Genomic DNA, 72,089 nt, shown 5'->3' on the forward strand with positions numbered 1-72,089 from the left:
GAAAAAAAAATAGAGAAATGGGGCAGTGAGGTTTAGTAGAAAAATATAGAGGGCCTAGATTCAAGTTATATCTCCAGCACTCATAGCTCCATGATAACTCAAACTCTCTAAATGGGACCCTCCACGCTGGGAAGAATTCCACCTACCTATCTGTTTTCTAGCTCTGGAAATTTCTTCATGCATGGTAACTGCTATATACAATGTAAAGGATTATTTAGACTATCTTGCACCCAATAAATGTGTATTATCAGTTGGCTAAATTGAATTGTCTTTTTCCTAAAAGACAGTACTTTCATGGACCAGGCAGATCAATCCCATGCTGCCTGAGGCAAATCATTTTTATCATAGTAACTGTTACTTTTACATCCCAAAATTTTACTTTGTTCATCTATAAAAAGGGATCATTAATAACACTTGTTTCATGGGAGAGCTGTAAGGATTCATTGAGATGATACACGGAACTGGTTGGCAAATAGGTAGCCATCTCTGCCTACCTTTCTAGTCTTATTTTTAATAATCGTTTCTCATGTACCTTAAGAACTCTTCATATTGCCCTGTGTTCATGTTCTGAAATGCCATCTTCTCTCACCTCTGCTAGGAACATTGTTCTTCCATCCTCCTTTCTGCCCACATTCTTCCCATAAAAAAAATGTACCTCTGTAAAGACAATTCACTTCTCCTTCTGGTGCTTGTCCCTTCTGACCACCAGGCACGTTTTGAATCAATCTCTAGAATAATAACCTCCATTCCAAAACAACACCTCACTGTGTGAACAGTATTTTCACTATGGCTTTAAAAATGATAGGCAAGGTAGATCATCAAGCAACATCTGCCACTGCTTCCTCCCCCAGCCCCTACCATTCTAGGACATTTTTTTATAATGCTAATCTTTGCAAAATACATACAAGAGTGCTGTTAGAAAAGAGTGATATTTTAAAATCATGGCAAGACGTACCCGACTACAAAAATCCTAGGAAAGCAAAACTCCAGAAAAATGGAAGTCTGTTACCATGCGAAACATTCAACTTTAAATTACTTTTTTATTTTTACCATATTAATCATTTTTGAAGTGTACAGTTCAATAGTGTTGAGTACATTGCTGTGCAACCAACCTTCAAAACTCTTTTCACCTTGCAAAACGAAATCTCTGTACCCATTAAACAACAATTTCCCATTTCACTCTCCCCCCATCCCCTGGCCAACCACCATTCTAGTTTCTGTCCTTATAAATTTGACTATTCCAGGTACCTTGGATAAGTGGAATTATCAATATTTCTCTTTTTGTGACTGACATTCCATTTAGCATAGTGTCCTCAAGTTTCATTCATGTTGTAGCATGTATCTGAACTTCCTTCCTTTCTAAGGCTGAATAACATTCCATTTTGTTTATCTACTTATCTGTTATTCAACTTAGGTTTTTTACATCTTTTGTCCATTGCGAATAATGTTGCTAAAAACATGGGTATACAAATGTCTCTTTGAGACCCTACTTTCAATTCCTTTGGGCGTATAACGAGAAGTGGAATCGCTATATCACATAGTAACTTTTTTTTTTTTTTTGCGGTATGCGGGCCTCTCACTGTTGTGGCCTCTCCCGTTGTGGAGCACAGGCTCCGGATGCGCAGGCTCAGCAGCCGTGGCTCACAGGCCCAGCCGCTACGCGGCATGTGGGATCTTCCCAGACCGGGGCACGAACCCGTGTCCCCTGCATCGGCAGGCAGACTCCTAACCACTGCACCACCAGGGAAGCTGAGTAACTTATTTTTAATCTTTTGAAGAAACACCATATTGTTTTCACAGCATCTACACCATGTTACATTTCCACCAACGTTGAATGAGGGTTCCAATTTCTCCACATCCTCACCAGCACTTGATGTTTGTTTTTATAGCATCTAGCCTAATGGGAGTGCTTCACTACCCTTTTTGGGGTCTGCCATTGATCCTTTTTGTAGAATCTTTCTTCTAACACTGGCTCCCTAGCCACAAAGAGCAGATCCAAAAACACAAAGAGCCACAAAGAGCAGATCCTTGTGCTGGTGCAAGTTTCTAGGCCTCAAAAAAGCAGAGATTAGCAGATGTCTTTGACTTTTTGGCTATCAAACTCAAATTTCCAGATACATACGTTGCCTCCTCAGGATTTTTGTTCAGTCTTAATTTGGGTTTACACTAAGTTAATCCCTTAGACTCAAGACTGTTCAATTTTCCTGCCATTTGTAAAACACTGATTACCTCTTCAGGCAGAATTAATGTTCCCTTTAACTTTTTTCCCAAGACTTTCTATATATTGCTTAAGTTGATACATTACAGTAAAATTATTTGCTTATGTATTTCTCTGGAGCAGACCCAACAGACCCAATTACCATCCCCACTTTGTTTTGACTAAAAGAACTTTTTCTTTTGAATAGCCTACAACCAGCTAAAAACCTATATTCCACAGACTCTTTTACAGCCAAGGCTACCCACATGACACAGTTCTGATTAAGAGAATAACTGGAACATTGTTGGTTATTGCTGAATAAGTTTTGTTTTCCTAATGTAGGTATAACTTCCTTCTTTATAACTGGAATACAGATGAGAGGATAGACAAGGAGCAGCCATTTTGGAGGTCCGTGGCAACCATGAAAATAAAAGCCATATGTGAAGGATGATGAAACAAAAACATAAAAAGAAGCTATAATGATGTAATGGAACTTCCGGTACCATGCTTAGCTGTGTACTATGGATTTTTTAAAAATATGATAAAGTATCAACCTGTTTGGTAAAGCCACTGTTTCCCAGTATTTTTTTCACATCACAAAATATATAGAAAATGATAATATTTGATACTTACAAGGAAAAGGCAACTCATAGACAAAGTTGAATATTCAGAATGCTCTTTTTGCTCTCAAGTAGAAGTACCTTATCTTGTCACACCTATAACACATCGGCAAAACAATAATGTACTGTGTAGCACGCCTGTTGGGAATCTCTGACTAAACCACAACAGTCATATTGTTTTTTCAAGGAGCTGAACATAATTTCTTACTAATAGAGTTTCTCTAGCTAGACAATGAGATTGTTGAGAGCAAAACTATGCATTATTTATCTTGTTTCTCTCTTACCCAGTATGCTGCTAGAAATATAGTAATTACTCAACAAATATTTATTGAATAAATGAAAAGAAAAAATAATTCATTATTTCAGACTGACTGGTTCTCTCATAGTTCTCGATTGTGCTCCTTTCTGACTAAAAGGCGTTATTCATTTTCTCCCTGCCTGGAAAAACTTCCTAATTCCTCACCATGTACCCAAATCCTATTCATTCTTCAAAGTTCTTCTTAACTCTCATCTCTTCCATAAAACTCTTCTTAACATTTTGGCTCAGATCATACCATTTTATTCCTTTCTCTGTACTTCTATAATTCATGCTGAAAGAAAGGTTCACTGTGGTCTTAAAAATACAGGTGTACTCCAACTAATGACCCAGCTTTTCCAGGTCATATGCTAGCCATAGTTCCTAATGACAGAAGGCTGTACTTTGGATATTCCTTTTCTAAAAACATATTTCATTCCATGAAAATACAAACAATTGATGACAAAATAAAAAATTAATCAAGCAAACAATAAAAAAATATAAGAATTACATTTTAAATGTTCTCCTTGGGGAAATACTTTGTCTGAGATAAATCAGCTGCAATTTCCTAAAGTATGAATCCAGTAAAGTTGGGATAAGCACACGAAATTAGTCAGAATCTCCCTAGGTTAAACACTGAGATTTTTCAGCTCTTAGAACTGCATTTAGAGATATTATCATCTGTCCCAAAATTTCTACTGAAAATTTGATACAAGGTAGGCTTATAAAGGTCTTTGGATGGTAAACTACAGCTGGGCCTTTTATTTCCTGCAACAATTCTCTCCTGTCTAATTCATCACATTCAATACTGTGGAGAAAACTCACCTTTCTGGACATAATTAGATGCTTTTGGATCAATGCTTAGAGCTTCCCCTTGAGCACTAGGAATTCACTAGTATTCCTCTTGCTACAATCAAATTATTCTTTCCTCACTCTAAAATATCTTTTATTTTTCACTTTTCCTGTTTTTCAGTATTTTGGAGAGATAATATTTTACCAGAATTTTTGCTCAGGTGTGTTTGATTGTACATTCATATCATCAAAAGTTATTGCATTTATATCCATGTATTTAGTGAACTGGACACTGATTAAACAGTCTGGTGTATCACCCTCCTACTGCTTTCTTTTAGCTGGCTTTGAAGAATTACTCAGGCCTCAGTTTGAGTCTACCATGAGGAACACTGCCATCTAACATAGTACCTTTTTAGTATATCCAAAAAGGTACTATAATATTTTTGAATTTGATATATTTAATGTTTCTAGAATTTGCAGCCTATTAAGACCTTTATTCTTTGTTGGAGTATCATATGTAGGTAACCCCTTTAAAATCTCTACTGATAAATATAGCAGGATTGGTTGAGATGTTGAAGAAGGGGCAAAGACTGAGAAATGTACACTAGCCTTAGACCAAAATTTTCTACTTTAGCTCTTAAAATTTTTGTGACTTTGGACAATAACTAAGTCACTATAAGTCTTTGCTTTCTCATCTGGAAAATGAAGCTGGTTCTAAACTTACCTACCACACAGAGTTATTATAAAAAATCATTAACATATACAACATGCTTTGTAAATTGAAAACTTTATTGTGAAAATCCAACTACATATGTTAGTATCCAGTATTCACACATTGACCCACATTCTCCCTATGAAAGGGAATAGTGTTTTTCATATTGTAGGGCTATTTCACTATTTTGAATTGTATTAATGTTCTTAATCATTTGGTTAATGTATCCCTTGGATATTTCTGGGTTGGTTTACTCCCAGTTTGCTACCAAACTGAAATATTACTGTACTGTACTCTGTTCTCATTGAGGGAAGAAATGCTTACCTTCTTGCTTAAAGTGATTTAAATCTGAAATAATGGCCTTTGTACCTTCAAATTTTTTATATTCCTTGATAACTGGATGGGTAATAAATGTTCTAAATTTGTTGAGCATTAAACACTCACGGCTTATAAACAGACTTTATTTGGGGTTGTACTCTTTGCTTATCTTTTGGGTTTTCATATCAGATACCTTTCAGTCTTGAAGAAGCAGTTACAATAAAATATCTTAGAGGGAATTCCCTGGCAGTCCACTGGTTAGGGGTCCATGCTTCCACTGCAGGGGGCATGGGTTTGATCCCTGGTCAGGGACTAAGATCCCACACACCACGTGGTGCAGCCAGAAATAAAATAAAATAAAATATCTTAGAACTGAGCAGTCACTTATCACTGGTTAGAGATAATCCATGGCCCTGTACAATGTGCCCATGGCCGGTTCTGGTAGTTTATTTTGAAAGGTTAGTTCACAGTACCAAAGAAGCCCTTTAACAGGAAGCTCATAGGGCCTGTTTACCAGGTAATTCTGCCACATGCATTCAACTTGCAACTGTTTTTAAATTCAGAGCCATAAGGCCTTCTGCAGGTATGGCTTTCAGTAGGTTGTAAAGGGTTTAAACAGATGGGACATTGTTATTAGTGTGGATAATATATTTTCATCATATTAGTGTTGAAAGTGATTTTCCAGATAATGGCTTAGACAAATGTTTGTAGAATCTGTCTAGTTAATTCACCAAAAATGCAGCCTGGCTTTCAGGAGCAATTCTACTTTTAGTGAATGTTTTTGATTAAACATTTAACTCCAGTGAATTTCTTACCACATTGTTAAAGAAACTCTATTGCTTTGTTTTCTTCTTGGAGTCATTGTTATTGTATTATTTAACCCAATAGTGACTTCTGACTAATCCAGAAACCCATTTTAAGCTAAATAGCTACACATTTTACTATATATTAAGTGATTTATTTAAAAAATAATCTCAACAAAGGTCTTTTTACATTTCCATAGGTATCATGGAGTACAGGGCAAAGTGTTGTTTGAACTTACTAGATGAGATGCTGTGGCGGGGGTCCAAACCTGATGAATTGTGCACTCTTCAACCTAAGAGTTAGCCACAGAATAGCTATGTCATCTATTTAGTCCATCAGCAAATTAAGTGTATCATATGTAGCAGTCACTGGGCTAGGTGCTGGGGACGCAAAAGATAAAAAAGAGTATCTTTTTTGTGTGAAGACAAGGACATGACTGACATTTAAAAATTACATTTGCAACTTGTTGTAATTAGGGCTCCGTGGGGACTTAATACTTATGAGCTGAGTGGCTGAGTTACATAAATTGTTCTGTCTCAGCCCCAATTTCCCCATTAGGATGGAGGATATTAACCATATAGGCTTCCAGAGTTGCTGGAAGAGTTAAATGGGATATGGCTGGCCTGGTATAAGTGGAAGCTGTATAGAGTGGGAAAAAAAAATAACGAAGATTTGAATAACTTAGAGTTCACAATATTTACACACCATTTATGTCCTTCCCTAAATTTCTCAGCTGATAAATATTCTAGCAACTATTTCAGTATTGCTTTGATTAGTTTTGAGGTTCTTTGAGTCTCTAAATTGCCAAGTTCCTGGTTATTGTTATAACCTATATGAGACATAGAGAAGCCCTGATAGCAGCTCTTGGTTTGGCTGACTGACATTTTCTTTGTTTTTGGTTTCCTGACTCAGTTATAAAACCTATATCACCAATACTAACACCCCTCCACCAACAAATAAAAAATTACTCATGGGCTTCCCTGGTGGCGCAGTGGTTGAGAGTCTGCCTGCCGATGCAGGGGACGCGGGTTCGTGCCCCGGTCCGGGAGGATCCCACATGCCGCGGAGCGGATAGGCCCGTGAGCCATGGCAGCTGAGCCTGCACGTCCGGAGCCTGTGCTCCGCAACGGGAGAGGCCACGACAGTGAGAGGCCCGCGTACTGCAAAAAATAAAAAAAAAATTTTTAAATCATAAAAATAGCTGTGTTGGTTTCCTATTGCTGCTGTGATAAACTACCACAAATTTAGTGGCTTAAAGTACACCAATTGATTCACTTAGAGTTCTGGAGAACGGAAGTCTAAAATGGATCAGCAGAGATGCATTCCTTCTGGAGGCTCTGGGGCAAATCCATTTCCTTGCCTTTTCTAGCTTCTAGAGGCTGCCCACATTCCTTGGCTCATGGCTCCACATCACTCCAACCTCTGCTTCTGTTGTCATCTTGCTTCTCTGATTCTGACTCTACTGCCTCCCTATTACAAGGCCCCTGTAGTTACAATAACCTCACTGACATAACCCAAGATATTCTCACATCTCAAGTTTCTTAATCACATCCACAAAGCTCCTTTTGCCACGTAAAGTAACATATTCACAGCTTCCAGGGATTCAGCCAGGGGCATCTTTGGGAAGCTATTATTTTTACCTACCACAAAGTATAAGAGATGAAAAGAAATCTAAAACATATTTTATTTTTCGGGAATTAGCTGAGATGGCAGAAAATAGACAAAGAACAGGTGATGAAGAAATGTGACACTCTCTTTCAATGGACATAATCAATTCTGTTAGGGCTAATTGAGAGAAAAGCCAGAAAGTGGTGTGAATTATATAGTTTTGTTCATCAAAGCAGTATATTGGCATTGACTAACAAAGAATAACTAGGACTAAGCTAATTGAAAATGACCTAGTAGACATTGTTAAGAAATTTGTTTGTTAAGAAATTTGTTTGGGGGAACAGATAGGAAGAGTTAGAAATTAGCATATGGATTCATCATGAAATAATCATAGTTTGTTATTTTTTATGGTAGTATAGAGATCAAAAAAGTTTCTTGGATATTATTTTCCTTTTAATACTGTGAGCACCCTTATAAGGTGTATGTGTTTTGAACCCTATATTTCTGATGAAGCATTGAGGCTCAGATATATTAAATAGCTAGCTCAGGGTTCCAGACTGGAATGCTAGGTGAGGGACTAACTGGCAAAGATCGAATCTGTGAACTCTGATGACTCAGTGTACCTGAAACCCATTAGATCCCAAAAGTAGCTGAAAATCTCCCTTTCAAGTCTTGTTTACACTATGAATTCCCCTTGATGTGCTAAATGATCACAGTTTAAGACTACAGAAAGTTCTCTCAGTTAACAAATAACACCCTTTTTTTCTTATTTTCTTATTTCTAATATCACTGTTAATGCAATTCATCACATCCCTGAGGTGAGCTACTACTGCATTCAATAGTACACCCTTTATCTTACCTTCTTTCACAACCACCAGCAAAACTAAATGCTGTCTTCTATTTTCTGAACCATTTCTAATAAAGGACCAAGCATTTTTACCAACTCTCAAAGATGACCTACCTACAATTGCTTTCACAAATTATTAATCCCTGTTTAGTAATGAACCACTTGCAGCTGGTAAACATTGGAGCACGCTTACTAGAACCTGCTCATGTGAGAAGCAACAAGCAAATTAAACCTGCATCTGCCTTTATGACTCTCAACGTGAGACTCACAGCAGATATGCCATGCCTTCCAGTTGGGCTCCTACTGCAGCTCCTCTGGAGGACAGATACCTATGTTTTACTGCTTCTTGTTCCATGAAATTCATTTCGTGTTGACTAGAGAGCCAACATTTTAAGTCAGACAAACACAGGCATATTCTTATAATTTGGTGCAAAATCTGTCCTCAGTTTTAACTAATCTGGAGGATAACAACTTACCCCTTTGAACTACCCCCAAAGGATCCCAAAGTGACATCCCACCATTCTAAATTTATTCTCTAAACGCAGGCGATTACCATCCAGATGTTTTCCTGGGGTGAAAGAAAATCTTTATTTTTATGTAAAGGCAAGAGATACTATTTATTTAAAGATATATAAACAACAACAAAAATGTGCCAAATAACTCTCTGGGCTCTCCAGCTTTATAGATCCCATGATTCAAATTTGTGCCTCAGCAAAATACATCACAGTATATTATAGGTCATCAGTTTCATTCTCACTTGGTCCACCTGTGCATTTTCCAAGCATCTTCTGAGTTGATTTACTTAGCTAACTTCACATGTATTCATCATCAGGACCACAAATGGCTTACAGTGAGTTGAATAATGTCAAGAAACCTTTAGTCTAGCCTCTGTGTGAATTACCAGAGGATCTTCCTACTGCAATTAATGAAGTGTCAATCAGGGAGACTCCTTATATACTCAATTTCTGTACACACCTCACCCTTCACTACTTCCACAGTCATTATGCTTTCATCTTCTCACATCTAGCCTAGACAGCTGTTACATCCACTTTAAAATATTTTTTTCCTTAACAAACTCCTTGTTTTATGTTATTGTCCAGTGAGGCTTACAGACTAGAAGAAAAAAGCCAACAAAACAAAACAGCAGGTACTCTATCATTTTGAAAGGTTCCAATTGCATAAGCCTTTATGACACAGACCTCTGCTATATTTTGTATCAGCAGCTTGTCACATGGGTCCGGGTTCATAGTATGGGTCATTATTTTCCAAATTGAATTTGCTTATCTGCTCTTCCCTTTATGGGTAACACTACCTAGGACACCAAGCTCACGCTACTTTTAAGAGTGCTCTTTTGAAATCTTTTTCTCTCCATTTTTGAACACTGCACTGGAATTAATAATATAACATATGTATCTGGTAAAATGGCTCATTTTAATCAGGCTCTTCTGTTCCTGTGGTGTCTCAGACTTAAGGAAAAAACTTTGACTTTTGATTATTTTCTTCTATTTCGTTTTTCAAACTCTCATTTTACCTACTTCTGCCATAAAGCAATTTTTTGAAAAAGCACTGCTTTCTGGTTTCTCGATCAGTTAAAAAACCTGTGGTCTGAGATCCTCCTTCCTCCTCAGCCCCACACTAAAGCAAGTGACCTTGTTGCAAGCCGAATATTGTTCTTTGCTTTGATGCTCACGTCCCCACCATTTTGTATGCTATTACTATTGTCGGCTCTTATTAGTGTGGACAGAGCCATCCCCAGGATAAAGCCCACCAGAGAAATGGCTTTATGCTCCAAACACTAGGTAGCTCACACTTTTGTCACTAGGCTGCAAGTCAGAGAGCTATGGTGGGGGGCAGGCAAGGTAGGGAGATGGTGGGAGGAAAGTCCTTGATAGAGAATACTACAAAGAACTAGAGCTCACATTTTTCAATAATTTATCAACCTCCCTTTCTGCTTCATATCCCTACCCTCCTCCTTTTCTCTCACACTGCACCATCAAGTCCCCCATCCCCAAAAGAAACAGGCAATACTATTCCATCCATGTATTTACACATTCTCTGTATCAGTTTTGGTTTTAAACGATCATCACCAACTCTGCCTTCTTTACCTAAAGTGAAATTTACTGAACTGTTATGGGGCCTCACAATATTAATGGGAGGTAAGTGGACAGAACTGATAAGACCCAAGAATAACTGAGGAATGGGAAGTAGAAATCACATCAAAAGTAAGGCTGCAGGGCTTCCCTGGTGGCGCAGTGGTTGAGAGTCCGCCTGCCGATGCAGGGGACACGGGTTCGTGCCCCGGTCCAGGAAGATCCCACGTGCCATGGAGTGGCTGGGCCTGTGAGCCATGGTCGCTGAGCCTGCGCGTCCGGAGCCTGTGCTCCGCAATGGGAGAGGCCACAACAGTGAGGCCCGCGTACCGCAAAAAGAAAAAAAAAAAAAAAAAAAAGAAACCCGCAGAATTGGTCTGATCCACAAGCTGCTACAGCTGAGGTGCATATGAGGGTGTCTTTAGAATGCAAAACCCTGGGAGGAAGATCTGAATGACCACAGCTACTGTTAGTCCAAACTGAATTTTTGTATGAATTATTGTAGTATATGGCATCCCATTTGGGGAGACACAGCCCCATAGGTGCCAGGCATGGCAAGCAGACCCCAGCTGATTTTCAGTCCCCATTGACCATCTTGATAGGGTGTTCTTATGACTGGGGCTCAACCTGCATAATCTTTCCCAGGACTCTGAGGTTGGGTTGTGCCTGACTGAAACAGGAAGGGACGGAGAGAAGGATCTGATTCACTTAATATTCTTAGTGGGAGGTGGGCACTGTATACGGTGGAGAATCCACCAAAAGGGAAAATGGAGGAGGATAATTAAAAAGAAGTTTAAATATTGGAAAAATATTGAGAAAGACCCATTGCATGCCCAGGGATCTAAAGACATCATTTGTTACATCATTTCATTTTCATTTTCCCTTGAATGAAAGTACTTACAGGCTCCGAGGAGTGCCAAGGATGAAAGGACTTCCCCTCTTTATGATTTGTATGGGCTTCGAACCCCTAAATTCAGCCTCCTTAGACTTTACAAGATCACATGTGATATTATAAGGAAAGGATACACAGTCAATGTTAGACAGCTAGGAAATCATTCTTCCTTTATTTAGTATAGCATTTTTAGGGAGAGAGAATTATACAAATTATACAGTTTAAGAAATGTGGTCTTTAATAACATGAATGCTTAGACCAAATTTTGGTTTTGCTTAAATTAAATGCATGTTTCGGTTAGTGATCATATGCCCTTGGTATATCTGGAATAAAGTAGTACGCTATCCCTTAAATTTTTATTTTGTATGTTTGTAATGATTCCAGTAGCTTTCTGATTATACAAAGATTAAACACATGGTTTTCATTTCAGTTCTCTCCCCAAACCTCATTAAAGTGAAAGTAAAGGAATTAAAAATGGTAAAAACAAAAAGAAAAAGAATGCAAGAAGAGACAATAATAGATTGAAATGGCAACTACTTGTAGTAAAAGGAAAGTGAATGGAGGAGTTAGTATTGCTGAGAAAGCTGGATAAAAGTACTGGCTGGAGAGAGAGACAGTGAGAACTGTGCTTAGTTCTTTCTCTAGATCCCTGCACAGGCTCTGGGAAAGGGCATTACACAAAGCAGGGAAGGTATGCTGCAATCAGGAAGGTGGTGGGAAGTCTCTTTAGAGATAGGTAAAATCTTCTTCCCTGGTGTGTGCAGTCAACAGATTCACCCATCTTGAGTCAGGCAGGAGACTGCAGGTTTATCCTGAATCAGAATAAGAGGCCCTCATCTGTGACATGAATGGACCTTGAGGGCATTATGCTAAGTAAAATAGCCAGACAGAGAAAAACAAATACTGTAAGATATCACTTACATGTGGAATCTAAAAAAAAAAAAAAATCATAGAAAGAAGAGTAGAATGGACTGGAGGGTGGGAAAAATGAGATGTTGGTCAAAGGGTACAAACTTCCAGTTATAAGAAGAATAAGTTCTGGGAATCTAATGTACAGCATAGTGACTACAGTTAACAATACTATATCATATACTTGAAAGTCCTTTAAAAGAGTAGATCTTAAATGTTCTCACCATACCAACACACGAAAAGGTAATTATATGAGGTGACAGATGTATTAACTAACTTTATTGTGGTAATAATTTCACAATACACACAAGTATCAAATCATCACGTCATATACCTTAAACTTACACAATGTTATTTGTCAATTATATGTCAACAAAGCTGGAAAATTTTAAATAAAAATCAATTGTATTTCTATATACTAGTAGTGGACACATGGAAAACAAGGCAAATGAATTACCTAGGTATAATTCTAGCAAAACATCTACAAGACTTTTGAGGTAAAAACTACAACATATTGATGAAAGAAATCAAAGAAAATTTAAGTAAATGGAGAGGTACCCTATTAAAAAAAAAAAGAATAAGATGCACTGAGCTCAGGGACAGGAGGTAGAGCAGAAGATAGAAGAGAGGAGCCAAACTGAAAACAGATAATTAAATAAATGTTTAGACACTGAACTATGCAACTAATGCCCCCCATAATGCTTATCATACACTGCTACCAGGAGATGGGAGGGTTATGTTTTGGGGAAAATGGGATGGGCTGTGGGGTGGGATTCCCAATATGAAATGAAAAAATTCCAAATCAATCACTCTCAAGGAGAAGTCTCTCAGCTGGAAGATTTCATGTTCTCACACAGACCTTCAATTCAAGCTTCTGATGCCCCAATCTTAAAAATGAACAGCTAACAAAAATCCCAGGCTATAGAGGAAAGCCCCACCTAAAAATAAAGACATCAAAGAGAAAAAAAGAACTCACAGAAAACAGGAATGCAGAGAACAGATGAAGACTATAATTAAAACTATAATTTATGTTCTCAGATAAATAAGTCATTGCATCCAATAGGATACTATAAAAGTGGAACTGTTAGCTAGAGCTCCTAGAGACTAGAAATATGAATATAGACATTAAAAACTCATCCAAAGAGCTAGATAATAAAACCAAGGTATCCTAGAAAGCAGAACAAAATTAAATGGAAAATATGATAGACATAAAAAGATAAGATTAGTAGTAGATCAGTCCAGGAAGTCCAAAGGCTGACCAAAAAGAGTTCCCCAAACAAGATAACAGAAGGGAGGAAATTAGTAAATGAAGAATACAATAAAAAGTTCCAAAACTAAAACAATGAAGTTTCCAAATAAACAGAGCCTAGAAAATGTCTAGCAGAACTATTAAGAAAATGATCACACTAAGGCCCATCACTGTGAGACTTCAAAATACTGGCAATACTGAGAAGACGCAAAAATATTCAAGCAGCAAAATTAAAAAGTTCACATTTGAAAGGAAACAAATTTAGGATCAAATTGGACTCCTCAAGAGAAATATTCAAGGCAAGAAATCAAGGAAAAAATGGGGACAAAATTCTGGATTCTCCAAAACCAGAAGTCATTACAAGAAATAAAAACGAGAGACCAATATTGTTCATGAGTATAGATGCAACATCCTCAATCAAATATTAGCAAATCAAATCCAACAATATATTAAAAAATTATACAACATAACCATGTGGGATTTTTTTTCTGGATATACAAGGCTAGTTTGACACTTGAAAATCAAGTAATGCACTATATCACATCGACAGGATAAAGAAGAAAATCATATGATCTTATCAATAGTTGCAGAAAAAGCATTTGACAATATCTAACACTCAGTCATGAGTAAAAACAAAAACAAACAAAAAACCCAAAACAAAACACTCAGTAATCTAAGAATAGAAGAGAAATTTCTCAACTTGATATAGAACATTTACAAAATACCTACAGCTAACATTATACTTAATGGTGAGAAATGAGATTTTTTTTTTCCCCCCTAAGATCAAGAACAAGGCAAGGATGTCCCTCTTACCATTCCTACTCAACATCATAGTAGAAGTCCTAGCTTTTACAATAAGAAAAGGAAACAAAAGGTATACAAATAGGGAAGGAAAACAAAACAAAACTGTCTTTGTTCACAAATGATTGCCTACAAAAATTCCCAAAGAGTTAACAACAAAGAAAACAACAAAATTAAACTACCAAATGCTGGTAAGGACGTAGAAAAATAGGAACTCTTAATTATTCATTGTTGGTGGGAATGCAGCATGCTACAGCCACATTGGAAGACAGTATGGTAGTTCCTTACAAAGCTAAATTTGGTTTTACTATATGATCCAGCAATTGTGCTTCCAGGTATTTACCCAAATGAGTTGAAAACGTTTGTCCTTACAAAAACCTGCATATGAATGCTTAAAGAGACTTTATTCATAATTGCCAAAATATTGGAAGCAACTGAAATGTTCTTCAAAAGATGAATGGATAAAGTGATACATTCATACAACAGAATATTATTCAACAATAAAGAGAAATGAGCTGCCAAGCCATTGAAAGACATGGAGGAAGCTTAAGTACATATTGTTAGTGGAAAAAGTCAGTCTGAAAAGGCTGCACTCTGTATGATTCCAACTATATAACATTCTGGAAAAGGCAAAACTTATAGAGACAGTAAAAGATCAGTGGTTGCCAGAAGTTTGGGGAGAGGGAGGATGGATGAATTAAAAAAAAAGTTCTGGACTCTAATGACTGACAATTATCCCACATGGAGAATGAACTTGCCCCTTCCCAAGACCTCCAAAAGTCTTATCCCACTATGGGGTCAATTTCAGGCTCAAGTTCAGAATATTTCATCATTTAAATTAGTTTGAAGTAGAGTGGGGTAAGAGGAGGCTCCTCAGGGGAAGTTCCTCAGTCACAGCTTTTAAAGAATAATTTATATTGATTTGAAGGCTAGTGAACTGAGAGACCAGTTGTTTGACACCTTCCCTTCCCTTCCCTTCCTCCTTTGTATACATACATCCTGTGATTAGATAATTGTAAAAAAAAAAAAAGAAAAAAGGTAAAGGGAGGCCCAGAGTAGTCACCAGTCAACAACAATTATGAAATCCAATGGGCAGCTGCTTCCAGTCCTTGATTAGGGCTCAGTTCTCCTCTCTGCAAGAGGCTCTTCCTATCTCTTAGTGAGTCATCTTCCTTTTCTTTAGAAATGGCCTGTGTTTGTAGCTGAGTAGCTTTCTCAGTCTGCTTCCTGTTCATTAAAGTTTGGGGGCCCAGAAGCCTCTTTTCAGTGTAAATGATTTCTGTTCAATTCATTCAAAGCTGTAGGTGCTTCCATAGTTATAGTTTCTTATAAATCTTATTGTAGTCGACTCCATTAGACAAAGCCACTCCCACAAGTCTCTTTGAGATGGACTTCATTTTACTTTGGGCCAAGTGTAAGGGTCTTTTGGACAAGGCCTTTAAGATTCTTAAAGCCTTTATCTAGCTGAGAGGGTCTCTGAGATATAACCTTAAATCTCTCTGAGGTTACAACTAGAACTCTTGTAGCCTACTCTAATATGACCACCTAAGCAAAAGTGTTCTTCCCCTTTCCCCTACTGTGTAGTCAACCATAGAACTTAATATTTCTTGATATTTTCTAGTTTATTTAAAAAATTTTTCATTTGATTGTTATCTGCCGCTGATGATTAAAATGTAGGATCCATGGGATAAACGATTTCATTTTGTTTTCCATAGTGTACCCAGGGCCAAATCCAGTGTCTGTTACATAGTGGGTCATAAATATTTATGACTGAAACAATAAGTGAGCATTACTGATAATAGTGGTATTGGTACTACTGGTTATTGATTTAATAATAACAGTTAGTTGAAATGCATTTAGAGAGAAAGCCACATGTTTCCATTAAAAATGAGTCTTGGCTTAATTATAGGGCCCTTGTGGCTATACCAAAAGTGGGGATACACCCCCAAGGATGCCATCACACTCCCCCTTGGCCTATATCTGTATTAGATTTCCATATCAATGGAATTAACTATTCTTATTCCCAGTTTCCTACTTATCTCAGAGGACTGTTAGAAGCATTAAAAATAAATTCCTACATAGCACTTGATAGAAGAAGCACTAGATGTAGTATAGCTTTTACTATTGTTAAGAGAGGGAAAGAACTTCCATCCTGGAGTGAATCTTTACATTTCATTCATCATCCTTACTTCAGTAACAAATTATTTGATCATGAAATGTGTTTTAATAACTAATTTTTCATTATTAGACACTCTGACCTGCTTCTATATATTTATTTTTTTGAGGGTTATCTGCATCTTTCCTTTTTTTAAAAAAATTATTTTATTGAAGTATAGTTGATTTACAATGTTGTGTTAATTTCTACTGTACAGCTAAGTGATTCAGTTATACATATATATACATTCCTTTTCATATTCTTTTCCATTATGGTTTATCACAGGATATTGAATATAGTTGCTTCTATATATTAAATAGAGATTCCCATCCCATCATGAAATAGTCAATAATAGAGTAACAATAAAAATAATAACTAATAAAGTATTGTCTATGGCAAAATTTTACCTCTTATTAAAATGGATGCTGAATTGTTACTGGCAATTTATAATCCAGGTGCTATTAGGTTAGACCAGAACGACAAAATGGGGACATTTCCATTTTTCTACAAATATCTTCTGACACCAGCATTCATTCTTGTAAATTGAGGGAAGTGATAGTATGTTGAGATTATTTCCCAGTTTGTCTTTTTTCTGTCCTTGAGAGGTCTTCACACACAGCCCCATATTCATTTTCAGAAGCAGCATAAGCCCAGAGCTTCCTCACTCTAATTCCCTGCACTAAACACTTTATATAACATTCAATCCTAATGGTAACACCGCAAGGTAGATATTACAGCAGGGTTAGATAAATGTTTTCAGTAAAGGGCCACAGATTAATTACCTTAGGCTCTGTGGGCCATGCAGTCCCTATTGTAACTTTCTGTCTGGTCACAAGAAAGCAGCATAGAAAGCAGACCATACGTAAACAAATGAGCGTGGCTATCTTCCAATAAAGCTTTATTTATGGATCATGAAATTTAAATTTCATACTATGTTTGTATGTCACGAAACATTCTTCTTTCTTTGATTTTAATACTTAAAGATTTAAAAAATTAGCTTGCAAGTTGAGCCAAAACAGATGGCAAGCCACATTTGTCCCAGAGGTCCTAGTTTGCTGATCCCTGTAATGTACAGACTAGGAAACTGGGTTCAGAGAGGTCACAAAACCTCCCCAAAGTGACACTACCAGTGGGCGGGGGGGCCCAGACTCAAAAGTGGGTATCTCTGATTCTCTCTTTTTTTTTTTTTTAAATATGGAACGCTTCATGAATTTGTGTGTCATCCTTGGGCAGAGGCCAGGCTAATCTTCTCTGTATCGTTCCAATTTTAGTATATGTGCTGCCAAAGCGAGCACTCTGATTCTTAACTCGTGTGGTATATTGCCTCTTGGACAGTGATCTTAACTCTTATCTTAAATTTTAAAACTCTAGTTTAAATAAACTAGAAATTCAGATCACTTTTGTTTAGGCTGGAAACCTGACCACTGCTTACAACACTTTATATATATATAGGAAAAGATATTTCCATTTCTAAGTCACATCATTACTTTGGGATTATTCTCTGCTCTGGGGACTACCTATAGGAGGTTCATATGCACTTACATATGAAAACATTTGTTCCTTTCTTCTACAAGCATTTAAATAATAGCGTTATAATTTAATATATGATGATTAATTTGTACCAATGTGTAAACAGATGCATATTCAGCTAAAATTCAGTTTCCCTTGTGATCTATCCACAGTGCCAACAATTGCAAGACCCCTGCCCTCCACTCCCCCACCTCCCAGTTGGGGATAAGAAAGAGGTTGGCTCACTAGCCAAACTGGAGACCGGATTTCTCCTGGGTAAGTCAGGATGATCATAATATTTGCACAAAGCTCTGCTCTGCCTCATGTTAGTATAACTATAACTATATAGTTGACTGAGCATCTGGGACAGTGCAGGATACAAAAAGATTTTCCCAGCCCTGAAAGAAAACAAGTCATGTACAAATGCTTATGTTTTTATCTCCTCTCCCCGATGTTTTCACACCTCAAATCTTTGCTCTCTGGGGGAGATTTGGGTCCAGTCTGTTTGTTGAGGGTCTACTTATTATCTTGAGCTCTAAAACTCTAACCTTTTATATTTTAATTCAAAAGGGAGCATTGTTCCAAATCATCCATTATTTTCCACGAGGGCAAAATAATACAAGCTGTCAAGAGCCCCCCAGCACAGGTAATTTATTACTCAGAAATTCTGGGTTGAATGTATTCTTCAGGAAAGCATTCTTCAAAACCAAATATCAGGCATCACCGTGTAGGAATCAGACTGTAAATGATTAAAAACACGATGGATCACTGGTCAGTCGTTTGGTCTGTCTAGAATCATTATGCTTGGAAGAGAAGTTAAGAAGCTAGGAAAGGAAACCCTTTGAGGTCTGCTCCCTATAAAGAAAGAGGATTAAAAAGAAAGCCCAGTCCTCCTCCTCCCCCAACATCACAGACAGTGTACGTGTACACACACAGACACAGACAAACACACACACAGCCATAGACTGCTCAAATCGCCCAGGGCTAAAGGTTAAGAATTATAAGGTTAACATTTAAAAATGCAAGTTTGGGCAATGATTTAAAACAGACAAGGAAGAAGTCAAAGTAAAGAGCATTATTTAATCCTATAAATGCGCTAGCCTATGGTATACTTAAAGATGTAGGTAAAGACATTTGTTTGCTCACTGTTGTGGCTAGAAGCCTAGGAAAATAAATTTACTCAGGCACGCCAGTCTGTCTGCAAAGACTTCCATTTTGCCTTTTATGGGAATTTTGAACAAAGAAGACGATCTTTGCTTCTGTCACGAAAGCGGTTTCAATCAGACTGATGAATAAAAAGCACAGCTGCCAAAAATGATCCATGGCAGGGTAAAGTTTAGATGCCCAACTGCCCATTATACTATTAAGATGTGTCATTAATGTTGGCCTGGCTAATAGAGCAGGGCAATGCAACATGCTAAATTGCTTCCCAATTTTAAAATATCAATTCTAGGAAAAATTACATAGGATAAAATATGGAACCTCAGTGTCACAAAACGGAGGCAGTTCAGTGAGACAAAGGTTTGGTTTTGCAGCCACCACAGATAGGTTTATGCTATTTACATATTTGGTAGCTCTGTGGTTACGCCTGTTTCCTGAGAATTGTGTTTGATAAATGAATATTCTGGGACAATCACATTTTTTATCTGAATTTAGTGAGCTTAACATCTCATTTGAAAGATGCAACATGGCACTTTTATTTTCTAAAATAGTTCTGACGAGACGTTCAAGATGGCGGAAGGGACATCACCTTCCTCCCCACAAATACATCAGAAATACATCTACATGTGGAACAACTCCTACAGAACACCTACTGAACGCTGGCAGAAGACCTCAGACTTCCCAAAAGGCAAGAAACCCCCCACGTACCCGGGTAGGGCAAAAGAAACAAGAAAAAACAGAGACAAAAGAATAGGGAAGGGACCTGCACCAGTGGGAGGGAGCTGTGAAGGAGGAAAGGTTTCCACACACTAGAAGCCCCCTCTTAGGCGGAGACTGCGGGTGGCGGAGGAGGGGCAGCTTCGGTGCCACAGAGGAGAGCGCAGCCACAGGGGTGCGGAGGGCAAAGCGAAGAGATTCCCGCACAGAGGATCGGGGCCGACCAGCACTCACCAGACCTAGAAGCTTGTCTGCTCACTCGCTGGGGCGGGCGAGGGCTGGGAGCTGAGGCTCGGGCTTCGGTCAGAGCGCAGGGAGAGGACTGGGGTTGGCGGCGTGAACACAGCCTGAAGGGGCTAGTGCGCCACGGCTAGCCAGGAGGGAGTCCGGGGAAAAGTCTGGACCTGCCGAAGAGGCAAGAGACCATTGTTTCAGGGTGCTCAAGGAGAGGGGATTCAGAGCACTGCCTAAACGAGCTCCAGAGACAGGCGCGAGCCACGGCTATCAGTGCGGACTCCAGGGATGAGCATGAGACGCTAAGGCTGCTGCTGCCGCCACCAAGAAGCCTGTGTGCGAGCACAGGTCACTATCCACACCTCTCCTCCCAGGAGCCTGTGCAGCCCGCCGCTGCCAGGGTCCCGGGATCCAGGGACAACTTCCCCAGGAGAACACATGCATGCCTCAGGCTGCTGCAACGTCAGGCCGGCCTCTGCCACCACAGGCTCTGCCCGCATTCAGCACCCCTCTCTCTGCCAGGCCTGAGCGAGCCAAAGTCCCCCTAATCACCTGCTACTTTAACCCCAGCCTGTTTGGGCAGGAGAACAGATGCCCTCAGGCAACCTACATGCAGAGGCAGGGCCAAATCCAAAGCTGAACCCCAGGAGTTGTGAGAACAAAGAAGAGAAAGGGAAATCTCTCCCAGCAGCCTCAGGAGCAGTGGATTAAATCTCCATAATCAACTTGATGTACCCTGCATCTGTGGAATACCTGAATAGACAACGAATCATCCCAAAATCAAGCGGTGGACTTTGGAAGCAACTGTAGACTTGGGGTTTGCTGTATGCGACTGACTGGTTTCTGGTTTTACATTTACCTTAGTTTCATATTTAGAGTTGATTTGGTTGCTCTCTCCCTTTTTTTTATATATGTAGATATATATATTTTTTTCCTTTTTCTCTTTTTGTGAGTATGTGTATAGCTTTGCTTTTACCATTGGTCCTAGGATTCTGTCTGTCCATTTATTTATTATTTATTTTTGTATAGTTTTTAGTGCTTGCTATCACTGGTGGATTTGTTTTTTGGTTTGGATGCTCTCTTCTTTCCTAGGGTTTGCTGTATGCGACTGACTGGTTTCTGGTTTTACATTTACCTTAGTTTCGTATTTAGAGTTGATTTGGTTGCTCTCTCCCTTTTTTTATATATGTAGATATATATATATTTTTCCTTTTTCTCTTTTTGTGAGTATGTTTATAGCTTTGCTTTTACCATTGGTCCTAGGATTCTGTCTGTCCATTTATTTATTATTTATTTTTGTATAGTTTTTAGTGCTTGCTATCACTGGTGGATTTGTTTTTTGGTTTGGATGCTCTCTTCTTTCCTTTTTGGATTTTTTTTTTTACTTTTAATAATTAAAAAAATTTTTTACTTTAATAACTTTCATTTCTTTCCTCCCTCTCTCCCCCCCTCTCTCTCTCTCTCTTTCTTTCTCCCTTTTCTTCCAAGTCATGTGGCTGACATGGTCTTCGTGCTCCAGCCGGGCGTGAGGCCTGTGCCTCTGAGGTGGGAGGGCCGAGTTCACGACATTGGTCCACCAGAGACCTCCCGGCTCCATGTAATATCAAATGGCAAAAGCTCTCCCAGAGAGCTCCGTCTCAATGCTAAGAGCCAGCTCCACTCAACGACCAACAACCTACAGTACTAGACACCCTATGCCAAACTAGCAAGAGAGGAACACAATCCCACCCATTAGCAGAGAGGCTGCCTAAAATCATAATAAGGTCACAGACACCCCAAAACAACCACCAGACGTGGTCACTTGCTATCACTGGTGGATTTGTTTTTTGGTTTGGATGCTCTCTTCTTTCCTTTTTGGATTTTTTTTTTTACTTTTAATAATTAAAAAAATTTTTTACTTTAATAACTTTCATTTCTTTCCTCCCTCCCTCCCCCCCATCCATGTAATATCAAATGGCAAAAGCTCTCCCAGAGAGCTCCGTCTCAATGCTAAGAGCCAGCTCCACTCAACGACCAACAACCTACAGTACTAGACACCCTATGCCAAACTAGCAAGAGAGGAACACAATCCCACCCATTAGCAGAGAGGCTGCCTAAAATCATAATAAGGTCACAGACACCCCAAAACAACCACCAGACGTGGTCCTGCCCACCAGAAAGAAAAGATCCAGCCTCATCCACCAGAACACAGGCACCAGTCCACTCCACCAGGAACCCTACACAACCCACTGAACCAACCTTAGCCACTGGGGGCAGACCCCAAAAACAACGGGAACAAGCTTCAAATGACACATTATACAAGATGGACTTAACTGATATTTATAGGACATTCCACCCAAAACAACAGAATACAATTTCTTCTCAAGTGCTCATGGAACATTCTCCAGGAGACATCATATCTTGGGTATGATCTATCTATGAAATTTACCAAATCAATCCCTGGTAAATTTAAGAAAATTGAAATCGTATCAAGCATCTTTTCCGACCATAATGCTATGAGACTAAATAGCCATTACAGGAAAAAGTCTGTAAAAAATAGAAACACATGGAGGCTAAACAGTACACTACTAAGTAACTAAGAGATCTCTGAAGAAATCAAAGAGGAAATCAAAAAATACTTAGAAACAAATGACAATGGAAACACGAAAACCCAAAGCCTATGGGATGCAGCAAAAGAGGTTCTAAGAGGGAAGTCTATAGCAATACAATCCTACCTCAAAAAACAAGAAACATCTCAAATAAACAACCAAAACTTACACCTAAAGCAATTACAGACAGAACAAAAAATCCCCAAAGTTAGCAGAAGGAAAGAAATCATAAAGATCAGATCAGAAATAAATGAAAAAGAAATGAAGGAAACAATAGCAAAGATCAATAAAACTAAAAGCTGGTTCTTTGAGAAGATAAACAAAATTGATAAACAATTAGCCAGACTCATCAAGAAAAAAAGGGAGAAAACTCAAATCAATACACTTAGAAATGAAAAAGGAGAAGTAACAACTGACACTGCAGAAATACAAAGGATCATGAGAGATTACTATAACCAGCTATATGCCAATAAAATGGACAACCTGGAAGAAATGGACAAATTCTTAGAAAAGCACAACCTTCTGACACTGAACCAGGAAGAAATAGAAAATATAAACAGACCAATCACTAGCACTGAAATTCAGCCTGTGATTAAAAATCTTCCAACAAACAAAACCCCAGGACCAGATGGCTTCACAGGAGAATTCTATCAAACATTTACAGAAGAGCTAATACTTACCCTTCTCAAACTTCCTTCTCAAGCTCTTCCAAAATATAGCAGAGGGAGGAACACTCCCAAACTCATTCTATGAGAGCACCATCACCCTGATACTAAAACCAGTCAAAGATGTCACAAGAAAAGAAAACTAAAGGCCAATATCACTGATGAACATAGATACAAATATCCACAAGAAAATACTAGCAAACAGAATCCAACAGCAATTATCAAAAACTAAATACAAAGAAAAACTATTGAAAGCAGCAAGGAGAAAACAACAAATAACATACAAGGGAATGCCCATAAGATTAACAGCTGATCTTTCAGCAGAAACTCTGCAAGCCAGAAGGGAGTGTCAGGACATATTTAAAGTGATGAAAGGGAAAAACCTACAACCAAGATTACTCTACCAGCGAGGATCTCATTCAGATTCGAAGGAAAAATTAAAATCTTTACAGACAAGCAAAAGCTAAGAGAATTCAAAGCAGAAAAAGCTTTCAACAAAACTTAACACCCATATATGATAGAAATCCTCCAGAAAGTAGGCATAGAGGGAACTTACCTCAACATAATAAAGGTCATATATGACAAACCCCAGCCAGCATCATTCTCAATGGTGAAAAACTGAAACTGTTTCCACTAAGATCAGGAACAAGACACGGTTGTCCACTCCCACCACTATTATTCAACATAGTTTTGGAAGTTTTAGCCACAGCAATCAGAAAGAAAAAGAAATAAAAGGAATTGAAATTGGAAAAGAAGTAAAGTTGTCACTGTTTGCAGATGACATGATACTATACATAGAGAATCCTAAAAATGCCACCAGAAAGCTACTGGAGCTAATCAAAGAATTTGGTAAAGTAGCAGGATACAAAATTAATGAACAGATATCTCTTGCACTCCTATATACTAATGATGACAAATCTGAAAGAGAAATTAAGGAAACACTCCCATTTACCATTGCAACAAAAAGAATAAAATACCTAGGAATAAACCTGCCTACAGAGATAAAAGACTTGTAAGACACTGATGAAAGAAATTAAAGATGATACAAACAGATGGAGAGATGTACCAAGTGCTTGGATTGGAAGAATCAACATTGTAAAAATTACTCTACTACCCAAAGCAATTTACAGATTCAATGCAATCCCTATCAAACTACCGATGCATTTTTCACAGAACTAGAACAAAAAATTTCACAATTTGTATGGAAACAAAAAAGACCCTAAATAGCCAAAGCAATCTTGAGAAAGAAAAACGGAGCTGGAGGAATCAGTCTCCCAGACTTCAGACTACACTACAAAGCTACAGTAATCAAGACAGTATGGTACTGACACAAAAACAGAAATATAGATCAATGGAACAGGATAGAAAGCCCAGAAATAAACCAACACACATATGGTCACCTTATTTTTGATAAAGGAGGCAAGAGTATACAATGGAGAAAATACAGCCTCTTCAATAAGTGGTGCTGGGAAAACTGGACAGCTATGAGTAGAAGAATGAAATTAGAACACTCCCTAACACCATACAAAAATAAACTCAAAATGGATTAAAGACCTAAATGTAAGGCCAGACACTATAAAACTTTTAGAGGGAAACATAGGCAGAACACTGTATGAAATAAACCACAGCAGGATCCTCTTTGACCCACCTCCTAGAGGAATGGAAATAAAAACAAAAATAAACAAATGTGACCTAATGAAACTTAAAAGCTTATGCACAGCAAAGGAAAACATAAACCAGATGAAAAGAGAACCCTCAGAATGGGAGAAAGTATTTGCAAGTGAAACAACTGACAAAGATTAATCTCACAGCCAGGACATGGAAGCAACCTACGTGTCCATCAACAGACGAACGTATAGAGAAGATGTGGCACATATATACAACGGAATATTACTCAGCCATAAAAAGAAACGAAGCTGAGTTATTTGTAGTGGGGTGGATGGACCTAGAGTCTGTCATACAGAGTGAAGTAAGTCAGAAAGAGAAAAACAAATACCATATGCTAACATATATGGAATCTAAAAAAAAAAAAAGGTTCTGAAGAATATAGGGGTAGAACAGGAATAAAGATGCAGACAGAGAGAATGGACTTGAGGACACAGGGAGGGGAAGGGTAAGCTGGGATGAAGTGAGAGAGTGGCATGGACATATATACACTTCCAAATGTAAAATAGATAGCTAGTTGGAAGCAGCTTCATAGAACAGGGAGATCAGCTTGGTGCTTTGTGACCATCTAGAGGGGTGGGATAGCGAGTGTGGGAGGGAGAGGCAAGAGGTAGGAGATATGGGGATATATGTATATGTATAGCTGATTCACTTTGTTAGAAACTAACAACAACAAGAGAGAATGGACTTGAGGACACAGGGAGGGGAAGGGTAAGCTGGGATGAAGTGAGAGAGTGGCATGGACATATATACACTTCCAAATGTAAAATAGATAGCTAGTTGGAAGCAGCTTCATAGAACAGGGAGATCAGCTTGGTGCTTTGTGACCATCTAGAGAGGTGGGATAGCGAGTGTGGGAGGGAAAGGCAAGAGGTAGGAGATATGGGGATATATGTATATGTATAGCTGATTCACTTTGTTAGAAACTAACAACAACAATAAAAAGAAAAGTGGAAACCAAAGTGAGAAAAAAGAAAAAGCAGGGAGAGCAGAGGAAATGCAAATGCCATTGAACAAATGTTAATGAAAAGCATGAATCTACTGATTCGGGAAACAATCCATCTCATAAGAAATTCACCAGTGTTAATAATCTCCTACTTTTTTTAGTTGGGTGGTAAATTCATGGGTGTTCATTGCATTATTATGCTTTTAATATATATGTATGTTAAATATAAAACAATAAATAAAAGATTCTACCTTGTTAAAAAAAAAAAAATAGTTCCAAGACCTTAGGAAGCTCCAGGAAGCTGAAACAGCATCTGCATTACCCTTTCATTTTACAAGTGAAAACACTTAGAAGAATTTCAAATTCTCTCAAACCATATGTCTGGAAGTGGCAAAGCAGAAGCCAGAATCTTTAATTTCAAATCTATACTCTTTCCGCTCACATTCTCAGTGGAGAAACTTCAAGTTTGTGGCTCCTGAAAAATTTTCCCAGAAAGGTACCTGATATTTTGATGACTACAAAGAACAAAGAGACAAAATAGCAGCAACCAAAAGATCACCAGCAGAGAGAAGTCCACCCTTATCGCTAATCTTTCCTGCTAAAGGCATGTCCTGTCAAAGTTGTTCTTGGTGTATTTAAATGGCATTGATTCTAACCTCCTTCTATTGCCACATGACAATTACCCCATAGCTTAGTGACTTAAGACAATAGCATTTATTTTTTCAAAGTTTCTTTGGGCCAAGATTCCAGCATGGCTTAGCTGTCTCAGGGTCTCTCTTGAGATTGCAGACAAGGCATGTAAAGGGGCTGCATCATGTAAAGGCCAATGTCCTTTCTGCATGGTCTCCTCACTCCCACTCCCACCCCTGTCTCTTTTTACCTACTTTCTTACCTTTTGGTATCACAAAATATTCCAGTCTTATCCTGAAATTTCCCTGCCTCAGCCCTAGAATTATTTCTTTTCCTCCAAGGAACTCTGGTTCATTCTATTGGAGAATGATATTTAGAAACCAGGACCTGAGCATTAGTTGTGCTCATTGGTTCTGGGGTGTCACTGCTTCTAGGCTCTCTCTGCAGACAGAGCCAGGAAATGTAAGTATATACGTTGAACCAGGTTAGCTTTTATTTTTGAGTGTCTTCCATGTGTCACGCACCATACGAGGCATTTTATATCCCTCATTTCATTTTGTCCTAACTGCAACTCTGTGAAGTAGGTTTTATTAACCTTGTTTTTACAAGAAAAGTAATAGATTCCAAGTAAATGAGAACAAGGAGGAAAAAGAGCCCAAACTAGAAGTCAGGTTGGTGGACTCCAAATCATATCTCCTTTTCTTTAAATCAGCCTAAATAGCTACCTATGTACTCTCCCTTTATATGTCCCTCTTTCAATCTTTCTCTCCTTATTTTTCCTTCCTATTTTGTTTTCCTCCCCTTATTTCCATCATAGCAATAGAGAAATAAGATGTATATTTAATGAGTTGAGTCTTGATAGTGGAACTACTGTGGCCTTTAAAATAGTTTTTAGCTTAAATTTTTGCTTTCACAAGGATTTGGATGGGATACACCAAGAGATTTCCTTCACCAAGTGTATAGCACTGCAATTTTTCATTCACCATTTCAACAAATATTATTATTATGATGTACCAGGATCAATTCTAGATGCTGGGATATAATGGTGAACAAAATAGATAAAAATGTCTATTTTCATGGAGCTCCTTAGCCAGTGTGGAAGAAAAACAAATGAAAAATACAATAAAATAAGTAAATTCTATAGTTTATTTGAAAGTGATATGGAGAAATAAAGCAAGAAAGGGGATGAGAAGAGGTTGAACTTTTAAACAGGGTGATGGGCATGGGCTTCTCTGATGAGGTGACAATTGATCAAAGACTTACGGGAGCTGTGAGGTCTACATGCATTTATGGGTAAAGAACATTCCAGGCTTCCAAAAGTCAATTCAAAGGCCCTGAACCAGAACTGTGCATGTTGTGTTTGAAGAACATATAGAACGTCACTTTGACTTGAGCCAAATGAGCATAGGAAAGCAGTGGAATAGGAGAGGGTGTTGTGGCATGAAAGCATAGGTCATATAGAACTTATTAGGCCATTATAGGAGCTTTGGCCTTTCCTCTGAATGGGATGGGAGACTTTAGAATGTTTTGAGCTGAGGAGTGACATTATATGACTTACTTACATTTCAAAACGACCACTCTGTCTACTGTAGGGAAAAGAGTAGCAACAAAGGTAGAAGCTGGGAGTACAGTTAGAGGGTGGCCCAGTGAGACTCAGCCATGGTTTGGATCTGCATGGAGATGGTGAAAGACTGTCAGATATTAGTGATATTTACAAGTTGAGCCAAGAGAATTTTCTTAGTCATAGCATAAGTAGTATGAATGAAAGAGAGGAGTCAGTCAGGACTCCCAATATTTTAGTATGAGTGGCTGGAAAGAGGAAGTTGCCATTTCAGTGTGGGAAGAAGTGTATGGTGTGTGAGATAATAGAAAATATATGCATTGGTCTCTGCCGCTGGTTACTGGCACAGAGGTCCTAAAACACTTGTAATTTCCTAAGTGATAAGAACATGAGGAGCACCTTTTGTTCTAACGAGGTGACTCTGAATGGGCTTCTGGATGGCTCCTGGATGGGGGCTGGTCACCAGGAAGACCAAACCATGATTAGAAGCTTGGAATTTTCAGTATCACCCCCGTCCTCCAGAGAGGGGAGAGACACTAGAGGGGTTAAAAATAGATCATGCCTACATGAGGAAGCCTCCATAAGATCCCAATAGTATAAGGTTTGGGGAGCTTCCAGGCATGCACACTAGGAGGGTGACACACCCCCAACTCCATGGCACAGAAGCTCCTGTGCTCAGGATCCTGCCAGACTTTGCCCTAAGTGTCTCTTCATCTGTATCCTTTGTCACATCCTTTAATAAACTGGTAAACAAAAGTAAGTGTTCCCCTGGGTTTTGTGAGCCACCCTGGCAAATTAATCCTACCTGAGGAGGGGGTCATGGGAACATCTGATGTGCGGCCATTGGGTCAGAAGCACAGGTAATAACCTGGACTGGCGACTGGTGTCTTAGGTGTATGCAGTGGTATGGGGTCTCAGCCGTGTGGGACTGAACACTTAACTTGCGGGACCTGAGGCCATTTGCAGGTTGACAGTGTCAGAATTGAGTTAACTTGTAGGACACTCAGGTGGCATCACAGAGAATTGCTTGTTGTGGGGGAAAAAAACTTCCACATTTGGCGACCAGAGTGTCGGAAGGGAAGGGTTCTGAGTGAATGGTAAAAGAGACTCACAGGGAAGAAAGTCATAGTAGGGAAGAACTGGGCTTTTCCCTACTCAGGAATGTGGAAAACTGAGTTTTTCTGTTTTAGGGTGGAAGATCAGAAGTTCAACTTTGGACATGTTAGATTGTCTATATGTTTGGAATGTTTATAGATGATTTGCATGATGTAAGATGAAATGAGGCTGGAGAAAATCTGAGCCTCCAGTAAACTAAGACATCTTCTAAGACTGAGCATAGCACAGAGGATTAGAGCCCTGATCTAGTCTCAGGGAAGCAAAGATATGGCATAGGAAGGCTGGGTTTCTTGGAAAAATAGCAATGTCAAGATTAGGGAATGTTTCCAAAATATTTACCAGCACTTGAAAATCCACACTGGATTCTTCAACTCTAAATTTATTTGTATCCTAAAAATGTAATTTTTATCTTCCCCCATTTCTGCTGTTTAAAAGAACACTTCTTTTATTTTTCTTAACAACAGAATTTGATGATAATTTCACATTCATTCTAAACCTACTTTGTTTTGTTTGTCTTTTCAGACTGTAAAGGTATACATTTTATCAACTTTTTTCCTATGATCAGCCTCACTGAAAGAATTTCCAAAAGAAATTTCTTTCTTCAGAAGGTCAGATAAATAGCTATTTAAAGGAGCAAGTACAAAGCAAGATAGAACCTCAGGTATGCACCCTGACAATGATTAAAAAAAGGAGAAAGTCTTAAAGGGGAGAAGGAATGAGTTTGTCAGAGACTGCTTCTTGAAGGTGTTAGCTTTCAAAGAAGTAACGGCTGACAAAGAAAGGTCCAGGAACAGAATAGGGTCTGTTTATAAGATTGTTTTGCCTGAATGCATGAGAAAAGTTCATATGTGTATTTTTTGAAGGCAAGGCTTTCTCTTTCATTTTCTTTTGCTTTCTATTTTCAAAGCACAATATTTCGAAGAGGCTCTTCCTACTTAACTCTCCTGTGGTTTAAAAATCTAACCTAGACATATGTTGTTAATACTTTTATATGTTAGGAGCCTGGAGGGCAGAAACAATTTTAAACTTAACTTTTTAATTTTGTTTTCCTAACACCTTTTTTTCTCAGCCTGAAGAATTTTGCAATGCCAAAAGTTATCCTTCCAGATTTAACTAATAACTTGGGTGACATGAAGCAAATGATTGATCACAAACAAAATGATAGAAAACAGAAAAGTGTCCCTATTTATTGACACAAATTTGTATATTCATCATCATATTGAAAAGGCTGATTACATATGAGATAAAAATTAAAATAAATAAAAATAAATAATTTAAAAACAGTACCAAAGGAAAAAAAGTTCAGTAAGTCAATTATAGCAAGGATGTCCTTCCTCCCCCAGAAGAACCTAAACATTTGAAAAGAGGCAACATGTTATCTCCAACAGGAAGGTAGATGCATGAGGATAGTAGCTCAATAAATGCATTTAAATTGAATCATTATTACTCAAATTGTTCAAGTTTAAAAAATTAATTTTAAAAAATTTAATTCTGTAGTCTGAAAAAAGATCAACTATATTTCTCTCATTTGGGAGTATTTTCAGATGAGTGTTAAAAGAGTTTTTTTTTTCTTTCTTTCTTTTTCTTTTTTATTCAACTGCTGGAGAGTAACTAGAAACAAATCTGTTGCTTGGAATAAATGTTCAGTCCATATGTTATCTTTCATGGTAAGTGATGGAAGTGTGAAGTCCCCCTCAGTAAATTCTGCTTGAGGTCTTGCTGTCCCTTCCCCACCACCATATGTAACACATTTTGAGAGTGTGGAGAATTATTCCTTCATCACTGACTTTGTTGCTTGCATTTTTCCTCGAGAAACATAAAATTTTCAAAGAGAATCAGTGTTACTAATACGAAGCGTGGACAAACCAACCAAGCTACTCTGAAAGGCATTTGAGAGAAATGATGGGCAATGGAAAAAAAAGACAAAAAAGACAGATGAACTGTAAGCATATTCTCCAATTCTCTGCACAGTGGGAGACAAAAGAATTATCAAGGACTTTGGAGACAAAGAAATCTGGGTTTGTTCCCAGCACCACCAACTACCTAGCAGATCTGGGCAAGTTTCTTAATCTGACTTTAAATTTTCCCATCTGGAGAACAGTGGTATGTGATACCTACTTCACAGTGTTGACGGAAAAATTCAAAGAGATAATCCAAGAAAAGTGACTGGAACATCATAGGTATTTAATAAATATTAGTTTCCTTGTTAACAATAATGAAACATTTTTGTTTATGTTTCAGTGACTTATGGGCATTCAGCCAAGACCATAAGTGTGATCAAGTACATGTTTTATAGCAAAAGATTTACCAGAATTTTTTCTTTCATACTAGAAAGTCAGTCTAAATTGACTTCTCTTGTCAAAACTTTTAGTGTAGCCAGAAGACTCGGGAGTTTGAATACAGACCGATACTTTAGGAGAATTTAACCCCAGGCCAAATGCTTTATGCTGAAAAAACAGTCTTTGATGTTTGAATGGGTCTGAGTGTTGCTCAGAGCCAAATGCGTTGGGTAGGACCCCTTGTGAATTGAAACATCAAAAAAGATTTGCATTAATTCCCTCCAAACAAAACATACAGAGTTTCATGCAGCTCTAATTGAAATGTAGTAACTATTTACAGATTTGAGTGCACTATCACTACAGAGTAATTGCTTTTCCACACCAAGCAAGTGGAAGATGAAGTAAATGTGTCTAAAAGGGTTTGGAAGTTCAATAAAATGTTTCCAAAAAACACTGTTTTTAGTGGTGTCTTTCCTGTCTCAAAGTTCAGTCAGAGCCTGACCTCTAGAGAGTCAAGTTACTGCTGGCCTTGGGTGTCAGAAGAGACCTTTATTACTCTGGCTTGGGTTCATTAAAACATGAAACTTCATTACTGCAAAAAGCTGCATTACAAAAGTTACTTATTGTTGGTTTTTCATATGTTCTGCACAGTGCTGGGCTCAACAAACCAGAGGCATCTTGGTTTTTTATGCAAACTAAGTATGTTGGCATGTCTGCAGAGGGCAGAAAGAAAGAATGAAAGGAAAAGTGGTAAACTTGAAAATTCCTAATGAATCCCACTGCGATTCGTTCATTGTGAAAATGCTCAAGAATCATTTAAAGTGGAATAATGACTAGTCTAGCTCAGAGCAACTGAAAATATAGTTTAAAAAATAAATAAGAACAAAACAGTATTTGGGAAATGATTTACTGAACACGATAAGTGAAAAAGTGGTTTCTTCCATCCCCAATCCCAAAGGCTTTAGAATATCTTTATAAGAAGCAAAATAATCAGGGAAAGGGGAAGAGTTCTGCCTTTTGAGAATGTTAGAAAAATAATACTCCATGAGAGAAGGAATCTAGTTTTTGAGAGCTTATATAACAATCTCATGAGGCCTGTATTATTTCCTCCGTTTTAAAGATAGGGAATCTAAAGCTCTGGGAAGTTAATTATTTCCCACATAGAGAAAAAAATTGCAAAATACAAATTCAAATCCAATTCATGTTTTTTCCAAAGCCAGTGTTTTTTCCGGAATAACAAGTGGTCAATTTCAAAATAAAAAAAAAATGTATCTATCATAGGTTCAAAGAAAAACCACATTTTGATATAAAGGTCTGATGTGAAGTTTAATTATTTTCACGTATTATATGCTACTACTCAGAAAGTTAAAAAATGGAAGCATGATTGAAATAAAGTTACTAGACCTTGGGTTCTTACTCTAAAAGATGGGATATATAATGTAAATTTTCCCAGGGGTAGTATGAAGGATAAATTAAAAACAATACGTACAGGGTGGTTCAGAAATATTAGTGCCTTTTATGATGAAAACTTAGTGGTAACTGAAATCATCTTGTCCCATCACCTAATAGTGAGCAGACTTGAGGCAGAATGCCAGTTCCACTTGTGCAATAATGGGCAAGAACACTTGCTTTTCTAAAACCTCAGTTTCTATGTTGGTAAAGTGGAATCATAATAGTGCGTATCTCACACAATGAGAAAATGCATGTAAAGGGTATAATGCAGCAGTTAGCACATAGTAAGCACCCATTAATTATTTTTTTATTAATACACCAACTCCAGAAATATTGATACCTAACAGCTCAGAGCACAATAATACTTTTTGCAAATAAAAAGAGACTTCTCCTAAATTATTCTAGTTCTTTGCTGATACATCTCACATCAATATTTTAAGAACTTCTCTTTTGAAAGGTATAAATATTGGCAAGGTACTTTTATGATGACCTTAACAGATTAGAGGGTTACAATATACTCTGTGTGAGATGGTACCTTTTCTAGAACAATGTCATTTTTCACAAAAAGTACAAAAAAGCCTTAAGAATTTCCATGTTAATTTTCTTCATCACCATATTTAAGGTTTTCATATTGCCTCCTTTAACATGAACTACACACTGTATGTGTTCAAATTCTACCTGCCAACATGCACAATAAATAGAAAATACTAGAGCAGTTGTGTTGTGGTTGGCAAAGTACTGTCTATCACCCAAGATGTCCATTTCCTCCAAATATATTACCTTACATGACACTTTGCTGATGTGATTAAGGTAAGGATCTTGCGATGGGAAGATTATCCTGGATTATCTGGGTAGGTCCAATGTAATCGCAAGAGTTGTTTATAAGAGTGAGGTGAGGGATCAGAGTCAGAAAAGGAGATGTGGTGAGGGAAGCAGAGTCAGAAGGACAACATTACTGGAAAGAACCATAAGCCAAAACATGGAGGTAGTTTCTAGAAGCTGTAAAAGGCAAGGAACGGATTATTCTCCAGAGTCTCCAGAATAAACACCAACCTCCTGACACCTTGCTTTCAGCCTATAAGATCCATTTTTGAACTTCCGACCTCCAGAAATATAAGAAAATAAACTTGTGTTGTTTTAATTCACTAAGTTTCTGGTAATTTGTTACAGCAGCAACAGGAAACTAATACAGGTATCTTTTTCATATTTAGTACCTATTATATTAGAGAACTGGAAAGTTATTATCAAGAAAAAAACATTTTGCCAAAAATATATTTTGTCAAATATCAAACCTCTCTCTCTATATATATATTTGTCAAGAGGTATATGCCATAATAAAATTGCTTTACATGTTATTTTACTTTAGAGAACTGTGTATGAAACTGTGTGTACAATTATCTTAGAAAAAAATGAAATGGGAATATACATGATAGCATTACTCAAGCTTTAAATAAAAGTTTCTCTTTTTATCTTTATAAAAATCTTTATTGTGGGCTGTTCAAGAACCTTGACCACAATCTAAATATACTTGAGAAGCTGAGTTCACATATTTTTAAAGGAAAGTCTTTTCATATAGAATTTTCTATAGATTTAGAGCTCTGCTACCCTATGATATATTTTGTTTGTCAGCCTTCATTCAAATATAAGTTTTCAATGCATGAGAGGAGACTTGAAAGAATTAGAGGATTGTATTTATTCTTTAGATGAGTGTCTAAAAATGGTACATGGAGAATTTTAAATTTAATTTTTCTAAAGAAGTTACTAAAAATAAGTAAATGGATTTGTTTCATATTTTCTTTTCTTATGGTGATTATGCTTATAATAAATTTTAGAGGGCTTAACAAAATGGATTTAAATTGGCAAATCAATTGGTTTCATAGGTTGGATAAAACGAAGTCTAGAGAATAAAATTTTTTTCTCCTATTGTTATTGGTGAAATGACCATTGAAACGTGCCAGGTCTGTATATTTGATTCCATTGTCCTCGCTATTATGTCAGTTGACCTCATGCTAGTCACTGAAGTTGTTGTTCCTCTATTGTTCCCTCAAACAAAACATAAGGAGGATATCAAATTGCTTATAAAACAAGCTGTAAAGGACTTGCTAAAATATCCCATGCATGTAAATTGCTTCATAGACTATATAACATACCCACAGAAGCTAATGAAATTAACAATGAGTTGTCATTAACTATGTGTCCTCAACATATGTTCTTATTGGCCCATAGAAGAAGAATGATGAATGGTCATAGCAGGGTTTTCAAATCTTTAAATTTTAAAACAAATTCTTCAAAACAGTAAATCCTAAAACCAACTCCAACACTGATTTACCTATTTAATTTCAGATAAATGTTACGGGAAAATCCAAATAAGTATGCTTCATAGTTGTAAAATTCAGAGGTTCATAGAAAGTTAAAACTGGAATAGATCTTAGATATTATTTAGTCCAGCCCTCTAAATTTACTGCCTGAGACAGATGCCTAGATATCCTCGGTTATCCAATTAGGTGGGAGAAGGACTGAAATTAAAACTCAGTTTAAAGACTTATGAAGTGCAAATTTCACTACTTCTCTTCATGAGGGCTTCCAGCAAATGTTCTGCCCAAAACATTACCACTCATCCCACTAGTATAAAACTCAATTCTTGTAGAGTTGTGAAAGTAGTTTGTTGCTTATAAGTTCCTTATTGAATGGCAAACACTGCTAGCAGGGAATGCTATAATTAACCTCCATTCCCCTCATGTTTGAGCCACCAGACAGCACCTACTCAGGGGTATACTACCACATAGTTAGGCTGGGGCTGGACAATGACCAAGAAGATAGTTATGTCAAGGGAAGAGGCTGGAGAGTGAGGAAGGTAAGAGAGACGCAGTGACCTAAAGGATAACCCCATTGTTATCCTTTCCTCAAATGCCAACAACTTCCTCTAACTTTTGCTATTAAGTGATGAGGAATTCGAGATCAAGAATCAAGGCTTGGGACTTCCCTGGTGGTCCAGTGGTAAAGAATCCACCTTCCAATGCAGGAGACGCGGGTTTGATCCCTGGTCGGAAAACTAAGATCCCACATGCCACGGGGCAAATAAGCACCAGCACTATAACTACTGAGCTCACGTGCCTTAACGAGAGAGCCCACGTGCCACAAACTACAGAGCCCATGTGTCCTGGAGCCCGTACGCCATAACTAGAGAGAGAAAACCCACATGCCACAACTAGAGAGCAGCCCGCGAGCCTCAACGACCCAATGCAGACAAGAAAAAAAAGAATCAAGTCTTATTTACTTTTTTCTTACTTTCCTTCTTCACATTCTACATGTTAAACTCGTATAAAATTTTATTTGTTAAATAAATGAATGATTACAGCTCCCCTCTACAAAGTGTACCAGATCATCCATGTCTAAATCTGAGCTCTGAAAGATAACTCATTATTCATAATAGCCAAGGTGTGGAAACAACCTTAGTGTTCATTGACAGGTGAATGGATAAAGAGAATGTGGTATATTTGTACAATGGAGTATTATTCAGCCTTAAAAAAGAAGAAAAATCCTGTCCTTTGAGACAACATGGATGAACTTGGCATTATCCTAACTGAAATAAGCCAAACAGAGAAAGATAAATACTGTATGGTATCAATTATAATGCTTGGGGGTGAGGGAAATAGAGAGAGGATGGTAAAAAGGCACAAAATTTCAGTTACAAGATGAATGAGGTCTGAGGATCTAATTACAACATGCTGACTAAAGTTGATAACACTGTACTGTATAATTGAAATTTTCTAAGAGAGTAGAAATAAAATGTTCTCACTAAAAAAAAAGATAAATATATGAGATGATGAGTGTGTTAATTAACTTGATGGGGAGAATTCTTTCACAATATTATATTAAATCATCATGTTGCACACTTTAAAAAAGAATCCAATTATATATTAAACAGAAAGTCTCAGAGATTTAAGAATATTTATTTTAAAATATTTCCATCAAGCTTCCTGCCAAAAATAAAATGTGATTCAAAAGCCAAAATAAATAAATAAAAAATAAATAAAAGATGCTTACTAGCTATGCAACTTATTATTAACCCCTGTGCCATGATTTCCACATTTGTAACAAAGGGTTAATAACAATATTTACATTTAAGGTTGTTTTGAGGATTAAATAAATCAATACTTGTAAAATGCCTAAGCATTGCTTAGCATATAGGAAGTGCTCAATAAAGATCACTATTATTGGTGGTTCTCCAATGGGGAAGGGGGTTGATTTTGCCCCTCAGAGGACATTGGTCATTGTCTGGAGGTGGTTCTGTTTGTCACAACTGGGGGAATGCTACTGGAACCTAGTGAGTAGAGGCCAGACACACTGCTAAACACCCTTTAACGCACAGGGAGGCCCCACAACAAAGAAGTAGACCGGAATGTCAATAATGCTAAAGCAAAAAAACTAAACTCTTACTACTACTACTACTGCTACTACCATTGCTACTAGTACTCTTCCTCCTCTTCCTGAGTAGTGTAATGTAGGTATAGTCTTTCCTTTTTCATTATTGGTGTTGTTTATTTTTTAATTTGTCTATTTTTATTTATCTGTAATTCCTTCTCAGATAATTATCAAAGCAACTCTCTGGAGTAAGGGGAATTTAATCAATGTCTACTGCTTTAATATAAAAATCGCTTCCTATGGATAACATGTTTATTAAACTAATCTTCAATTCAGAACAAGGCAAAGTCAATTTTGTTAAGAATACCACCAAAGCTGGTCAGAATCTTAGGTATTAAAAACAAAAGTGCTATTCAATGGCCAATTCAGCATTAACATTCCCAAGGGTCAGGGACCCCATATTTCTAAACAGAAGCAAACATGTTCACTGGCTGGTGGATTAAAGATGATTTATTTGTGTAAAATTCAACTTCTTTGAAGTTATTGATACCACTGATGTTCTAAATATGAGGTTATATGTTTTTTTTCTACTTTTTGAGTTCAGCTTGTGTATTTGTCTGCTCTAGCTGCCATAACAAAATTTGACAGACTGAGGGGCTTAAACAACAGAAATTAATTTTGTCACAGTCCTGGAGGCTAGAAGTCCAAGATCAAAGTGTTGTTAGGGTTGGTTTCTATTGAGAACTCTCTTCCTGACTTCTTAATATGTCTTCACATGGCCTTTCCTCTTAGAAGGACACAAGTCCTATTGGATTAGGGCCCCACCCTTATGATCTCATTTAACCTTAATTACCTCCTTAGAGGCCCTATCTCTAAATACAGTCACACTGAGAGTTAGGGCTTCTGCATGAATTTTGGAGGGTCACAATTCAATCTATAACAAGCATGCTCAAGGGATGAAAATAGAAAGATAGATGAAAGCAAGGAGTGAGAGAAGAAAATTGTATTCTACTCCATTGTAATCGCTTTCTCTCTTTGGGACTAATTAGAGCTGGCAATTTTATTGGAAAGCTGTTTTAAATTTTGTATGTTGTAGTTAATTAACTCTGGAGAAAATTCTTTAGGTTTACTTTTCTGTGCATAGTGTTATTCTTTTCTATTAGTCTGACAGACATGCAGAGAAAAATGCTCGCATTTAAAAATATGCGCAAATATATACCATACCTACATTTTTTCATCACAGAACACTGTTCATGTTATTAAGAAAAATGCATATGAAGAAGTTTCTAGTATTTTGAAAGTCTAACACTTATTCTGATTTTAAGTATATTTTGAAAAAAGCAGCATTCACTACATAGTTTTGACATTTATGTCCTTAGCAAAACAAAGAATCTTAACTGAATTCCTATGATCTGTTACTAGGAAAAAATATTGTTAGGCTTTGAATGTGACTTTGGATAATCTTAAGAAATATTTTAAGTATGTAAACGTTTAAAGTCCAGTTTCCTCTGATGTACTAATTTGCTGAAAAATATCAGGTCATTTTTTTGCTTTCTAACTAGGTTACCAAAATTTCTGCCTTCATCTTTCTTCCCCTGTCTTGCCTTCCTTCCATTCTTAGTGGGATAAAGGTCTGCATTATCTGGATTTGGAAATACCCCAGAGAAAAAATTCTTTACTGTAAATCAGGGAAGAAAAGCTCTATACTATGTGATTCATGACAACATTATGGGAAGTCCCTCTTTCAAGCCTGAGGATTATCTCTTCAGTCTGATCCTTCAGGATCTTTCATGGGTGATGGCAAAATCTTTGTAATGAACAAGATTCTCTTGGATACAATTCCACTGTTGCCTCCCTACCCCCACCCCCCTCAGTTAATTCTCCACGGAGACATTTTCACAAAGAGTAATTCAGATAAACACCTCCCCATGCCTACAACTCTTCAAAAGGTTTAGAACAAGATCCAAACTCTCATTGTTATATGGTGCTTCCTTTCTGTCATGTTAGCCTTGACACAACTCTCATCTTTCCTGACAGTTGTTCCCTGATCACCTTGGTTAAAGTAGCACCCAAATCCCCATCAAGCCAATCTCTAACTCTTGCTCTGTTTTATTTTTCTTTGTAGAACATGCCTCTCTTGAAAATCTATATATACATTTATTCTATTTTCTGTGTGTATTATCATATTGTCATTTTTACCCCATTATAATCTTAGGTCCATTAAGGTAGAGCTTTTCATCTGTCATGTACATCGTTTTACCTGTATGCATGGTTCAGCACTGGCATATAGGAGGTGCTTGCATTAGTTTTTTTTTTATCCCTATGCAACAAAGAGCCACAGACAAATTGCAATAGAAATTAAAACAACTCAAATTTATTACCTCAGGGTTTTGAAGGTCAGAAGTCCAGGCCTGGCTAAGCTAGATTCTCTCCTTAGGCCTTCATCAGGCTGGAATCAAGCTATCACCTGGACTGTGTTATTTTCTGAAGCTGGGGATCTTTTTACAAATTTACTTGGCTATTGGCAGAATTAAGTTTGATGTTGTTCTAGCACTGAGGTCCCTGGTTTTTAGCTGGCTGTTGAACAGGGGCTGCTTTCAGCTCCTAGAGGCCCTACACAGTTCCTTGCCCCATGGCCTTCTCTATTGAACCTTTCATACTTTGAACTTCTCTGACTTCTTCTGTTGCTGACCACCATCCCCTGATTAGGTCAGGCCCCCACACACACAATGAGAGAGTATTATGCAGGTTGTGCACCCCGGGAGGCGGGTATCTTGGGGGTTATATACTCAATAAATTCTGAATTTATAAAGTGGTGCCACTCCACATTTGCAACAAATTTCTGAAATCGCAAAAGTGAAGACATTAAAGAAGTATTTAATTAGTTTGTACTAAGAAGCATTGTTGGTTGTGGTTTCTTTGTTTTAATCTAAAGCCATATATATCTTCCCATTACTAAATTTTGAGCAGCCATCTTTGTTAGACTCATGAATGACTAACCAGAATTTGGTCACCAGTGTATAGACATGCTTGTTCACACCTAACTAGCCTTCAATTAGAAAACTGAAAATGTTTCTCCTCTTAAACTACTTTCTTAATCCAATGCTTATTTTATCTTTTCCTTCCAATGGTTTGTGGTTTTCTGAGAATTTAGAAGATATTAAATAGGTTGTCATCTTCTTGACATTTTGTTTTATCCTTTATCTAATGTTTTTTCTCCAAAATAGATTACAAATAACCCTTTATTCCTAGTATTGATTATGAATGTGTCTTTATCATGATAGATAGTAAATCGGAAAGAGCAAGTCTTTGGTCTTATCAGTCTCTGAATTTTGACTTCATTCTTTATATGTTGTACCATCATGAGGAATGTATCTTTCTTCCACCTCAGTTAGCCTGTCAATAAAATGTGGATAATAATATTTAACTCAAAAGACTGGTGTAAAGAGTAAAGAAATAAATTGTCTGTAAAAGCGGCACACAGTAGGCATTCAGTGAAAGTGAGATTGTTTTTCAATCTATAGAAAATATAGATATGGGTAATATTTCCCTAAATACTTGTTTAAAAAGCAGATTCCCATGCTTTTCCCCAGACCTACTAGGTTAGATACTCTAGAACAAGGATCCATGAATTTACATTTTAAACAAATACCTCAAGTCATCAGTAGTACACCAATGTCTGAAAACTGAAGATAGGGAATTACATAAAGAATTCATTAGAGAGAAATTTAATATATTTAAATTATTGAAAAATAATTTTCTGCTTTTAAAAATATAATAATTACATAAAAGGTCAAGCATACTTCCTGTTTTGTTAAATTCTGTGTATTCTATGTCAGCTCATATTGTATTCAAATATGTATTGCATAGTTTAAGAATCTTATTTTTGCTTTTTCTCCTGATAGGCTGCAAACTGAAATTACTTTATCCCTCCCACCCTCCAATGTCTTAGAGTCCTGTCTTTGTTTTCAAAGAACAATATTCAAGAAGGCAAATAATATTCACATTTTGATTCTTCATTTTCACATTATAAATATAGGCTTATTGCTATGTATGTTTGGTCTTTCAATTAGAAGCAAAACGGCGATGTTCACAAACCAGTATGTCTTATAGAAATATTTTTGGAACAAAAAATCAAGATGTGGTTAAAATAGATGGAGACACTTGGAGAGAATATTTGCCTATTTAAAACCAGTGTATCCTGGAAAATCAGCCACAATCCTGAGGTTCACTATATGTCCACATGCCTAATTACACTCTTGGATAAAGGTAAAGCTTTTAGTTTTCTCTTTTAGGGTTTCACGTTTCAACTGTTATCAGCTAAATTCAGAAAATTGTCTCTCTTCTCTTCAGGAACCCCACCCCCACCCGACCTTGAACTATCTCTAGTTCTTATTTTTGATTAGAACCATATGCAGTGATAGTCTTTACTGGGATGGAAGCAGATCATTGCAGTGCAGCATAACTGAAGCTCATAAAGAGCTTTATTGCCATCGTCCTTTGAAACTGGAAGAGAATGTGTCCCGTCTTCCCACTGTGTCTCATCAGCCCAGCAAATTATATCTTTTCCCCTTATGAGGAGCTGTATCACCCCCAGATGTGTTTCTAAAGCACAATTTGAAGATAGTGAGACAAATACTGGACACAACATGCTTCTGACAGAGGCCACTTGTTGAAGAGAATTAATTTGGCCAGAGGCTGCAGCCTTCGTTTAGCTTCCCTCACTTCGTGACCTGGATCATCGGGCCTCTCAGATTTAGGAAATGCCAATACACAGATCAAAAATTATATTCCAAAATGAAAACAGCCATTTTAGACCTTTGAGTGGCATGTGGCTTTGCTCATGAATGGCAGAACTGAGGGAGGCTAGTTATCAATACTTATGCAGGTTAAAGTGTTCACATGCTTGCTGAAGGTTCAGATTTAAACTCTGTCACTCTTCATTGTCCCCCACACAAAGGATTGCTTCTTTGTAGATTTAAAAACTAAAGGACTTCATACATTTCTTTAGATGCTGCAGTTTTACATTTAACATTTTGTTGTGATATTAAAAAAAATCTTGCCTGGTAACAAATATGACAAAAGGTATGTAAAAAGCTCATACAAATAATAAAAATAACCTAAATTCATCACAAAAGGATAGAAAGCATGTAAAACTGCCTTAATGGTTATTATATGCCAGGCTCTCTACTGAGAGTACAGACTTTGGAGAAAGAATTTCTGGGTTCAAATTCTAGCTCTGGCAAATTACTAGTTGCAGAACTTTACAGAAGTTACTTCAAGTCTCTGGGTCTTAGTTTCTTAAAATGACTATAAAACCAATTGCTTAGAGCTGCTGTGAAGAGTTAGTACATGTACAGTGCTTAGAATATTGTCTACACATCCTAAGTACTTAAAAAAATAACTATTATCATCATTGATAACTATGCTAATAGCTATTATCATTTCTAATAACTCTTAGCATTAATAACTATTTTAATTATTATTAGTGACAACTTATAGTTACTGACAATTATGACTAATGATAATACATCATTTTTATTACTTTAAGCAATATCTTTTCTAATTTCACAAAAATCTTCTTAACTTTATCCATTTCCCTTTATACAGATGCTTTGCCATACAAAGCCCAAAAAGAAAAAAAAAATGCCTGATATTATATGATCAATAATTGGCAGTACTGGACAGAAGTTGTCTAACTCTAAAGTGTGAGGCATTACGTGTTTATACCTCTGAAGGTAGGCACGTAATTCAAAAACAAATTTAAAAAGGCAACCAGCATTTATTGAGCTTCTTCCCTGTTTTATTAGAGTCTCTGTCCTGTGTTGGGACGGTGCTTCCCCACTGAGCCATTTTGGAGCAGATTTTCACCTGGTTTCTTTTAGCATCACTTAATACGTGCATATGTGTGTGTGGCAGGGGGGTGGGGTGGGAAACCTTCACTACCCCTCCAGCATCATTTTTTCCAATGCAAGTACTTGTGAGCAACCCAGGACACTGAAAATGGTAAGCCAGATAGGATCCAAGCAATGTTCAAAGACAAAGATCCATTCATTCATCCATTCATTACCAAACTGAGTGCCTATTATGTACCAGACAGTGCTCCAGACAAAAGGAACAGCACTGAAAAAGACAAAAAAAAAGGTTTTCTCCGCTCTCATGGAGCTTACTACTGAATGGAGAAGACAGACAACAGTCAAGCAGATGAATATATTACAAATTTTTATTAGTGTAAGAGCTAGATTGTATGTGACGGAGAATAACTGGGTGGTTACTTTAAATCTAGTACTAGGAAAGACCCCTTTGAACATTTAAGTTCAGATTTGAGTGACAGAAAAAAAGTAGCTATGGAAAGATGAGAGAAAAGTACATTCTGGGAAGAGAGAAGAGTTAGAGAAAATACTCTAACATGGGATGGACTTGGAATTTTCAAGAAACTGAAAAAAAGAAAAACCAGTATGGCGGAGGCTAGTAGACAAAGAGGACAGAGGTAGGAAATAAGTTCAGAGAAGTAGGTGGGGGCCAGATTAAAGAGAGCTTGATAAACCAGGATAAGATAGTTAGATATTACTGAAGGAATAAAATGATCTGATTTACTTTTTGATTTTTTTTTTTTCAATTATCCTGGCTGCTATGTGAAATATGGATGGTAGAAGGATAAGAGGAAAAACAGGTCCCTGAGAAACTAATTAGGAAGTTTTATAGGATTCCAGGGTGAGATATGAGGGTGGACTGGGCAGAAGTAATTGTACTATAAGATGGAGAAAGGGGACATAAGTGGGGATGAGCTTGGGAGCTGGAGCTGATATTTTTACTGAATGCTTGTGTGTCGACATTCAGGGAAAGAGCAGACTCAGGGGTGGCCATAACTCGTAATGATGAATATGCAAAGTCCACAGTTGAATCTAGATACCAATGGGAAGGCAGTCAAGGTGGGTCCTGAGCCCAAACACTTTTGATGCCCGTTGGGAGTTTGCAGCATTTCCTCCACAGAGCTGCTGGGATATGAGGGTGGGCGAGGTAGTGCTCTCTCCACCTCTGGATGCTGATTTTGGTCCTGTTCATGTGGTCCCAGCAGTTCCTGTTGCCACATCCTGGGCACCACTGACCTCTCCATCCTCAGGCAGATTCTCTTCTGTCTCTCAACCTTCCTGTGAAACCAAAGATGTCTCTCTAGTTTTAGGAGAGGTGACTGTTCTCTTACACAATGCACATTCTCCCAAGTCTCTTGCCTAAGCACCCACCCATGTCTCCCATTTCCTAGGCCTAAACTTTAGGCTTCTAAAACACAAGAGCTATAAATCTGTTCCCTTTTTGTTTTCTGCTATGTAATTTCCTCCCTTATTGAACACGTTGCTGACCAAATAGAGGGGAGAATCAGAGGGTAGAAGGAAACTCCAATAAAGTATACACACTCACACTACACATACACACACATACTCACATCAATAATTCAAAATCTCTATCCCTCTACACTTACCTTATTTAGTCTCAAATGTCACTGCTCCCACTACTCACTGATTGACTTTAAGCTTGTCCCTTGGCTTTTGTTTCAGTTTTATCACATATTAACTGAGAATAAATAATTTTCAAATCCTCTTTAGATCCAAGGTAACTATACTTCCATTCTAGATTCTGGGCAGAAACTAACATTCATTTGCTACCTACAATCTCCCAGGAGTTTCAGGAAAATGGAGTGGGGGATGGTCACCCTAAATTGTATCGCTCACTTAGTTTCAAGGATTTTTGATAAGAAGATGGATCAAAGTTGCTAGGATTGTATTTGAACTTGTTCACTAGATGTCCTCTAGAAGAGAAGTCATCCTAAGAGTCCAGACACAAAACTTTAGTTGCATGTTGGGAGCTGGGGGCTATTCTCAGAATAGCAGGGGCCGGCCTGGTGGGAGATAGAAACCTACTGGGAGCAGCTCATCTGCCAGTACTAAAGGCAACAACTGAGATTAGAGAGAGAGAGGGACAGAAAGGAAGGCGAGGAAAGGCAAGGGAAGGCAAGTGAAGGGAAAGAACATAGAAGATGCATGCAGTAGACTTACACATATTAAACACGTATCATGAAAAAGCCATAAGTAGGACTAGATATCATGCAACAGAAGCGGGGAACACAGTTTGCACTTTTCATCTGTTATTCCAGAAACTGAAGTTTTAAAAGTTTAAGTAACGTTACAAGGTTTTATATATGTAACTAGGAAAAGTAGAAAGGTATTAATTCATCATTCAAATATATTTGTTGATCACTATTTTAGACATGTGTTAGGTACCTTTTTAGACATTGAGAATATAGTGATATCAGATAATAACTGCTGCACTAGATGTCTTCTATAAGAGAAGTTATCCTAAGAGCTGACCTCAGATAATATTGCTGACCTCATAGAACATACATAAGGAGTTAACAAATAAACAAGTAAATACATGGTATATGAGATGATGATAGATGCCGCAAAGAAGAAAATAGAACAGGGTTAGCAGGGTGGGACAAGCCATGTTATTTTCTATCAAGGAGGTTCTCAGTGTGAAAGGGACTGATAGGTTTATCAAACCAAAGTCTGAAAAAATATGGCTGGTGGATACTTGATCCTCCAGTGCCTAAGCATAGCATGTGTTTTTTACATATTTATGATTCCAAAGACAACGTAACCTTTTGATTACAACATTGCCTTATTCATGGTATATTCAACACAACATGTAAAATAATTTAAGTAGTGGATAAGATCAGGAAGAAAATTCTCTTCTAAATATTAAACTTCTAAATCATACAATTCTTCCTCCTACTTGAAATGAATTATACTACCAAACATAATATTTTAAATAGGGATCAGACCATGAGAGAAAAATTTAAGAACATAATATCAGAGGTAATCTAGAAATCTGGGATAGGTGATTGAAAGATAAGAAAGCTTCTATTTGCTCTTTAATCAGAGACATTCTGGTGCCAAAACACTGGTACTGACATTTCATTTTCCCAAACACTAAAGGAGTCTTTTCAAATGTTTTCTTTAAAATAGTTAATTCTGGTTCTAGTTCTTCTTGAACTGATTAAAGAAAATCTTGTTTGAATTTGCTTTAACCTTGCAAGTCAAAATATCAACTGTGTTTTCATCCCAAAAAAGGAAAAGAGAGAAAGTGTATTGCTAGGTTTAGGGAACTGCTCATATCATTGTCTCCTTGAAAATTCTTTAAGTTAGAAACCCAAGGAATTTGAGATTTCCTTAGATAAACAATGACCTGATGCTGGAATATTAGCAGGGAAATTGGTAATTGCCAGCCTCAAAAGTTTTGATGGAGTATTTTCTGTATCACTGCCACCCTCACCTGTAATTCAACCCTCTCTCACCTTCCGTCCTGGTTACACAAAAGCTGAGACCCAAAGTACACCGTATATAGGAATCATATTTAACCATGTTAGACTCGAGAATCTAATTTCCTATAATGAACCTTCTAGTTCCTGCTGTGCCACTCCCTAGCTATAAAATCTTGAATTTAACTTCTCTATTGTTTCTTCATCTTTAAAAATGTTGTTACATAGTTTAAAAATCTCTTTAAGCTCCAGTAGTCTTAGGTATTTACACAAACTGTAAGATGTTTTGCAGGTTGCAAAATATTTAAATATTTTCTGAGTCAGACAAATATGCATTTGGATCCCAGTTCATTAACTTACTGGTTGGGTTATCTTAGGTTAGTAACTTAGACTGTTTGTGTCTCATTTTTTTTTCTTTAAAGTGGAGATTAAAAATAAGACATTCTTTGAATGGTAAATGAGGTAATGCACGGGAGGTACTTAGCTCAATGCCCAGCACTTAAAAATTCAATCAATGTGCCCTTGTGTTCCCATGTGTCATATTTTCCCAAAGATTCCTGATAGAATTTGACCATAACTGTGCTCATCACATTGCCAAACAGCGTATGGTTTCTGCAGTTTTATTAGAAAAAAAAACAGCAATTAGAGGTAGTAGTGGAAGAACAAGCTGTGCCTATATGTCAGTATTTTTAAGTTTAAAACAAACTTCCTCTTTGAATGGAATTGTTAGCTCTACCAGTATTGGCTAGGCATTTGGAAATTTCCTAAAAATATTGTATTTGTTAGCTTTTACTGTGTAACAAACTACTTCTAAACTTAGTGGCACAATACAACAATCACTTTATGTAGCTCACAGTTCCCTGGGTGAGCTGGACAGTTTTTCTGGTCTAAGCAGGCTTCTCTGAGCTCTGTTAGGGCTGTAACTACTGTTGAATTTATATATATATACGTATATGTGTGTGTGTGTGTGTGTGTATAGTACAATTACAAATATATATTCTTCAAATTAGAACATTTCTATTACTTATCCTTTAACTGACATTCTAATCTATGTGGAATTTAATTTGGGAAACTCCACTCAGTTGAATCTCTAAGCTTTGTTGATACTATATATTCCTTCATTTAAACTACTGTTTCTAAATAAAGACAGCACACTGTAAAAATGAAGAAACAGAACTTGAGTTAGCACAGATTAAAATCTTCTTTTCCTATATGGCCACTTTTTATTTGTTCTTAAAATTTAAATCAGTGAAATAGAGGGCAAATTGCCAGGTATAATATTTTTGGTTGGTAAGTGGAAAATTTAGTTTACAGAAAAAATATATATTTGTTGCATTTTGTGAATGTTACTGAAAATAATTTTGTCGAATGCGGGGGAAGGTGTTAAACAATTATTGCTCCAGGTGTCAAATATGCTAGGTATACCACTGATTAAAAGCACAATCAAAATGCATTTCTGGGCTTAAGGGCTATAAAATATAGTAAGTCAAATGGACATCAGAATAAGTAATAACAATACTGCACCAGATCTTAGAGATATGTATGCAGCACTCTGTTGAAACAGAGAAAAGACAAAAACATAAATGTTGTTCCTTTAAAATTGTTCCAGACCCATGTACTGAGAGCTTAAAATTCTCAACAAATTTCTTGGAAGGAGGTTGTGAAATAATAGAAAATATATATATTGGTCTCTGTCCCTAGTTCCCATTGCAGAGCTCCTAAAACCCTTATAATTTCCCAAGTGATAAGAATACTAGGAGCATCTTTTATTCTAAATTTGGTCTTTTACCCTGGTTCTTGACACAGAGTTCCAAAATCCTTGGAATTTCCTGGGTGATAGGAGAATCTTTTGTTCTAATGAGATGACTCTTGGTGGGCTCCTGGATGGGGTTGGTCACCAGAAAGACCAAGCTATGATTAGAAGCTTGGAAGGTTTATCTCTGCTCTCCAGAAAGGGTTGAGGGGCCGGAAATGGAGTTTATAATTGATCATGGCTACATGATGAAACTGCCATAAAAAATCCCAATAGTATGGGCTTTGTGTTGCTGAACATGTAGAGGTGCTGGGAGGGTGTCACGCCTGGCAAGGGCATGGAACTCCAAGCCCTGTCACCATACCTTGCCCAATGCATCTTTTCCATTTGGATGTTCATCTGTAACCTTTATCATATTCTTTATTATATAATAAGCCAGTAAGTGTTTTCCTGAGTTCTGTGAGTCATTCTAGCACTCAAGAAGGGGATTGTGGGAACTCTGACTTATAGCTGTTTGGTCAGAAATACAGGAGACAACCTGGGGCTTGCGGTTGGCCTCTGAAGTATTTGGGGGGTGGCAGGAAGTCTTATGGGACTGAGTACTTTTAACCTGTGGGATCTGATGCTATCTCCAAGTTGACAGTGTCCAAACTGAATTATATTGTAGGACACCTAGTTGGTATCACAGAGAATTGCTTGGTGTGGTCTGGTTTTAGAAGTATTGTGAGCGTGGTAGTAGTGTGAGAATAAAGGAGAAACACAGAGGAGAAACACACAGAAGCCATCCTGGAAACAGCCTTACTCTTCCTGCTATTATTTTCCAAAATACTGTGACCAAGAAGCAAGTTTTTCAAACTAGAATTATATATCTTAACTGTGTGATTGAATTTCCATTTCTGTGTTATCTTTACTACTCTCCCTTTTCCTATGTAATGAAATATATGGCTGCAGATAAAAAAACACTGGTAATAATTGATTTGGAAATATCTACTTCATAGGAATCTTGTTTCTGCCTGTGTTATGCACACATGTGCACTTATTTTCTGTTTCAAATAAACGTTTAAGGCTGCATACCAATCATTAACATGTCCACAATGCCAGAAAAGATACTCTGTTAGGAAAAATATAAATGCTTTTATTTAAATAAATGATTTATAATATAATCAATGAACTCTAAATTACATCTGCAAGTTCTCTTAAGTAATTACATTACTAACCTTTCTGAAATGATATGAGTAAAACAAATGTTAGACTTTCATTGCTTCATTCTAAACGATGTTTTAAACCAAAATAATGGATTTAAAAAATACTCTATGTTACATCATACATATTAAGTAGAAAGAGGAAAAAGTCTTATGATATTACAAAATTTTATAAACATAACAGAATTAGATATTTAATTATGAGGCATTCTCAAAAATTAGAACATAATGGGGTATAAAAATAAGCAATATCTGGGATTGATTTCTTGTTTATTTCTACTTCCTAAAAATATTATTTCAATAGAATAATCAGAGACAAGTGAAATATATAAAATCAGAGCCAAGTGACCTATCTATCTATCTATCTATCTACTATCTATTAGGGTGATCAATTTGAGGAACAAACCCCATAGGATAGAATCTACCCCCATAACCTATAGTATAAAGGAGATAAAAGTGATGAAAATTAGGCAATATCACAATATTTTAATAATCCCTCTTCAGGAAATTTATATTTTTTTGAAACTCAAGCGTTTCAAAAAGCAAAGCTTAGAACTCACACGACATAGAAAAATATTAGATTATTCAAAATTGTAGATAGTAGGGAAGAATCTGTGCTTTTTAATATGTGAATAAAAATCTAAATAATGCTGCTCATGAGATCTCTTTTCTGTAATAAACAAGAACTAGACTTATAATAACATGAGAATTACACACGTAAAATTGAATTTGACTTCAGTGTGAAAATAAGAGAAAGCAACTAACTTGTGTTACCTTGCACAATAATTTTAATATCTAAGTTTTAAATTTATTTTGCAACAATCTTTTTTTGTGTGTATAAACTCAAAAGAAATAAAAAAGACACTAGGAATACCTGGGTGTGCTTTATAAATAAGCAAAGTAAGGACATGATCTCTTTAAATTTCCAGTGGCAGAGTTAATTTTGTTTTATAGGAGTTCAAGCTACTAAGCTTAAAATAGCAGTTGTAAAGGACCCCTCGAGAAGTAAGAAGGCATTTTCTTTTTAGAAGATAGGAATGTATATAGGTATTGATCTCATTTCTTCTCTTAAATATGTATAGGATCTACCTAAATACTCCAAGCAAATTTATCTCAAAATTATAAGATATAAATGTTTTCCTCACTAATATTTAATGAGAAATAAACTCTCGAGATAAAACATTTCATTAGGAAGGATGGTAATATAAACCTTGGGAAAAGCAGAATTTGCCAATGGAATTTTGTTCCTTGCCGTATAGCCTTTAAAGACATCTCTATCAGATTGTTCAGAGTTCATGTTAAGACTTGATTCATTTTACCTTATTAACATAGGTTCTCATTTCTTTGCTACTGCTTTGTTTTTTGTTATACACAACATATAGCCCTCCTCAGACTTCCCGATCTTGTTAGCGTAAGTTATTCTGTTTGCTTGTTTGTTTTTAGTTATAAGGTATAATGAAGCCAACAAGGATTCCAGAATTTAGTATTGTTCAGACTAAGCTTAATCTCATCTATTACACACACAATATGGGAGAGCTCAATCAAAGAAGGCAGTTTATTCTTCAACACCAGTTATTTTCTGATGGTCAGAACCATCTGTGGCCACCTGGTGAAGCTCCATGGACTGCAGATACTTTTCATGATTTTTTCTGTGACATCTTAGGGATGCTATCCACTCAGGCAAGTTATAACTCTCTGGAATTGATGAGATTAGGTATTAAATTAAAATGTCTCATAATGTGAATATTTAACAAAAAGAAATTAGGAGTTCTGGCTTACTGGCATTTGACTTTGTCTAAAGAACTTTGGTTTCTTTATTTGTGAAATATGGATTATGTGAAAGGCTGCAGTCGCTTTACCTTAAACAATGAGAGCAAGCCTCTCCAGCTCTCACCTTTTTTGTCCAGAATCTAAAAGTAACTAAAAGAAGTGAAAACAAGTGAGTCCTTGTCTGGCAATAGAAATTTGATCTCTCAGGACAATTTTAGGTCTAACCTGTTGCTCTATCATGTTGCTAGGACGGTACCCCATGAATGAAAAAAGCTACTATGGTTTGAGTTATTATTGTGTGCTAGACTTTGTGCTAAGAGCCTTACGTATTTTGTTCCATTGAATTCTCACAGTAAATTATTCACTTTTTCAGACAAGAAGACTGAAGCTTAAGTATCAGTAACAGTTAAAAGGTGGTGCTTAAAAATGGAGGTGTGTAATTCCAAAGGTAGACAACTGAATTAAAGTGCATTTGTGCCCTTTTCTGTTCCAGTATAATCCATTTGGGTGGTTAGGATCTATCTTCACCACTACACTTAGGTTGTTTCCTCAGATTCTGTTTTGTATTTAGAGCATTGCTGTTTTTCATTCTATTAGTTAGGATGGGCTATATTATGCTGCAGTAACAAGCAATCCACAATCTCAATGGCTTAAAACAATACAGACTTATTTCTTGTTCATGCTACATGTTCTTTGCTGGTTAGCTAGGGATTCTGCTCCACAGTAACTGTACTCCATGACGAAAGTCACTTTTCTGGTTAATCAATATAATGTGAGCATGTTCCATAGCATAAAATAATGTTATTTCATCTATTATGTAGATATGCCATAACTTTCTTAACAAAGCCCCAGCCGTTGCATCTAAGATGGTTTCATCATTTTAGTTAGCTGGTATACCCATCCTCATAAGAAGCAATATTCTCTAGTGCATAAGAGCACAGTCCCCAGGAACCAGAACCTCTGGGTTCACAGCCTTGTGTGCCAGTAGCTATGTGATCTTAGGTAAGCTACCTGAATTTTCCATGTCTCAGTTTCTTTACCTGAAAGAAATGTAACTGTGACCATTTCATAGGGTTGCTATGAGAATTAATTGAGGTTTTATTCCAAAGAGGAAATGCAGATGGCCGACAGGCACATGAAAGATGCTCAAAAATGCTAATCATCAGGGAAATGCAAGTCAAAATCATCATGTCACCTCACACCTGTCAGAATGGCTATCAGCAAAAAGAACACAAATAACAAATGTTGGCAAGGGCATGGAGAAAAGGGAACCCTTGTATACTGCTGGCGGGAATATAAATTGGTGTAGCCACTGCAGAAAACAGTATGGAGGTTTCTCAAAAAGGTAAAAACAGAACTACCATATGACCCAGCAATTTCACTTCTGGGTATATATCTGAAAAAAACGAAAGCACTAATTCAAAAAGATACACGCACCCCAATGTTCATAGCAGCATTATTTACAATTGCCAAGGTATGGAAGCAACCTAAGTGTCCATCAACAGATGAATGGGTAAAGAAGATGTGGTATATATATGCAATGGAATACTACTCAGCCATTAAAAAGAACAAAATTTTCCCAATTGCAGCAACATGGATAGACTTGAAGGGCAATATGCTAAGTGAAAGAAGTCAGACAGAGAAAGACAAATACTGTATGATATCACTTTTATGTGGAAGCTAAAAAACACAACAAACTAATGAATATAACAAAAAAGAAGCAGACTCACAGATATAGAGAGCCAACTAATGGTTACCAGCGGGAAGAGAGAAGGAGGGAGGGGCAATATAGAGGTAGGGGAGTAAGAGGTATAAACTATTATATATAAAATAAGCTACAAGGATATATTATATAACATGGGGAATATAGCCAATATTTTATAATAACTATAAATGGAGTATGACCTTTAAAATTGTGAACCACTATACTGTATACCTGTAACATATAATATTGTACAGCAACTATACTTCGATAAAATTTTTTTAAAAGAGAATTAATTGAGGTTTTAGATGTACATAAAGTATGTAGGCTTTGACTCATGGTAAATACCATATATGTGTTATCTAATAAATTATGAATAAAAATAATAATTACTAGGAGTAGAAATTTTGAGAAAAAGGTTATCTAAATATTAAGGTTTTAAATACACAAAGCAACGATGGAATGTATTTTTAAAATTTAGGACCCTACAAATGTAATAAAGGATTCCCTGAGAAGAACTAAAGTTACTCTATGGAATAGTCTCTGCACAGTTTACTAATGAAGTATAGAGAACTGATGAAGCTCTAAGCTACATGTAGATAGGTTAGAATCTTTTCAGTAACATGTTCTTTGTAAATAGTCCCAAATCTACCATCTCCATAAATCAACTTCCCCTCTACACTCTGGCCTATGTCCGACACTGAACCACAGGAACATTTATTCTTTGTTACAAAGCTCACTTCTGAACCTCGGGCTAACCTCAATATAAGGCAGACTTGCTCATCAGCCCCACCCTTCAGACCTTTCATCATTTTACTGTATAAAGCTAAGCAAGAATGATTCAACTTAACAATCATCCATGACACAGGCATGTCCCAGTTCCCCGGTTCTTACACAGTAACTTTGTCTCCTCTCTTTTCTGTTTCTGGGCTCTGAGAAACATGATCTTCCCAGACATTTGATTATCTCCCATTAACATTTACATTTTTCATGCCTAAGGCTATATATCATCTACCTAATTTTTACAGGAGGCAATGGGGTTTCCAAAAACGGAAAGTAGTATTACAGTACATTCTATATGTTGCTAAGATTATCATTATACTTACTATTTGACTTATTTTTTTCCTGAAGAATTTTAAAGCCTTTTTTTATTACTTGCAACTCCATGTATGTACTGCATATTGCTTTTTATTGAAAGGATATGCACATTACAGAGAAATAAACAGAAAAATTTGCATTGAAATTTCCTAAGCAGGTAGATGAGTTGACTACTGTAGTTTTACTAACAAAACATGAGGCTACATATCACTGTAATTTGAGAGTCCGGCAATCCCCATATTGATGGATGGAAAGACTCATACACCATTGACTTAAAAGCTCAAAGTCCATTCAAAATACAGAGTCTAGACTTAGCTCTTTGTTCCTTGACACATCTGACTAGCATTTGGTTAATGTCAGTGTCTTGCTAATACTTTCAGGGTAATCTCTTCCCCAGCATGATTAACTGTAATAGGGCTGCTGCTGAAAAGGTGTGCTTAATGTATTGTAAAGGGTCACAGATGGGGAGTATTAAGTCCAAGATGCCCAGCTAGCTAGACTATGAAAGATATAATCCGTATTTAATATCCTTTCCCATTAACAGTAACAATCACATGTAAGCGATTTCAGTTAAGAACTAATCTAAGGCAGTAACAAAGTTAGATGGCATCTCTAATTACAGAAGGTAGGGCCCCATTAGTTCCACCCACTATTGGCTGTTCACCAATGTTGGCAGAAATCAATGTGGGCTTTATGACAACAGGTAACTAAAGCAGATATTTGGTATATGGTTATTCAAGAAAAAAAATCAAGAGGGTCAAGTTTATTCCACACCTTTAGCCTATTTCTTTTGAAAAACATGATTAAAAAAATCATCTAACTTAATATGCACTCATGGGGTCTTTTATTTTTCTTCTTTTCTAAAATTAATGGACACTGACAGGGCAATTTACTTATCAGCATAAGTGAAACCTCTTTCAAAATATGCCTTTTTCTGGATCATCTGATTTTGTTTAGTGGGATTAATTAAATTTACTCTATTTCCATCTGACAGACTCTCTTCTTTGGATAGTACACTATAAAAATGACATAATGCACTTACTAATTTGCAACCAGACCAATTAACATGAACTCACAGTCTAAAAAATATGATTATATTTAAAGAAAACATAGCATAGTTAAGCTATATTGAAACTGTCAAGGTGCCCACGGCAGAAAAGTAGCCATGCTTGACTGTCTATCTTATCACTTCAGATTTAGTAGGAATTTTCCATATGTGTTTGAGACTTTGTACCCACAGCCTCTGACAATTTTTCATTCCTTCTCCATATGGGATTATTAGCCCAGTACACATTCATGACTGGGATTCATTCATTCAGTCAGTATTTATTACTCAGTGTATCAGTCAATGTGCTAAGTGCTAGAGATACAGTTGTAAACAAAATAAACATAAACTCTAACCTTGTAATACTAACCTTAATAATCTAGTAGGGAGACAAGTTGTTCAACAAACAAACACAGAAATGTATATAAATTGTCATGAATTTATATAAGAATAGTGCATATAAATGCCTAATCAGGACTTTCTGTTATAAAGTCAGCAGTGCACTGGTTTAAATTGGGTGAAATGGAGAAAGTCTTTTAAAAGGAGTATATTGAATGTGGGGCATAAAGGATGAATAAGAGTTAAGCAGACAGGTAGGGGGATGTTCCAGACAGGAAAGAGCACGTGCAAGTTCCTCGGTGGTTATGAGCTTGGTGCTATAAGGAAACTGAGAGACGGTCTGAGTGAGTTAAAAAATTGCCTTTTGCATGATTAATCTTGGGGCACAAATTATAAACAGGTGGTAAAGGATAAGTGCACACATCTTGTCACAGAATTTAGCTTGTTCTGGTTTAACACTCAAGTCTTATTTCATAGTTTTAGCTGGATTTGTGCCCAAGACAGGCTCTTTTTCTCAGCTCCAGGCCTTGGGAAAGAACAATGTACCCAATCTACCCACTACAGTCTGGATCCAAATGGACTGATTCCAACAGCAATTGCCTCACATTGAGCTTTTTGCTGTTTTATTATGAATCTCTTGCCCAGAAGCTCTTTAAGCACCCTCTGTCTGTCTCAGTCAAATTGGACCTAGTGCTGGATTTCTAGTCGTCTTACCTCAAAAGAATGTATAGACTCCCAAACCCTTTTCTTCATTATCTTCTGCAGGCATTTTCTGCTTGCTGTTTCACCCATCTCTCCAACTCTGGAGACAAACAATTGCTAAGCTTTCCAACTCATTATTCCTTATGTCCTGTCAACCAAATATCTTACATCCCCAAAACCAGTTTGCAAAGATCACAGTTAAGACAGGTAAGTTTTTTTTTAATAGCATCTCTTATGGTTCATGTATTATATAAAACACATTAAGATATAATGGAGAATAAAACAGACAAAGGTTTATAGTTAAGTAGTCAAATATATATATATATACAGATATAAATCATATACATATACAGAAATATAATTACAAATTATAATAAATAAATATATAAAAACCTAAATTAAATTTAAACCCGAAAGATGGGTATCTGTCAATCTGACAAAGAATGGGAAAGGCAATCATTTCAGAAAGAAATGAAAATGTATGTCAAGCCCTGGAATGAGAAAACACTATATAGTCAGTTAGGGCCAGAATATGTGTTGAGAAATAGACAATGGTGATGAATATAACCAAGGTATTGGGGTAAAGATGTTAATAGATACTGATTTTTTTCAAACTTTTAGGCAATAAATCTTTGCTTCACAGCCTCCTATAAATGTTTATGAAATTTTGTTTAAAAAATACTGTGAGACAAAGAGAAGCAAATTAACAGATGGCAATTAAAAGTATATATCAGAAAAGGCTGCATGGCATGGATTTCTTTGTGGGGCAACCTGTGGCTATAACACTTACTAATTTGTGATATTAAGGAATTTTTTTTCATTCCTTGATGTGTGACTCATAATACATGCTTCCCCATATTTGTACTATTTATGCAGGATAACGTTTTTCTGTTTTGTTTTGCTTTTAGACATTACCTGGCATCAGGCAAACTGCAAATTCACATATACATATGTCCACTCTTTTTTAGATTCTTTTCCCATATAGGCCGTTACAGAGTATTGGGTAGATTTCCCTGTGCTATACAGTAGGTCCTTATTAGTTCTCTGTCTTATACATAGTAGTGTGTATGTGTCAATCCCAATCTTTTAATTTATCCCTCCCCCTCTCTTATCCCTCAGTAACCATCAGTTTATTTTCTACATCTGTAACTCTATTTCAGTTTTGTAGGTAAGTTTACTTGTTGCCTTTTTTTTAGATTACACATATAAGTGATATCATATGATATTTGTCTTTCTCTGTCATGACTTAGTATGAGAATCTCTTGAGAACTGTGCATTCAGAATTTGCAGTTTAATGCCATTTGTAGCAAACTGCAAATTCTGAGTGCACAGTTCTCAAGACTCACTTCTGACAGCAACTACAAGTTTGGTGGGATTCCCAAAACTCACCTTCAAGTTGGACAATTCATTAGAAGGACTCACAGAACTCACTGAAAACTATTATACTCATGGTTATGGTTCATTATAGGGAAAGGATACAAACTAGAACCAGCCAAAGGAAGACATGCATAAGGCAGAGTCTAGGAATGCTCCCCATATGACGCTTCTATTGTTCTCAGGACACTTTATTCTCCTAGCTTCAACATTTGACAACATGCAGAGTATTGTTAATCTGGGAAGCTCATTCAAGCTTTGGTGTCTAGAGTTTTTATTGAAGCTTCCTTACACAGGCATAATTGACTGATTGATTGCCCATGTGATTGGCCTCAGTCTTCAGCCATCCCTTTCCTCAGAGGTCAGGTCGATATCAGCTGGCCAGAGTGCTTCACCATGAGTCACCTCCTTAGCACAAACTATCATATGTGGGTAGAGGGGCAAATCATGAATAACAAAGACACTGCAATCACACAGGAAATTTCAAGGGTTTACAGACTGCCTCCCAAGAGCTAAGGACAAATGCTAGACCTCTTTGGGTGAGGCCAAGTTCTTTACCATACAAATATTTAGAGGTATTTCCAGTACAGCTGTACTGCTCCAGTAATGACCAGAAAATGATGTAATTTATGCTCTGAGTAATTTGTCAGGTTCAAGCATAGCAACAAAGTACAAAATAATTGAGAGAGGAGAATAAGTATAGGTGTTTATATCCATCTATTGTTATGGTGTGATCAGTGAATAATTCCTACCCATCACCTTGTAATAACCAGTATTATTACAGTTAGGAAATAGGTCAGTCATATCATTTAACATATCAAAAGGTTTCCAATCATGAAAAACAAGTGGCCATGGTATTGAGCTAATTGTCACATACATGAAATGAAAACTAAAGCCCCAAGAAAAACCTTTGAAAATGCTGTGTAAGCATAACATTGTGGTTGGATTTTATATGTCAGGTAAGAAAAGTCCTGGGAAGTGTGCTTTGGGTAATAGGTATGGTAGATTTTCAGGGTTATAACCAATGCTGTATTACATAATTGAACAAACTAATCATGTGCTTCTTATTTGGCAGAAAGAGAAAGGAAGGGCAAGACTTTATATTTTTGTAACTACAACATCTAGGAAGATGCTATTTGTGATGGTTAATTTTATGTTTTGTCTTGACTTGCCCAGGTAGTTGGTCAAACATTATTTCTGGGTGTGTCTGTGAGGATGTCTCTGGATGCAATTAGCATTTCAATTGGTAGACTGAATAAAGCAGATTGCTCTCCCCTATGTAGGTGGACACCATTGAGGGCCTGAATAGAACAAAAAGGCAGAGTAAGGAAGAATTTGCTCTCTCTCAGCAATACTATCTTTGAACTGGGACTCTGGTCTTCTCCTGCCTTCAGACTGGAAGCACACCCCCAGCTCTCCTGGGTTTTCAGCTTGCCTACTTCAGATTGTGGGGACTTCTCAGCCTCCATAATTGTGTGTACCAATTTCTTATAATAAATCTCTTTAAATCTCTCTATCTCTCTCTCTATCTATCTATCATCTGCCTATCTATTTATCACCGGCCTATCTATCTATCTCTATATAGATATATATCCTACTGGTTATGTTTCTCTGGAGAACACTAGCTAATACACTGTTCTAATGTCAACATATATGAAAACTTATGCTTTACAGTTAGCAATATTTTGATTTATGAATTACACTTGTATAAAGACTAAACTCAAAAATTTCTAATTCAGCTTTATCCAAGACAATAGGAAGAGAATTTCTAAACACCTTGGTCTTCAAAATGAATAAGCAGGAAGATGATACAGACAGAGAAATAAAGGCAACATTCATAGTTCAACATCTATGAGTAAGTCCTAAGTGAAATGAGATTGCAGTTGATAATCAAAGGAAATAATTATGTCTTTTATGTCCTTTTAGATGGGAACTAAGAAGGACCCACAGGTGCATACTATATATCTGGCTCAGGTGGTAGAAGTGGCTCATTGAGGAAGAGAGATAAAACTTATCTAAACATTTGGTAGAAAATGTGGAAAAACACACACATACTTTAGGCTTTGCACACAGCAGGATGCAGGTGATAAAAAAGGTACTTCCTCCCTTTTTCTCTAATCATTATATTCTATCATCTCTTTTAGGTGTCTCTGAGAAGTCTTTCTTTATAAACACTAAAACACAAAACTGACACAAAAACAACAACAAATAGAAAATACTGCATTCTTAGCAGAAACTTGAAATCCCATGAGATTGCACCCATGTACATAGTAAGTAATCTGCCTGTATTTGTTAGGTCTGTTTTGATTATGCTTAGTGACATACTAAGGACTGTGACGCATCGGGAATAAAGGATATTGATGGAGTCATTCGTTCAACCTATATTTATTCAGCATTTAGTAAGTGTAAGGCACTGTGATAGATACTGGGGATAGAGCAATAAACAAGATGAAAGGAATCCCTGCCTTTGTCGGGTAGCTTATATTTTAGACATAGAGATATGCAACATAGGAAAGAATCCCCCAAGGAGGTAATACTGTGAGTCAAGACTAGGAAAATGAGTAGAAATCAACTAATAAAGAAGGAAGAGGTGGCAAGAGTAGCTGGTGGGCAGGCCCTTGGTTGTACAGGGCCTCTATAGCTGTAACTCAGAAAACAAGAGACATCAAGGCATGAAGTCAGGCTGCTAAGGTTGGTCTGGGCCAGATAATGCAGAACCTGATAATAATTTGGGTGTTTTTTGTTATCAATATATGGAAAGATGTTGAAGGGAAACCTGAGATGATCATGTTTTTAAAAGATCAATCTGCCTGTAAGATAGAAAATATCTAGGGCAGGATCAAAATGGGATACACGAAGGTCAGTTAGGAGTCTATATCACTATAGCATCATGCAATAAAGGTAGCTTGGACAGGAGTTGCAGAGTGGATGGGGAGAGCAGTAGACAATCTGGGAAATGTTTTAGGAACTGACACTGACAAACTTTAATAATTTACAATATAAATGTGAGAAGGGGGAGTGTCAAAAATGATCTCTACACTTCTTGTCTCCCGTTTTGGAACTCAACATTTTGAAGAAAAACAAGAATTGATTGTAATTTCTTTAAGATTCGCAAATCTGACAGAAATTTGTCGCTTTATTTTTATATTTGCAAAGATGCCCTTTAGTAGAATTAGATAGACATACTTTTGGTAGCTAGGATTCTGATCTTTCTAAGTGCTCCATCAGATTCTTTTCTTTAAAATGGGTCATGGGGAGTAATGGTTCCTTAGAGGAAAAAAAAAAAAATTAGAAAAGCAATGGTTAGGTGGCAGTGATAAAATGCGTTAGCAGAGCCTATACACTTGTCAGTTGGCAGTGACCTATATCATGGAGCCGTGCTACCATTTCTGACAGTTTCATTAGGCAAGTCAAGTTCAGAGTCGTCAGGAAAGCTAAACTCCCTTCTCAGTCTTAAAAACTGGTCGAAAAATTTATCTTGGTGCATGTGCAGAAGAGAGCCTGAGACTGCTATCCTTAGAAAGTTCTGGTTGCAAAGTTGTCCCTGGGCTGGTGTCTAGCAACTTGGCTGGCAAATAGCTCCCTACACTGACATAATAATTTCCCTAAATGATAAGAGAGGCTCACTGTGCCTAAACTGTTCATATAAACAATATGGTTTACACTGAACACCTGCTTTCCTTTTGGGAGTCTGAAATTTTGGTACATGCTGTGCAGAGGGTACCCATGTGACAAGTCCCCAGTAAAATTCCAGGCACTGAGTGTCTAACAAGCTTCCCTAGTAGATAAAATTTCACACACATTGTTGGAAATTAAGGATGAGGAAAATTAAGCACTTTGGATGAGGAAATTAAGCGCTTGCATTCTTTGTGACTCCACTGGCTCTTGGTAGTTTGTGTCTGGTTTCCACTGAATTTCACCCCATGTGCCTTTTCCTTTTGCTGAATTTTGCTTTCTATCCTTTTACTGTAATAAATCTTCACTGTAATAAATCTTCATGAGTGTGACTATAGGTTGAGTCCTACAAGTCCTTATAGGGAAACATCAAACCTGGGGTGGTCTTGGGGACGCCTGACACAGTAAATTATTGGGGAAAATTACCTTGCTATTACCTAAGTTATTTCTATGAAGAGATATTGGGCATGAATTATCGATATATTAACTCATGGGAGTAATGATTTTGTCATGTAATTTTGGCGGAGATTATTTAGAAAAATTTCAAGTATAAAGGAGTATTTTATTGTTAGTATATCTTAGTATACTTAGCATAAATTTGCCAGATTCACCTGAAGATGACAATACAAGACGTCATAATTTTGCATGCGAACATCCTCAGTAGTATGAAAATAAAAAATCACTAACTTAAGTCCTACCTTGTTTTTATTAAAATTTCTTTGTTACTAGCATTTTTTTTTCTTTTTTTGCGGTACGCGGGCCTCCCACTGCTGTGGCCTCTCCCGTTGCGGAGCACAGGCTCTGGACATGCAGGCTCAGCAGCCATGGTTCACGGGCCCAGCCGCTCCGCGGCATGTGGGATCTTCCCCGACCGGGGCACGAACCCGTGTCCCCTGCATCGGCAGGCAGACTCTCAACCACTTCGCCACCAGGGAAGCCTTAGCATTTGTATTTTTGATGTTATATTTAGACCACAAAGCTTTTCCGTGAGAAGGCTCTAGTGTTTAAAATGTTTTAAACACAAGGTTAAAACATCTCATTGAAATGATGGTGAAATGAACAAGATACAGGAAACTGCTGTAAGCATCTTCATTTTAAAAGCTAAGATGCTTTTAACATGCTACAGAAGATGGAATGGCATCAATAACATTATCGACCGTAAGTGATCCCCCAGATGTGAATTGTGATTGTGGAAATAGCAGTGTCCTTTCATTTAAGTAATTACTAAGCCTCTTAGAGCACCTGTGTGTGCAGGGTCCAGGATTCTTATTACCTTGTGAAGTCTTTATTAACCTGCACACACTTAGCATTCACTCTCTAATACTCTGCCTTATCAAATTCTCATAAAATATCAATAACATGTCCTGAAGAAAGTTCTACTTTTCCTTTTTCCTCTGGAGTTATAACTAAGTTCTTTAATCTCTGGTTATTATTTTTAGGTTGAAACACACGAGGCTACTCCTTAAGTGTATTCCTCACCCCACCTCACCCATGCCCCATGATTGGATTGACTCTATGTGTGTGTGTATTTTCCTACTAAGAATGTCCTTGGGTAAGGATAAAGACTAACTGTGAATATCACTTTAAACTTCACCTCACATAAATTTTTAACTCATTCTTAAGCTTTCCTAGGTTTTGAAAATGAAAGCTAAATATTAAGGGCGTATTACTTGCCTGGTACTATTTTAAATCTATATAACGTACTAACTCCTTTAAATCTCACAGTAGCTTATGAGGTAGGTGCTACTATTATCTTCATTATATTGTTGGGGAATCAAGACACAGAGGTGTTAAGCCACTTGTCCAAGGTCACACAGCCACTCAGGGACAGAGCCAGGGAAGAGGGAGGCAATCTGGTCCCAAAGCCTGAGCTCTTAATTTTTGCCATTTACTGCCCCTGAGCATGTCTTTGTTTTTCATATTCACTGCCTCAGTTATGACTGACTCCTTTTAACCATACTTTGTCCCTTTCTTCAGCTGTATGTTGGTCTAGATTTTTGCCCTGATGTGACTTGTCCTATGCATACTTATCCTATGATGCTCTTCTCTTATGCCCTCTCTTCTGGAAAAGCTTTCACAGTCTGATAGGCAGCCTGGGAAATGCTGTGCAGGCAGCATGGGAAAAATTTTTGCCCATAGGGCTCAGGCTGGGAACAAAGTGTGAAAGATTATTTCTGATTCCATTACTTACAATGATTTAGAATCTCCTTCCCTAGCGCGAAGAAGGGGAACTACCACAAAAATCTAGATTTCTAACATCAAACAATGTGGTTCTAGAATAATTCTGACAAAACCGGACCCAGCTTTGCTTGCTTAGTGTTAAATCTATATTAAGACTTTAGAATGTGTCAGACAGTTTTAAATACAAGCCGTCAATTTTGAGTGGAAGGATTTAGAACATTTTCCCTTCCAGTGAAATCATGTAATCCTCATTAAAATGTTATCTTATGGTCCAAATGATTAGCAAGCATTATATTCTCTGAATCCAAGAAGCCTGAAATTTTGTAGTTGAATAAAATTCCACCAACGACTACATGTTTTCTTAACAAAAATCTCCCCAGCTCATCAGTATGGTATTATTCTTTTTGTAGTTGTAGCCTTCTGGTTACTTTTCAGTCATTTCACACTTGCTCGTTCCCAGCCTCCAGTTCTCAGTCTCAGAAATAAAAGGTATTTCAAACCAAAGCACCAAGTGTTTATTGTACAGTGCCATCAACGCTCTCATTCTCTCTCTTTCTGTCTCTCTACATGTACATCTATAATGTGAACCTTATGGCGAATCGCCTTTAAGTTTTTCAAGCAGTCTTTTCTTCTTGTAAATGGCAATTATTAAAAAAAATGACAATTATTTTTGAATTTTTTTCTCTCCTCTTTCCTCAGCAGGTCTCCAAGTTTATTTTCCAAAATGTTACTCCTAAAGATAAATTAAAGAAAGCCTGACAGAAAGAAACAAATTTAAGCTAATAGTAAGACCACTAACCCTACACATTCTTCAGATAAATCAGTTCTTTAAAATGAAGTCCAGATTATGGCTATTTCTCAGTTGTTGTTCAAATATGGATTCTCTTGGAAATATTAAGAAAGATTTATACCTTACATTTTTGGCTTCAGATGTCATAAGGTTGAAGGATTACATGTAAAAAAAATGGTGGAATCTGTATTTCATACAATTTTGTGATTCAGATTCCACTCACATTTACTGAATATCTATAATAACAAATAATTATATAGGTAGGTGGTAAGAAGGTAAATACTTAGAAAAAAATTATAGACAGATAGCTGGCTGGCTGGCTGGCTGGATTTAGTACTCATTATATGTATATCAATGACTATTGATTGTATTTCCAACTCTCATTTCTTACCCTGAGCCCTAGATTCATAAAGGTATTTCCATTTGGATAGTTAAAAGGTGTCTCATGCTTAACATGTCCAAAAATTCTTTTTTTTTTATTCTACTTGTTTATTTTCCTCCAGTCCCACCACCCTCCCAACTTACTTCTTCCCTAATATCCCACATAACAGTTAGCAACACTATTCAACCAATTAGTTTCCCAGTTCAACACAATTTCTCAGTATCCAATTAATCAGAAAATCCTATCAACTCTACCTCCAAAATATATACCAAATCACACCACTTCTCACTATTTACATGGCCATACATTTAAATCCCTGGGCAATCCAGAGTGGGACAAAATCATCCTAATTTGTTTCCCAGTTTCCACTCTCGCCTTCTACACCCAGTTCTAAAACAGCAGAAAATAGGATCTTAATACTTCAATCTTATTATTCCCCTGACTGAAATCCTTCAATGGTTTTCTACTGCAATCAGAATAAAATCCAAATTTCTTATTACCCTTCAATGTCTGGTCTCTGCTTATGTCTCCCATGTTACCTCTTACCGCTCATTGTCTTGCCCATCCTGCTCCAGGCACATAACCTTGCAACACGCCAAGCTCTTTATCCTAAGCCTTTCACTAGCTCTTCTTTACGTCAGAAAGCAGTTTCCCCAGACCTTTACCTGGCCAGCTTCTTTCCATCATCCACATCTCTATCCGAATGTTATCTACTCACAGATGTCTTCTTTAACCATCCTAATTAAATTAGCTATCATCACCCCCTTTCCTTTACCCTGTTTTTATTTTCATCAAATAACCTATTATTATCTGAAATTATCCTATTTATATATGTATTTATGTGTTTAATGTTTCTTCTGTCAATAAGATATAAGCTTCCTGAGTCTGTTTTATTTACTTCTGTGTTCCCAGTGCCTAGCATGGGGATTGCTGCTTAGTAGGAGCTTGAATAATAATTGTTGAATAAATGAATGAATGAGTGAATAGATCATATCATATAATTTGCACAACCACCTTGTAAGATGAGTGGCACCGTCACTGAAATTTCAGGGCTGTAAAATTATCTCTCTAAAATCATATCTGGTTAAACCCAGGACTCTTGACAATTTCTAGGTTCATACCTCTCAAAAGTTTCTCCACAGTGAGTAGACAGTTGGACTGATGTTCAAATTAAACTGTATCAATCAATACAGTCCTAACCTACCTTAAAAAGAAGTCAACTTTCCACATGCCTCAGAGATCAAACTACATGATGATAAAGACTTGAAGATTTATTACTGCCAATGCAGAATAAGGACAACATGAGAACTGTAAGTTAACTGGACATAATTTCAGTTGTGCTATTCTCCAGAGCCCTTTCCTAAATGAGAAAATAAATTAGAAGAAAATGTAAGTGAAAAGGAGAAGCCTTCATCTGGGACACACAGCAAGTGTAATCGAAAATGTAGGCAGATGCCAATCACTTCTGGAGAATTTCAGAGCCTGGAGACTATGGGCATTCAGGAAAGAAGTCATTAGTTGTTACTGCAAGAATAGAGAACTATGTTATATAAAGGAAAGATGCTGTTAGAGCTTTTGGATTTATACATGTTGCAGGTTATTCACTTCAGAAACTTTGATGAAACTTTATATCAATCTCTGAGTTAAAATCACAAGGAGGCATTCATTTAATTCACTATTTTAATGAATATCTGTGATCAAAATCTTGGCTTTAATTGATTTATTCCTATGGTTGTGAGAAAGCAAGATTCTTGGTTCTCCTCATAATAATTGTTAACTTGGTAGTATTACTCTGGTAAAGAAAGTAGGGACTTCATAAAGGAGAGGGTGATATGGCATGCCATAGACATCCAAAATCCCAATGGTGGTAAAAAACTGCATTTAGAGGTTAATGCTTAAGAAATCTTGATCACTATTAATAACTACTCAGCACAAAATTTTGTGGAATGATTGAGGGTGCAAATAAATCTACAACACAATCTGTCAGGAATATTGTATTCTCTAACGAAAAAGCAGACTATGTATGACTAACCTATTATTCATTCTTGCTTCCTGGTTTCTATCAGGAAATTCCTTTGGTGTGATGACATATCCAGGTACTTTATATCTCAATGAGCTGCCTGTCTGTTGTTATTTCTAAAGGTTTGTTGTTCAGTTTTTGTTAGGTCCCTGATGTTCTTTTTAGCTTATGTTACCTACAGTCAGTTTCTGTTGTTTACAACCAAAGAACACTAACTGATTTTTATACTAAGTCTTCCAGAGAGGTGTGGATTTAGTATTGAGGCTTCAGAATTAGAGCACACTTATTTTTTATCCTTGGAGACCAATTTCACTTTAAAAAGTACTCAAAGATACAGAATAATGGAAAGATCTCTTCTGTATTTTTGTGCAGAAAATACAGGCACATTAACCAAGAATCTTAGTATTATTAAAGATATAAATTAAGCACCTACAGTGAAACTTCCAGTATTCGTTTTAAACTCCTGAAGTTGCCAAATGAATTCAAGAGCTTCCAGAAACCCCAAAAGTCATGTAAAAGAACTTGGTTCTTTACATATCCATGAAAAAGAATGGGTAGAGAAAACAGCTGTGGAAGCTTGAGGTGTAGCATTTCTTTCTCCTCACTTTCTACTAAAGAAGTTCTGCCTTTCTCCATGGGTCTGAGGACTCAGTGGGAAGCTTTCCAGTCGGGGGAACAGCCAGATATTTGCTGCAAGAATGCATGATCCACTGCAAATACTGAAATCGGTGGGGCGTGTGGTGAGATGACATCTTCCCATGAGGCTGGCATAAAAGAAAAACCTCAGCAGAGAAGGCTGGCCAGACGACATTGTAATGAGGGAAATACAGGCATTAGCTTCTGTTTACATTGGCTAAGTCAGGGTCAGAAGTTAATGTATTTGTTATGATTGCCCTTGTGGTAAGTGGACAATGACTTCAGTCCCACATCTAGCTACTAGAGTAATTCAGTCCTTCGAGTAAGCAATAATGTGGAATAACCATTATCAGAGACCTTAAGTAAACATCAGGCATCTATCCATTTATAATAATTCAAAGACAGTTACTTACTATCTTGCCTTAGGGCACTTAGAATTCTTGATTCTTTTGACAATGGAAAGATCATAATTCTATGATTCCAATCTTGAGGACTGTAAGGAACTGATGAAGCCTCCCTTTGTATCTTTTAGAACTTGGCAGGCAGCTGTGTTCATCTACACTGGGAATCACCTCCCTGGACCTTCTCTGATGCAGGTAATGGGCCTGTGTGATTAACACCTGGTGAACCAACCTTGATCCTCACCGTTGACAATGGCTTAGACCTACCATGTTCCTAGTGAGCGTTCTCCTATTTGCTTCATTACAGATACTGATAAGCAGTCTTTTACTCAACAACTCAAGTTCATGTCATAGCATTTTAATTATAAAATAATATATGTTAAGTAACAAATAGAGATTTGAGAACAAACACAACCCTAATATATTTTCTTTTTCCTTCGTCCCATTAGGTGCAACAAGTGCAAACTAATTATTCTGCTGCAATATTAAGACATTCAATTCTACTTCAGATATGAAATATTTGGGAAAAAATTCAATGAATCTTATATCTATCTATCTTCTTATTTGAAAAATAGCAAGATATAATCAGATTTTCCTCTCTTATCCATAGCTAATTTCTTAAACTTTTCAGTTTGCCTCATTATTTGGACTTAGGGTACTGAAGGAGAGAGCAAAATTCAGTCAAAACTCAGTTTAAGAAAACACGAGGGCTTCCCTGGCGGCGCAGTGGTTGAGAGTCCGCCTGCCGATGCAGGGGACACGGGTTCGAGCCCCGGTCCGGGAGGATCCCACATGCCGCGGAGCGGCTGGGCCCATGAGCCATGGCAGCTGAGCCTGCGCGTCCGGAGCCTGTGCTCCGCCACGGGAGAGGCCACAACAGTGAGAGGCCCGCATACCACCACAAGAAAAAAAACCATGAATATGCCAACTGCTTGGATATGGGAGTACCTAGTTTTGAGAACCACAGAACCCTTTACTAGCATATCCTTATAATAATAAAATAATTACTTTACAACTGTATACTGATTTAGAATTTACCAAGAGCTCTTATACTATTTAATCCTATACTCCATTTGGAAGGGGAGTGAATGCAGTCCTGTTTTTTGGCATTTTTTTTTTGCTGTCATAATCAATACAAAATAGTTAAATATAGCAACAGAGTAAAAATATACCAACATATGGAAAATGGGTAGGTTTGTTTGTTTTGTTTCCTTAAATTACAGTTTACAAGCATTTCAGATTCACCACACATACACTCACATTTGTTAGTTGTTATTACAGTAGCTATTATGCTGATGGATAAACAGATGGGAACATAACATGGGGCTTTCTAAAACCTGCTTCCTTTGGTTGTTCCTTCTGTGATTCTAGCTGTGCTGAGTTTAAGCAATGAGAATGTTAGGAAACTATTTCACTGATACTGGGAAAAGGTAACTAATATTTATTGAGTGCCTATTTTGTAGCAAACAGAGCCCTGAAAATTTTCCATTTGCTATCTGATTAAATCTTCACAGCAATGTTGAGGTAGACATTATCTCTATGTTATCCCCAAGGAAACTGAGTCACAGAGTATACCTAGCTTAGTGAAGGCTACTCAGCTATTCTCAATGGCACCAGGCCCCAAATCCAAGTTTGACTCCATGCTCTTTCTACAGCTTGCTAAACATTTTTTAAAAAATAAAGTATCCCGGGCTTCCCTGGTGGCACAGTGGTGGAGGGTCCGCCTGCCGATGCAGGGGACGTGGGTTCGTGCCCCGGTCCGGGAGGATCCCACATGCCACGGAGTGGCTGGGCCCGTGAGCCATGGCCGCTGAGACTGCGCGTCCGGAGCCTGTGCTCCACAACGGGAGAGGCCACAGCAGTGAGAGGCCCACGTACCGCAAAAAAAAGGAAAAATAAAATAAAGTATCCCTAAAGGCAGAGGAGAATGAATATATACCCCTAGGGAGTCTGGGGGTGTAGTTCAAAGGGAATCACAGCAAGTGTGAAATTTCTTTGAAGTTTCATCTTTTATCTTTAACATGCATATAGTCTACTCCTTAATATATCTATATTTGTTTTAATATAAAATATATTTGTTTTCCCAAATCTTTAAGTGAAACTCAAGCCCCAGAAATATGCATTGTGTTTATCCTGTGGCTTTCTAGATCCCTCCTGGGTATCCTGGTGTAAGAAGCACAGCCGTTCACAACATGACCTCTAAAAAATGAAGCGTACAATTCTAGCCCTATTCATTTTAATGTGAAATCTCACTTTCCCACATTGGTTTTTCAGAGGAAGCCACCTTTTCAAATGCCCTTTCGACACTTCCACAGTACTCTGTACTTCCCTTTCATAGCATTCATCGTATTTATAAATACTTGTTTAAAGTCTGTCTGCCCCATATAACTGTAAATTCCACAAAGTAGGGAATCTTTGTGTTGGTTACTTCTATATCCGTAGCATCTACCCCAGTACTTAGGAAACAGTGACACCAAATACACTTTTGTTAAATAAATAATCGGTACATTTTATTTGCAAAATCTTTTCATATAGAGTAGAGTAAGGGACGGGGGAGGTGAGATAACTGATACATTGTTGTAGGACTCATACAGATTTGATATTAAGGTACATACTGGAGGTTCAAGAGCTGTGACTTCTAACTCTGCTCACAGAACTGATTTATTCAGTGGTTCTAGATAAAGGATATAATAAAAATTAAGTAGTAACGAAAAGGTGATAAACTTCTCATGGTTTTCACATCCTCATCTGGACTATATATATGACCAGATGTCAGCGTTTCAAAAGCACAGATGCTCACCCCTTGGTATATGTGCAAGTTCGCCCACCTCCGGATAGGTAGCTGCTGGCTTACCACACAACCACACTTTCAAGAATCTAGAACCAGTATATGCCAAACCGGTTTAGCAGATGTTTAACTAGACTCAGGCAGTAACAGATCAGATTCTTTTGATTTTGTTTTTCTGCAAAGGCAGGAAGAGTCTTGTGTAGAGATTTTGGAGTAGTTGAGGTTAGATCTGGTTAGTAAGAGGTTTGCTGAGAGTCCAGAACACCGTGATCTTGATCTTGTGCCACAGTATTAGGTGACGTGTCTCTGGAAATTCTTTGTACCTTTCCCTGATAAGTTAGGAGCTCCCTTCTCTACGTTCTATTAGGACTTTGTACAAACCCTATGAATGCATTTAATTATTTAACACTCTGTTTATCCCACTCATAATTCTTTTAGTGAAGATCCCCTTGAAGACAAGTACTTAATTACTTTTGTTTCCATAGCCTAGAGAATGACACATGGAAATTGTTCAATGAATGTTTTTTGACTAACTGAATACGTGAGTAATGTCACCATTTTCTAGGACTTTTTAGTTCTCATATAGGTTATTGGGAGTGGGTAGAAATGCTCAGTTGTATTAAATCATTGCACAAATGCATTAACTAATTAAACAATGGCATCCCACGTGGCTACAGCTACCAAAAGGGGTTTGATGTTTGATACACCAAATATTTGAGTTTCTGAGCTTCATGGGATTGGTAGTACTTTTCAGTTTTATTGAACCTAGACGATTTTCTCTTTTTTGATAAAAATGTCATCTCTCTGCTAAAGCTCATAGATGATGTAAGGACAGACCTGAGACCGCATAGAGAAAAATAATGTAATGAAATGGTGAGCTAGCATGAGCTTCTGTCTATCCCTAAAAGCCAGCTCTGAAAGCTATTTGAGCTGGTGCTTTTTGAAGGTGTAGGGGGAGGATGAGAGACAATGGTAAAAGTGGAGGAGGAAAAGGCAGTTTCAGGCCACAGACGAAACTTTGGTTGGAGGATCTGCTTTTGCTGCTTGGTGTCTGACACAGGTGCCTGCCATGGATATTGACTACATCATAATCTTAGACCCCGTGGACCACTCTGCTGCTGCTGCTGCTGGTGTCCACAGGGTATATGGGCAGTGCAAAGCCTTTCCAGGGCAAGGAGTTGATAAAAAACAATTGCAAAATTAAAAACTGACCTGAGCATTTCCTTTTATCCTCCCTGCCTTCCAAACCTCCTAGGCTGATGGGTTATAACCTAGGGAGATTTCATCTCGCCATACTACTTCTTTTAAAGTCTTTACAGGTAAAGCTGAGGCTAGGTGATTTCCCTGGGAGAGCGGGTCTGTGGTGTTAGGAGCTCTCTGCATTAAGCTTCATCATCCCTCATCTTTCTAAACTTACCGCCGTCATTATAGACTAAAGTCTGCTGAGTATTAGGCTTAGGTCCTTCCCCAACATTCAGGATCCCAAAAGAAAAGCTAAACGTGAAGCCATAGAACAAAATAAATTGAGTCTTGAGGAATAATATTATTATAAAAGAAAGGCAAAAACTGAACAACATATATTTCTAAACTATCTAAAATAGAATTAGCACACTTTCTGAAGCAGAGCTATTGAAATAGATGGACCAAAAATTTTAAATCGTTATGACAAATATATTGAAGAATATAAAGGATGATATTAGCAATATCAAGCAAGTAAAAAAATTATAAGTAAGTGCAA

The 72,089-nt window shown here is 37.2% G+C and overlaps 1 non-coding gene across 1 annotated transcript; it reads right to left on the bottom strand.

The window, feature by feature from the left end:
* Positions 1-17,477: 17,477 nt before the first annotated feature.
* On the bottom strand, positions 17,478-17,584 carry LOC112405858 (U6 spliceosomal RNA). The gene has a single exon (XR_003004442.1). It is a non-coding gene; the product is annotated as a U6 spliceosomal RNA (small nuclear RNA).
* Between the last annotated feature and the right edge of the window lie 54,505 nt (positions 17,585-72,089).

Source organism: Neophocaena asiaeorientalis, unplaced genomic scaffold, assembly GCF_003031525.2.
Source record: "Neophocaena asiaeorientalis asiaeorientalis breed wild unplaced genomic scaffold, Neophocaena_asiaeorientalis_V1.1 scaffold92, whole genome shotgun sequence".
In the NCBI taxonomy this organism is placed as follows: domain Eukaryota; kingdom Metazoa; phylum Chordata; class Mammalia; order Artiodactyla; family Phocoenidae; genus Neophocaena; species Neophocaena asiaeorientalis.